The 72,089-nt window shown below is 44.4% G+C and overlaps 1 protein-coding gene across 1 annotated transcript; it reads right to left on the reverse strand.

Moving 5' to 3' along the window:
• Positions 1-28,389: 28,389 nt before the first annotated feature.
• On the reverse strand, positions 28,390-41,111 carry SLC10A2 (solute carrier family 10 member 2). The gene is made up of 6 exons (XM_060235084.1): positions 40,672-41,111; positions 35,946-36,064; positions 34,092-34,180; positions 32,703-32,878; positions 30,670-30,827; positions 28,390-28,562 (listed from the first exon to the last, which is right to left on the reverse strand). Exons 1-6 carry the CDS (start codon positions 41,109-41,111, stop codon positions 28,390-28,392), a joined length of 1,155 nt encoding a protein of 384 aa, XP_060091067.1.
• Between the last annotated feature and the right edge of the window lie 30,978 nt (positions 41,112-72,089).

Here is a 72,089-nt window from a genome sequence, read left to right on the forward strand (position 1 = left end):
TGTCTTAGACTTAAAATCTCTGTCTTTTCTACAGCATTCCTTAACAGCCATACACTGCTAGACTTGAATTGTGATGGGATTAATCATAGTAAAAAATGGCTGCATCCAAAATTGTAAATAAAATATTTCAAAAGTCACTGTGCTGCCCATAAGATAAATACAATCAAAAACTAAAAGTACAGTCAAAGGTCATTAAATTGGCATGTATCCATGACACCAGTGTAAATAAAGTATGGTGCTTGTTTTGTATTTTCCTTTGGGGTTGTTGATTTACTGGGGAATCAGAAAGACACATCTCAAGGATTAATGTATTTGAATCTTTTCTTTATAAAGGCCCCATGTATAGCTTGTCTGGGTAACTTTGTACAGTGTAATGATTCAGTTTCCTTGTTGTTGGCTAATTAATCCAACAAGTGGAAACCTGCAAGAACTTGTAGGTGGTATCTCCTTTCCTGCCCCCCCTTCCCCTTTCACTTTCCTAAAAACCCCTGTAGCCTTCCCCCTTTTTCCTGCTGTCTTTTCTCCTCTAGGGTTGCCAACCTCCAGGTGGGAATCTGGAAACCTCCTGGAATCACAATAGATCTCTCCAGAAAACAGTTCCCCTTTAGAGTTGCCAACTCCAGGTTGGGAAATTCTGAAGATTTGAAGGCGGAGCCTTGGAAGGGTGAGACCTGGGGAGAGAAGTGACCTCAGCAGGATATAATGCCATAGGGTCCAGATGAAGGTAGGGTGGCTGTTGGGTGGGAAGATGAGACAGCTGCCATCTACAGGTTAGGAAATTCTAAGATATTTGGGGGCTAGAGACTGGAGAGGGTGGGGTTTGAGGAGGAGAAGGGCCTCAGATGGGTATAATGCCGTAGAGTCTGTCCTCCAAAGCAGCCATTTTCTCCAGAGGAGCTAGGGTTGCCGATCCCCTGGTTTGGAGGCCCTCCTCCCGCTTCAGGGTCATCAGAAAGCAGGGGGAGGGGAGGGAAATGTCTGCTGGGCACCCCATTATTCCCTATGGGGATTTATTCCCATAGAAAATAATGGAGAATTGATCTGTGGGTATCTGGGGCTCTGCAGGAGCTGTTTTTTGAGATAGAGGTACCAGATTTTCAGTTTAGCATCTAGTGCCTCTCCCCAAAGTACCCTTTAAGTTTCAAAAAGATTGGACCAGAAGGTACAATTCTATGAGCCCCCAAAGAAGGTGCCCCTATCCTTCATGATTTCCTATGGTAAGAAGGCATTTCAAAGGTGCGCGGTCCCTTTAAATGTGATGGACAGAACTCCCTTTGGAGGTCAATTGTGCTTGTCTCAACCTTGCTCCTGGCTCCACTCCCAAAGTCTCCTGGCTCCATCCCCAAAGTCCCCAGATATTTCTTGAATTGGACTTGGCAACCGTAAGAGGAGCTGATTTCCCATCTGGAGAGTAGTTGTAATTCTGGAGAGGGTTGCCAAGTCCTCTGTGAGCTCCGGCGGCTCTGGCAATTTGGGAGGGGAAAACTCTATTGTACCATAGAGTTTTCCCTCCCAAATCACTAGAGCATCCAGGAGAACCATAGAGTTTTCCCAGAAACGCCTAGAATGGCCAGCAAGCAATGTCATTGGTATGATGATGTCACTTCCAGGTGACATCATCACACCGGTGACGTTGGGGGAGATTCCCCCCACCAGCCCAATGTGGGCCGGCAGGTTGGAAACCTCCAGGGTGGGAGAACCCCCACCTGGCCCTGGGGCTTGGCAGCCCTACTGGAGAGTAGTCTGTAAATCCAGCTGCTACCTGGAGGTTGGCAACACTAGTTCCCCTGAAGGAAATGGCTACTTTTGGGTAGACTGTATGGGATTATACCCATCTGAGGTCCCTGTCCTCCTCAAACCCCACCCTTCCCAGTCTCTAGTCCCCAAGTCTCTTACAATTTTCTAACCTGGAGATGGCAGCTCTCTATCCATCCCACCCAACAACCACCCTACCTTTATCTGTCCATCATTCTTAAGATTTCTCTCCACCCCCAGCAGCCTCTGCCCATGAAGACTGTGTGTGGTGCTGGCCACTGGGCGAGGCCCACTTGCATGGTAAGGAACCCTCAAGGACTTGTGGGATGGCACCTCACTTCCTCCTCTATCCCCCTTCCCACACTATTTCCTCTTTCTGTTCTGGCAACCTCCATAACCTCTCACCTTTCCCTTTCTTCTTCTCAGCCATTAACCAGCCATTAATCTGCCTATAGCTATATTTATTATTTACTTTATTTATACTGCACCCTTCTCCACAGCAGGGAGAAAAAGCAGCTCACATAATTCTGTTTCCTCCATTTTTATCCACACAACAACCCTACAAGGTAGGTTAGGTTAAAAGTATGTGACTGGCCAAAAATCACCCAGTGAGCTGCCACAGATGGAGGTTTGAACCTGAAGCTCTAACTGCTACACCCAGGGCTTTTTTTGAGCAGGAACCCTCAGGAAAGCAGTTCTGTCTAGCTTGATGTCAGGGGTGTGTGGCCTAATATGCAAATGAGTTCCTGCTGGGCTTTTTCTGCTGTTGCAGAGTAGCAAGGATCTATGCCTAGTTGAGTTATAGAAGTTATGGAAGTTAGGAGATATTAAATAATCTAGAGATTGCTGCCAGGCCTAGGTTTGCCAATCTCTAAATGTGACCTGGATATCTCCCAGAACTACAACTCTGCTCCAGATAGCAGAGATCTGTCCCCCTGGAGAAAATAGCTTATTTTGAGGGTGGTCTCTATGGGATTATATCCTTATGAAAGACCATACCATTATTCTGCCACAAGGTGGCTACTAACCAAACTGTATCTGGGATAGGTCTTCAGTAGAAACTATTGAGCATTTCTTTTTGTGTGTCATTTATTCTGATCTGAGGAGATAATTTCTGGATCCTCATCTAAATAAGAAGCCTGTTTGCTGTTCTAACTACCATTTAATGACTGTGTTAGTGGACCTGGATTTTTATATGTGTGGAAATACATAACTGCTGCAATTAAATGTCATTTGTTTATAATGAATATTGAACAGCAATAACTCCCCCCCCCTTATATTGCTGTTTTTCTGGTCAAACAGCCTATTGGCTTTAAGACCTAGAAGGGAAAAAAATTCATTCTATATCCAGCTGATTCCACCACAAAATCTCCAGGAATTTCCCAGCATCGAGCTGGCAACCCTAGTCAACTCTGGCCTCAAGGTGCCCTCTCTCAAAGACCAAAATAGGCCTGAAAAGGGCTCTGTCCCCTCCCCCTTGCTTTTACTGTCAGAACCATGCCTTGGAACACTGTGGTTGCCTAGCAACAGCCACTGCGGGGGGGGGTATATGTGGCTTAAAGCTCCAGATGCTCCTTCTACCATTTTCAGCTTTTTTAAACTCCCCAATCTGTGTGTGTGTGTTTTTTAAAAAAAGAGTTCACATTTTCCTGTTGTTGTGTACTGCATTTGGTCCCTGAATTTCCAACACAGCGCTGCCTAGCGCGAACAGGGGAACCGCGGCAAACCGCAGGTCACCTGACCAGCGGCGTCACTAGGGTGGGGCCAAGGGGGCCATCGGCCCTCCCCCAGAGCATTCTCATTGGCCCCAGGCACTGACCCATGACCCCCCCCAACAGGAAGGGGCTGGCCCTGGGACTAGAACGCTGCTGCTGTGTGTGGGCTGGCCGGGATTCTGAAACCGGGGCCGCGCTGCCGCCGGCTCAGCTAAAAGCATGTGGGTGAGTGGGGGAAACTTAAATGCTGCAAAACTGGTATCTTGGATTACGGGGGCTGGTCATGTGACCAGAGGGTGGATGAGGGAGGGGCCATGTGAAGTGGGCGGGGTTGTGTGCGGAGGGGGTGACGCAGCCCTCCAAAAGGGGTGATGCCCAATGGGGGGAGGTGACTTGAATCAGTTACACCCCAGGGTGCAACCCACCCTAGTGACGCCTCTGCACCTGACTAGGGACAGACTTAACTGACCACCTATTAAGATCGGTGGTGCGAACTTTAACTGTTCCGGCCCCGCCATGTTGTCTTATTGTTGTGTGATCACTAATAAAGAATGTTAGTGGTTGAATGTCTCAGAACCCAGTACTTTACACCTGCAAACTTGGGGTCCTTTTCAGGTTTGTAGAAAGATCTGTCTTGCCCATCCACAGCTCCAGTCACTGGATTCAAGTATCCAAAATTTGTCAGACTTCACTATCAAAATATAAAATGGTTTCCGCAAGGCTCTCAGAGTGTAGGGAAGTATACAGATGTGTTCAGTTCATTTTTATTCTTTAACAATGTTACTGGTCGTCTTTATTTTTCTTCTATGTGTTCAAATTGTTTTGATTTATCTATTTTAATTTGCTTCATTTATACCTTGCCTTTGTCCCCAATGGGCCCCTAAAGCAGCTTACATTATTCCCTCCTCCTTGATTTTATCCTCACAACAATTCTGTGATGTGAGAGTGTTTCAAGGTCTTCCAGCAAATTTCCGTGGTAGACTAGAGTCACCCCCAGGTTTCCTAGATCTTAATCACACTCTAACTACTGCACAACACTGCTCTCTAGTCTTTTTATAATCTTTTATGTGTTTCCATTGATTTCAATAGGAAACACATATCTGGCTGTAACTTTTTTGAAGCACTGTATATTTTTCAGAGACTGAAGCCCTTGGCATACTGGTTTTATGGTCTATTAAAGAAGCACATGCATTTTCTGCTTGTGTATTTTCCCATCCATTTGAGATGACCTTCTGAGGGACTATGGCCATTACTAAAGACATCCTCCTCACCTCCTGCTAAATTTCAGATGGGCAGGAAAAAGCATTCCTGTTTTGTAGGTAGTTAAAGGCACATAAGACATTTCTGGCATCTCCCCCCCCCCCCCCTTTGATTGGTATGAAGTTGTTAGGGATTGGTCAAGATATCTTCTGGCCAAATTTCAGTGTGATGAAAAAAGGGGCCTCATTTGATAAGTAATTAAAATTCTTAACTTGTAAAGTGGGCACAGGGAAACATTTGGCAACCCCAGGAGGCAGACAGAACAGAAAGGCTGGATCAAAACACCTCACATTACAGAAGGGAGCTGGAGGTCCCAAGCCTGTTGTTCTCCTTTGTACATATGTCCATCAGACAGATGGTTTGAACCAAACTTCTTTCTCAGTTATTCATGCTAGGCTTTTGTCCATCTGGTGGCAAAAAAATAATTACGACTTAACACAAAAATGTTGATTTCAGTCAAAAAGAATCTGAGCACATTCCTCAGTCTAATTATTTTTTATGTCAGCCTTTAAAGTCCATTTGGAAACCTTCTTCACAACTTTTATATTAATTGGCCTGAAGTATATAAAGTGATATCTGATTTTTTTTTAATGCATCCAGGCTAAAGAACGGGGAAAACTGAGAGATGTCTAGCCCTCTGGAGGTGTGATCTTTGCAAGAGAAGCCAAGTTGCTAAAGGATAAAACCCTTCAGGTGTCCAAGTCAAATAAAGACACAATTGGTGTTAACTTGTTTCCAGAAGCTCCCAAACATGGACTTGAATTTGCCTTGAGAAATAAGTTATTCTCAATTGCTTCTTATTTGACTTGGACATTTAAACAGCTAGCTGTTTTCTACCTTGGCAGCTGCTGCAGACATCACACCTTTATGTAGCTTAGTATGATTTCCACCTCAGGTGCTTTTTTTTTTGTACAAGTGTAATAGTTTTGATTAGCTGTTGCCATGCCTGTATAGCAGTACGTGATGTGCATTCTTCCAACCGTTCCTAGTTGTGTGCGTGCTGAGACACATACTGAGCAAGTGACAAATACATGATGCAGTTGATTAAGCACGGTTGTACAATTGCCTAAGTTTGCATGACGCGCAGTGCAAACCTAAGTGGAGTTATTTCTTTCAAACTTCATTGACTGAAGGCTGTAACTCTGTTTAGAAATGCACTGATGGTGGGTTCAGAACTTCTACTATGAAGGGCGATGGAAGGAAGGTAGATGCAATCTTAATTCCCTTAGGAAACACAGAGCACCTTCACAATTAAGTGTGTAGATTTGATCGCCAGATTTCAAATCTATAGAACCAATACAGGTAACTTCATACAGATATGGCACTGTTTTTAAAAATGTCCTGTTTTCAGGGAGCCTTTAACTTTTGAAGAGGAATCTCTGGGTTGATAGAATTCTGGATTACGTTCTAGCTACGAAACTAGCTTCAGATCATGAAGAAGGCCATTTGAACTTCTTCATGATCTGATTACTACCACTTACTCCTGATTAGGGCTTTATTTGTAGAAAAGGCCTAGCAGGAGCTCATTTGCATATTAGGCCACACACCTGATGTCACCATTGTTTCACACAGGGCTTTTTTGTAGAAAAAGCCCAGCAGGAACTCATTTGAATATTAGGGCACACCCCCTGATACCAGGCCAGCCACAACTGTGTTCCTTTGTGTTCCTGCTCAAAACCCCCCCTGCTCCTGATCATTGTGCATTGAAGAAAGGTTTGAAAAGGAAGAGAATATTTAAAAAAACCCCTATACTTCCCATTATGAATCCTCTTACTGAGGAACCCTCAAAAATACTGAGAAACTCCAGGTATCACCAGAGCACAACATGCAAGGCTTTTTTTTTTTGGTAGCAGGAACTCCTTTGCATATTAGGCCACACACCCTTGATGTAGCCAATCCTCCAAGAGCTTACAGGGCTCTTAGTACAGGGCCTACTGTAAGCTCCAGGAGTATTGGTTACATCAGGGGTGTGTGGCCTAATATGCAAAGGAGTTCCTGCTACAAAAAAGCCCTGACAACATGGAAACCCCTGCTAGATCTTATACAGAATAATAGGTTAGGTTTAATTTATTACTATTTTTGTTTATTGGCTGTGGCATTTTCCACCCAACTGTGAGAAAATGACCCCTCTGTCACAAACATGGTTGCCAGGGCGCCTGGAGAAGTAAGCTTGCATCCGCCTGGCCAGTGAATGCGAATGACGCTACCCAGGAACTACATAAGACTCCCGTGTACCTATTAACAAGTATATAAGCGCTTGAGTCAGGCACAGAGTGTCTGCAGCCGCGCTCTAACGTTTCCCCGCCATCGCGTGGAACCCGCCATGGTAAGGAGGAGGCTACGCCGCCACGGAGCTGTCCAGGCGAACGGTGTTGAAGCGCCAAGCCTGGAAACCACTGTGTTTTGCTAACACCACATGTAGCCATCTTCCTGCCTGGATGGGATTCATTCCTTCGATGTGGAAACCTCACGTACACACCTTGAGTCATTCCTAGCCCGCAAGCAACCCACCTAGTCTATGAATGGATTAATGGCTCCACTATTAATCCTGATTGCCCAGTGATTTCCTAAACAACTGTCTTCACCCCGGAGAGTTGGGAAAGAGGAAGGATCTCTCCTGATACCACCAAGCCCTTTTGTCTACACCGGAATACCTAGGTGCATATCTGATTCTCTATTGTCCCTTTCCCAGTTAATCCCATCTCCTCCCAATCACCCAACCATTCCCACATTGATACCAACGGAGCCGCCCCAGGCCCTGTCGCAACCTGGAAGTTTCCAGGATGCCCAGGATGAAGGTGATGTTCATTGGTTGAAGCACACACCCAATCAGGTGTCGCCATTGACCCACCATTGGTCCAGCCGATGTCCAGCCTTCCTGGTCATCAGCAGAACCTCCCATTACCACTCCCAGTCACCTCCCATCCCCTCAGGACTAAGGTGACTCTATATAACCTGTGGACTAGCTACCCACAGGTGTGCCTTCTACTCAGTAAACCCCCATTCCCGCTGGGTAGTAACACCCCCGATTCCTGATCAGTTTCGGGACCTTTCCCCCATTTCCTCATTCGTCGCCATCGGAGCCTTCCATTGGAGTCTGCGAGAGGTAGTATTACCCTGTATGTCCATTCCTTTTATGTTCCCCTATCGATCTCTCTATATTTCTTAGACCTGTGTGAATGTGTGATTGATTTTGTACCTTGAATGAAAGAACTATTGTTTCAAATAAACCACAATTGATTTTATTAAATTAGAGTCTTTTTATTGAGCATTGACTCTCTGATCGGTTGAGCCTCGTATACACAGATAACAAAGATTCCGTTTAGGGGCTAGCTGTCTCTCAGTCTAATTCCCCAACTTTATTTTGAGAGCAGTTCCCCTAACACTCCCTTGGCCAAGCCCAGCAATATCCATCACATGAAGGGGCCCTCGTAGGAAAGAATTCAAGGACTTTCTAACCCAACATAAAAGCTGTATTTAGCAGACAGGTATAAAAATAAGTAAGAATTACTAACATGTTGCACCTGCCTAAGAGGACTGGAGCTTGCTTATATGGCAAGATTAAAACAGAGTCTAATTCCACTGGTGTGATTTATTTTTAATGGATGGAAAACTACATATGTTGCAGGCAGGCAATTAACTGGAAAGTGAGAGATTTTAGAGGATTTTCTTCAGGCTTCTTTTCTTAACTTACAAGTTTTTAAATCTTCTCCCAGTATCTTTTACCAATGTAGGTCTTGCTTACAACTTAATACATTTTGTCTAATATTTTAATTTAAATATTTTAAGGCCGCAAACTAGAGAAGTATGTTAGGCTGGCTTAAGAATTTTCATATGGTCAGCTAAACTCTACATTTATAAGAGGACCACTCCATTGTATTAATTGCATCACTGTGATTTCGATTACGGAGAAGTGTTTCATTCACTCACAATGCCATTCTAAGCAGACTTGTATCCGCCCAAGCCCAGTGAATTCAGTAGACTTAAAAGAGTGTTAATAATTTTAGGATTGCACTGGGATGGCATTATGTAGACACAACACTTGTTTCTGTATTGGAAAGCAATCCTCATTGGAAAGCAATACACATGTTTCTGTATTACTTTGCAATGAGGATGTAAGGTATAGAGATGGAGTTGCATGATAACCATGGTTAAGTCTTAAATCTGTGTCAAACAAATGGTGACAAATAATTTTCCTCTTTTCTCAGGATCTCTGTAATCAGGGTAGTTAGCAGTTATTACTGACATCTCCCCTTACATGTCTTAGCACAGTAAGATAAACCACGGTTCCACTGCATTTTGGGGTTCTAAGGACTGCAACAAATCACAATGAATGCCCATAATGGCTGCATGTTTTATGCCCAGCAGGCCAGTGGCCTCAATGCTTGTGGGCATATCGCTAAAGTAATAGTTTCTGCATGAATAAAAAACTTGCCAAGATACAGGTGAGTATTTATTGGAATTGCCCTCTGGGAGGTTCAGGACTCCCAGCTTCCCTTCCAAATTCTGAGGCCTTGCCTCTGTGTCTTCTGTTACCCAATATCTGGTTACCATGGGGACAACTTACTGCTTTGTGCACTGCTGGGGGGCTAGCCACTCACCAACTGACTGCCCTCTTCTTCCTTCTGGAGCTCCTTTTAAAATAGCCTGTCTAAGATGGTGGGGGTCTATGTAGAGTTGCCAAGTCCAATTCAAGAAATATCTTGGGACTCAACAAAGGTACGAGACAAGGTTGCTCACTATCTCCATTGATATTCATAATGACTCTAGAGATTTTGATTTTGACTCTAGAGATTTTGCAAATACAAGAAGATAAGGAGATAGAGGGACTGAAACTGAAAGGTTTTTCCTATAAATATAGAGCGTTTACTGATGATGTAATGTTTATTAATAAAAATCCTATATATGTAACACAATTGCTGCTTCACAAGATACAAGAGTATGGAGAATTGGCAGGATTTTATATAAATAAAGAAAAATCAAAAATTTTATGTAAAAATATGACAAAGAATCAACAGGAAGAATTACAAAATGCAACAGATTGTGAAGTTGTTTCAAAAGTAAAATATCTGGGTGTGGAAATCACTATGAAAAATATAGATCTTTTGGCGTAAGATTGATGGAGATTTGCTAAAATGGAATAAATTGAACTTGTCTTTGCTGGGCAGAATTTCTGCAATCAAAATGAATGTTCTACCAAGAATTATGTTTTTGTTTCAGACTATCCCAATTGTGAAGGATTACAAACAATTCAGTAAATGGCAAAGGATGATTTCAGAATTTGTGTGGGCTGGGAAAAAACCAAGAATTAAAATGAAAATTTTGACTGATGCAAAAGAAAGGGGAGGTTTCCAATTGCCTGATTTAAAGTTGTACCACGATGCAGTATGTTTGGTGTGGATCAAAGAATGGATGACATTATTAAATAGAAAACTACTGACACTAGAATGTCAGATATGGGGATGAGAGAAAACTGCTTTGGATTGCGCCAACGGAAGTGATAAAATTATATTCAGATACCTCCGAGGTGAAGTGGTTATCAATAAACAATTGTTAAAGATGAATGGTGGGAAGGTTGAATTAAAATCGGTAGAAGAATTGGAATATAAATACAATTGGTTTCAAATGAAACAAATTAAGAGCTTGGTGGAACAGGATATTAAAAACAATGGCATAAGACAAGAACAAACAGAATTGGAAAGAATGTTGTTTGGTGATAATGATAAATTGATATCAAGAATGTATAAACTGTTATTGAAATGGTCTACGGAAGACGAAGTAGTTAAATCTCAAATGATTAAATGGGCAATTAATATAAATAAAGAAATACAAATGGAATCATGGGAACACTTGTGGAAGAACTCTATGATGATATCTACATGTTACAATATTAAAGAGAACTGTTTTAAAATGTTATATAGATGGTATATGACGCCTAAGAAACTATGAGCAACCAGAAAATGAGCAACCAGATGTCAGACAGATGTTGGAAGTGTAAAAAGCATGAAGGTTCTTTTTACCACATGTGGTGGACGTGTGAAAAGGCAGGACAATACTGGCAAATGATTCAGAAAGAAATGTCAAAAATTTTAGGTTATGATGTTAAGAGATCTCCAGACATGTTTTTGCTGGGATTACAAATGGAAAGTTTTCCAAAATTAGACAGAACTATTGGGTGGTATCTATTTTCAGCTGCAATGATATTGTATGCACAGCTATGGAAGCAAGATAAAACACTAGAAAAATTGGACTGGATTTTAAAAGTTATGTCTTTGAGTGAAATGGACAAACTTACAAGAATTTTAAAAGACTATGGTTTGGAGAAGTTTAAAATGGAGTGGAAGAAATTTCAAATATACGTTGAAAAACATTGGAAAGTAAAGGGACATTTAGTGATGTTTGAAAATAATTGAAGCTTTGTGGAATGGTGGACTATAGTAATAAGTATAAAGAAATGGAATTGTCTTTTTTTTCCTTTTTTGTTTTTGTTTTTATTGGACTATTAGTATTTTTTTAATAAGGTTAAGAGGATAGAGTATAAGGTTTTTTTTCCTAAGAGATTAATATCTCTTAGAAAAAACAACCTTATACTCTATCCTCTTAACCTTATATTGTATTTTTAGCAATTTAAGTAAACACTGGCGGGGGTCAGAATAAGGGGGATGGAAGGGGTGAAAAGTGATGTATTGGTATTATTTTTGCTTTAGTGCTTTTTTAGTGCTTTTTCTATAAATATTGTTACAATACATTGAAATAATAAAATGGTTTGAAACTTGGGGGTATTTTGGGGAGAGGCACTAGATGCTATACTAAAAATTTGGTGCCTCTACCTCAAAAAATACCCCCCCGAGAGCCTCAATACCCACGGATCAATTCCCTATTATTCCCTATGGGAATCGTTCTCCATAGGGAATAATAGAGTGCCCAGTAGACATTTCACTCCCCCCCACGCTTTCTAAAGGGGGGGAAGGCCTCCAAACCAGGGAATCCCCTGCCCCCTCCCTCTCTCTCTCACACAATTACTTACTAGATCTTCTTCCTGCAGAACTCTTCTTGCTGTGAAAACGAAAGCAAAAGAAAGGGAGGGGCCGTTCTCCATGGAAACTATTACTGACCCTTTCCAATGAAGCCCTTCCTGTTTCCTGCACAGCCTTAAAGGCACACATTTTACAAACAGATCAGGAGCTCTACAACTACATGATGCCTACACGCATGTTCTTCCCCCCCACCCTCCCGCTTCCGGATTTTTGGAGAGCGGGGGAGGAGGCTGCAAAAATAGCCCCTCCAGAACCCCAGATACCCCCATATCAATTCTCCATTATACCCTATGGGAATCGATCTCCATAGGGAATAATGAAGTGCCTGGCAGACATTCCCCCCTCCTCTGTTTCTGACAACTCTGAAGTGGGGGAGGGCCTGCTCCCATCTGGGGATTGGCATCTCTATTCACAAGTTGCTGAACTTCCAACTTCTTCAAAGTAACACAGAGCAACCAAAGGTTCAAGTTTACCTTTCCTATGCAAACGACCTCTGAAAAGATTGTGCAACCAATGGAGGGTCTGGGCTGCTTTCATGGCCACTGGGAGCAGCCATGTTGTTCTGCCTGCTCCTCCGCCCCCATTCAGCCTTAAAGATACAGACACACTATCCCAAGAGGAAGCCTTTCCAAGTGAAGTCTGAAGCCTCCAGAGGTGGAAAGGCACATGGTGGCTGTGGGGGCGGAGATTCTCCCTGCTGGCCAGCTGACTGGGAGTGGGAAGGAGCCTGGGAAAGTGGGAGAACCCTCGCTGGGACCTGGGTTTGGCAAGCCTAGATCTATGTGGCCCAAAGAACCACAACCAGGATCAAAAGTTAGCATTTATTTAAAAGGAAATGATTACAAACATACTTTTAGCACAGCACCAGACTGAGCAAGGGATTCAAAAGAAAAGGGTAAAACACAATTCCTCTATTCCTCCTTCTATACATGCCCTATCAGATGTTAACTATAAGGCAGGCTCCTTAGCTTAGAAAATTTTTACAGGAGCTCCATTACCTTCAAGCCTCCTTCAGGTGTGCAGGCCAGCACATGGTCAATGGCCTCCTCCTCCATATCTTTCTGCTTTAATGGAATCAGCATCAAAAAGATCCTTCCTGCTCCCAGGAGTTTTATCCTTTCTCTTTCCTCACCCACAGACCAGGTCAGAATGATTCAAATACTCTTTTCCTGAAATTGTCTGGAATTTTCCTTTCTGAATTCTTTCTAGTTTTAATTCTTCCAAATCTCTGTTCCCTGCTTGGAAGGAAGGGGGAGCTTGACCATCCCACTGTCTCTAATTGGACCTATAGCATTTCTAAAAAAATGGGTGAGAGGAGGCTGGAAAAGCAATTGAATGGACTTCTCTCTCCTTCCCTTTTCTTGGCCCAGAGAGAAAACACACATATTCACACCAACTTTATACAGGCCCGGAGCTAAAGGTTCTGCCGCCCCAGGCAAAACCTGGCCCCCTGCCCCCCCAGGAATTGAATCGCGCTTGCAGCACAATGATGTCACCTAAAGTGATGTCATCATGCTGGCGTGATGGCCCAGTCAGCTCCCTCTGAAGGGGGGAGGGCGAGGGGCGGGCTGAGTGTTCTTGCTAGACCCGCTCCTCGCCAAGCCCTCCTGCCCCTTTCAAAGGGAACTGGCTGGGAAGCAGACGCTGCATGCTTCTTCCTCCATTCTGATATGGAACAGAGGAAAAAGCTTGTGGGTGGCCTCTTCCCAGCCAGCCAAGTCTCTCTGAACTGGGGAGGTGGGCTAGGTGAAGGATGGGCTGAGCAAGAATGCTCAGCCCACACCTCACCCAGCCCTCCCCCCCTTCAAAGGGAGCTGGTGGAGAAGCAGCTGCCTGAATGCTTCTTCCTTCGTTTCGAATTGGAACGGAGGAAGACGGACGCAGGCGGCTGCTGCCCAGCCACTTGAGTCCCTCTGAAGAGGCAGAGTGGAGGGGTTGGGCGAGAGGTGGTCCAGGCGAGAACGTTCGGCCTGCCCCTAGCCCAGCTCACCTGCCCCCTCAGAGGGATTCGGCTGACTGGGAAGCAGCACCTGTGTGCTTCTGCCTCCATTTCAAATTGGAACGGAGGAAGAAGCATGCAGGCAGCCACTTCCCAGCCAGCTCTGTCAGCGCGAGCGGGGATGGGGAGGGGGCATCTGTCCCTGCCCTCCGCCCCCACGGCCTGGTGGTGTTTGAGGCGGCCGTCTACCTAGCCTACTCCCACGTGCCGGCCCTGACTATATATGAACGTATCATTAGATTATCTAAATAGAATATGGGTTGGTCTAGAGATCAGATACTTGGGGTCCAGTGTTCAAATTCTCACCAAGTTAAAGTTAGGTGGTTCGATGAGAATTCTGGTATGACAGCATGTCAGTGGCTGCTGGATTCTGCTGACATCACTGGTTCAAGGCTTGATTGGGAGGGGACCTCTGCCTGAGAATTGTGGGAAGCCATTCCCTCGGGGAGAGTTGGTAGTTCATTGTCAGTGCACTTGTTTTGCAAGCATAACATTCGAGGCACATAGAATTATATGTGAAAGTAATATTGTAAGCCTCCCTGAAAACTTTCTTACTGTGCAGTCCTAGACAAAGTTATTCCAGTCCATTGATATCAGTACTGTTAAGAGTGGCATAAATGTTGTAAGTCAATAAATAAATATTCACTCAAAACGACCTTCGTGGAATGGCTGTGAAAGAGCCATTCCCTCAAGACAGTGCCCTCCCCAGACCTTAGAGATATGCTACTTGTTAGACTAGGTAGTAGTAAGTTATACGGACCAGTGGTCTGACTGTACAGAAGATTATGGTCCTAGGCTGGCAAGTGTCACTTACCACCTTCTACAAATCAGTTAGGCTGGTGGAAATTTCATTCACGTGGCTATGAAGTTTGGCCTTGATGTTTCCTTTTGTCATATCTTATGATGTAAAAAGGAACTCCCACAGTTTTCCAAGGACTCTCAAAAGCCCACACAAGGAAGTGTCTCAGATGTCCCTGACTCTGAAGAGAGTAATTTGTTTAACACCTTTTATGTAACCATCCCACGCATACAGTTATTTTGCAGTTTATAACGGTAATTCAATTATACCTGATCTGCTGAATCATTAAGTGGTACTAGAAAGACATGTCTTAATATGGGATTCCCACCTCTCCCTCCCCTCCCCAGGTTCTTGGCATTTGTAGCCTCATAAAAAGCAATTGCTTTTACAGTTTTAATGGCCAACACGCACACTTGTGAGTATCCCACTGAGTTTCTTGTTATCCATTCCTGTACAGTGCAGCTGGGAAGGAATAGGGTTTGCAAAGCTCCAGGTGATGGCTGCAGATCTCTTGGGATTACAACTGATCTACAGGTGACGGAGATTGGCTCCCAAGGAGAAAATGTGTATACCAAAAGGGAAGAACACTAGAAGGTTACAAGCCAACAGACGTGTTCTTGAAATACTATAAAATTGAACAAAGCCTCTTAAGGGAACTTTACAAACGCACTCACTATTTTTACAAAATGAATTTACTTAGAAACTAATCAACACTCTTATTGAAGCGCTTAAAGTTTTTAAACAAGCAAATAAAGCTAACGTTGCTAACAGAGACAAACTAACAAAATATAAACCAATACAAGGTTTCAAAGTCCATCACATTGGAGTCCATAAAGACATGCTACTCAAATGTTGCAATGTTGACACACAGACCTCTCCATGGGGGGACAAAATAAATGTTGAGGAAAATTTTTCAAAAATAATTTTTAAAGTAGATTCGGATGCTGAAGAGAAGTACAATTGATAACCCGTTTTCCAGGTAGAATTACCTGTTTTGATTCAAACTTCCTCTGATCAATATACTTCAATAATCTGGAACTGAACATATTTATATAAAGAAATAAATTGCTAAGAAAACCCAGAAATTAATTTACACACAACTTTGAGCAGCATTCCACTCACCCAATGCTCAAAAGCAATATACATGCAGTTAGTCAATTTCTCCAAGCGGCATGGCTGCTTTGGAGGGTGAACTCTATGGCATTATACCTTGCTGTGGTCCCTCTCCTCTTCAAACCCTGCCCTCCTCAGGCTCCACCCCCAAATCTCCAGGTATTGCCCCATCCAGAGCTGGCAACCTTGAGAAAGATGCAAGATACTACTTTGACTGTTTTTTTATTCTGAACCAGTGGAAGGCATGGAATGTCTCCACAGATGAAGCAAGTGGCAAAGTGGGGTGTGGGTGTGGAGGAGAGATGGTAGGAACTTAGAGGGCAACACTAGCCAAGATTTATTTGGGATGTTTATCCCCTGCTTTTCGGAATATTTGGAACATTTATATGCTCCTTTTGTCTCTGAAGGGATTCAAGATTCCCTCAGGCAATGCAATGCTGGGTCCTTGTTGACACTGGCTGTTTCTACACTCAGGGTTGATTCTGATTTTATGAGCATTGAATCCGCTTGCAGAAAACTCTTGTCCAAAAGTACTCTTGCAAAATGAGGAGAAACTCCAGGATGAGACCTCTTTCAATGCCAATTCAAGAAAATGAGTGTAGATGACGTGAGATAATGCAAAGCAAGACAAAAGTGATGGTGATATGAAATGTAGATGAATATTTTAAATGTGCACCGAGAGAGAATCTTCTGTCAAGAGTTGAGACAAAAAGGGGGTGAATCGTTTGCGTCACTTAACAGAAGCAGGGATCATGTTATTACTCTGCTTCTGGGTGCCCTTTTCCCTTTCTGTGTTTATATAAGATAGCTGAGTGAAAGCAGAAAGCATTAATGACACTTTTAAAAGAAGTCTCATGGGAGTATCCAGGGCTTTTTTTGAGCAGGAATGCAGTTTTGGGTGGTTTGGTGTCAGGGGGTGTGGCCTAATAGGCAAATGAGTTCCTGCTGGGCTTTTTTTTACAAAAAAGCCATGGGAGTATCAAAAAGTCACATGAGATTTTTTTTTGTACCTGGTTGCAGGACTTCCAAGTTGCTAGGGCTAGGATTTCACCTTCCTTTAAGGGGCTTGAGAAAAAAGGGATAATCCTGTTCTTTCTCTTATGAACCCTGTTGCACTTTACCCCAGATCTCTCCTGGCTGGCCCAGAATGCCTGCCAAGTGGCCATTCCTCATTCCTGCAGACTACTGAAATAGCCCTGATCAAGGATTCAGGATATGTACACCCAATCGGTTCTTATTGTGCCAGTTTCTCTTTATACCATATCCCTATTTATTCGGCAACAGCCTGCACTCTTTGCTGTTGTTGAGGCATTCAGAGATGGTTATGTCAGTTACCACAGTGTTAAATGATAACAGGAGATACTGATATCAGTGGCATGTTCTCAGTGTCTACTGATGAAGCAGCAGGAGGAGAGGTTTTTTTTTTTTTTTTTTAAATCAGCCTCATGTTTTTATCATAAGCGACAAAAGGTAGCATAGCATTGCTGGTGATTCCTAGAGCTACCCTTTGTCAGTTCTGGGGTAGCTCTAGGAAGAGCCAGAAACTCTATGGTTTTACCATAGAGTTTCTGTCCATTCCTACAGCTACCCTTGGTCACTTCTCATAAGAATTTCCAGTAAGTACATGAGCACACATTTTAAAGAGATTTTTCTCCCACAATGTTGTGCCCCTCAACCCTCTTTCCAGTTTCCAGGCACTACTTAGCAACCTTATGAACAGTCTAAATTGTAAATAATGTGAAAACTAAACTGAAAACAGATCATTCAAATTCCATAGTTGGGAATGAAAACATCATTTCCCATAACAGTTTACAAGATACACAAATATAAAAGTTAAAAGGCGAGATCAGGCCCAATAATACAAAACAAGGGCAGCAACTGAATAAAATAACAGTGATTTAATAGATCAGTAAATGAAACAGAAATATAGTGTTAAAAAAACCAACAAGGTATTGAGGACACAATGCCATATGAATGGAAATACTGTTACAGTGTGTGTTTAGTCCATATGAACTCTAGGGGGAGCTGCATGGTGTCATCTGTGTATCTCAAATTGTTAATGTGCCTTCCACCAGTTTTCACTCAACCTTCATCTAGATCTAATCCAGTTTCTTTTATATGTCTTGCATATCAATGGAATTGGTAAGGAGATAAAATGCACCCTTATCTGAAACTTTTGCCAACCGCAAACCATTCTGTTCTCCATAATCTGTCCTAACCGTAGCCTTGTATTCAAGTAGACCTGTCTTTGTTCTGGCATGTTTTGGTTAACAATGGGAATGGGCCAAGGGAAAGGCACCAACTGCAGCAAAGACTGTAACCCTTATTTCCATGATTATGAACAAGTATGAACTGAGGAAAGGAGGGGCTTTCATGAAATATTGTGCCTTCCTGAAAAACATCTCCTTCAACTGTAAAAGTCTGGTGCAAACTTTGGGCTGAGATCTAGATCTAGTCTTGATTTAAAAGTATTAAAGAAGCATTGCTAATAGGATAGGGAGTCTCATCAGAACACAGGAAGATTCACTGATGGGTAAGAAGACTAATCAGAATTGCACATGTAGCAAGTTCTTTCATATGGAATAAATTTTTGAAAACTGGAGTTTCCACCTGCATTGTGAAGCGGTACAGTCTTGTGCAGTTCAGTAAGTCCAGCATCATGTCCCCTTTGAACAAAAGACGTAGTTCTGGTATTCTGAGGTATTGGTTCAATTACAGTTTGTTCAGACAGAGTTGACTATACCCATCCTTCATTCAGACCTAGAGAGCTGAAAAGCAGCTCAAAAGCAATGGACCTAGAGGAATGATAAATGGGCTATATTTTAGAGAAAACAGAATTTACAGAAACAGGATGGCTTAAGCTGGCATACTAATAGTGGAGAAAGTGCCATTGATCTTGGTAGGATTCCTGGAGTAAAACTGGTAATAAGAATGCTTTTCTAATATGAAAATAAAATGTAGAGTATTTGTTTTTCTTGACATGGATAAAAACACAAACTGGTGACTTCCATTTTGGACAGCGTAGCCCTGCCAGGCTAGCTCAGTCTCATTAGATCTTTGAAGCAGGGTTGTTCCTTGCAAGTATTTGGATGGGAGACTTTGAAGGAACACCAGGGTCATGTCCATGACATGTAGATAGCCAAGGGCAAACACCTCTGAGTGTCTTGAAAACCCTACAGGATCATGATAATAGATCCCATTAGGCAGCCATGTTGGTCTGAAGCAATAGAACAAAGCAGTAGACAAGTACAGCTTTAAGACCAACTAAGTTTTATTTAGAATGTAAGCTTTCGTATGCTCTTAAGCAGACTTCATCAGACAAAATGGGAATGGCAGGCAGCAATTCTTAATGTAAGTGGACAGTGTGGAATCTTGGCAATGTTTTAGCAGATTAAAAGAATCACAAATAGGGATCTGTGTTTGTTAGTGTAGGACAAAACAGGGTTGAAAAAACACTGAAGGGTGATAAAAAGCAGACTGCTGTCGTAGGTACGGGTGCCATAAATCTAGGTAACATTCTGGCTTTGTTAGTTTAAATAGAGGGCATGGTCACATTCTGGCCTTGTTAGTTTAAATAGAGGGCATGGTTTCTCAGAAGATTATAACATTCATAGTTTGCCATAGGATGGGTTGCTATATGCCATAAGACAAACAGCCAATATCCCCCATTTGAGTATGTTAATACAAAGAAACAAAAACAAAAAACCCAAATATTCTGATACACTGTTCTAAAAGAGTAATATATGATAATAATATAATAAATGATATAATGATATAATAAATGATAAGTCGGCTGAAGGGGAAATAAAAGTGGTGTAAGTGGACTAGGATGGGGGAGACTTTGGTTCGGATCCCTGTTCAGCCATGAAGCCTGCTGGGTGACTTTGGCCCACTGTCTCTATTTTAGCCTGTCATAGTTTATGGGATTGTGGTAAGAATAAGAAACACTGCTTCCATTTTCTTATGAGGAGGCTGGAATTTCATAATAGGTAATAGAAGTCGGTGGTAAATAGAGATATTTTGGAGTAGTCCTGGGTTGGGCTTCAAGTAGGCTTGCCAATCCCCAGGTCTCAGTGGGAGTTCTTCCGCTTTCCCAGGCTACTTCCCACTCCCAGTCAGCAGGCTGGCAGGGGGAAGCCTCGCCCCCAGAGGACCATGTGCCTTTGCACCTCTGGAAGCTTCAGTCTCCGATTGCAAGGCTTCCTCTTGGGATGGTGTGTCTGTGTTGCTGTGAAGAAGTTGGCAGCAACTCGTGAGTAGAGAGGCCAATCCCCTGCTTCAGACTCGCTAAAAATGGAGGGGGGGGAGGGAAACATCTGCTGAGCATCTCATTATTCCCTATGTGGAGATCGATTCTCATAGGGTATAATGGGGAATTGAGGTTTCGGGGGCTCTGGGGGAGCTGTATTTTGAGGTAGAGGCACCAAATTTTCAGTATAGTATTTAGTGCCTCTCCTCAAAGTACCCCCCAAGTTTCAAAATGATTGGACCAGGGGGTCCAATTCTATGAGCCCCCAAAGAAGGGTGCCCCTATCCTTCATTATTTCCTATAGAAGGAAGACATTTAAAAAGGTGTGCTGTCCCTTTAAATGTGATGGCCAGAACTCTCTTGGAGTTCAATTATGCTTGTCACACCTTGTTCCTGGCTCTGCCCCCAATGTCTCCCTGGCTCCACCCCCAAAGTCCCCAGATATTTCTTGAATTGGACTTGGCAACCCTACTTCCAAGTTGAGACCAGTCATTGTAGCTGTGACTTTAACAGCGGCAAGAGGGCAGATATTAGCATGTGGTAAGAGATTATCTCCACAACCTGCTGATTTCTGCACAGCATTCTGCTGTTAATGGCACAAAGGTAGGGCAGGGTTGTTCTTTTCCTGGTTCCCAGCATCCCTTGTTTTGGCTGCAGCCCTGTGACTTAATCGAAGCGTTTATCCCATAAATGTAACAGACTAGCAAGAGTGGGCATTTTGATGTACACAGGGTATTTTTTCCCCTAGTGGTGTATGCGTGAAGTTTAAAAAGGAGTTAAGTGCCTAACTCCTCTTCTTAGATGTTCAAAATCAATGTTACCTTGTGCTGTAAATGAGAGATAAGACACCTAATATAAAAATCAAAGGGAACCTACCATATAATTGAAAGGACACCCATCCTTACTACTTATCAGATAAGTTGTGCAGATAAGAGATATGCCCTTTGCATTATCAAAGGTACGGTAGGCATAATGCACTGCCAAGATAGAGGAGGAATTTTTGCTTTTGATTCTAAGGCTTGCGCACAGGAGATTTGAAGGCTGCAGCCCTGTACAAGTTTACTCAGGTGTAAACCTAATTGAACTCAGTGGGGTTTACTTCTGAAAACATTCCAAGGATTGGATTTAAAACTGTTTGGTTTTAAAAAAAAATTGCACTCCACATACTCCCTCTTTCTTTTTAAAGCAAATTGGCAGTTCACTGACATGTAGGACTAAGAAAAATGTGCCAGGTTAGAAATATGCGCCTGCTGGAAATTTATCATTGCTGTCAAAGGGCATTTTGTTTAATGTGTCCTTAGGTTCCCCAAAGAACTGACTCACTTTTAAAAGATCTTCAGGGCAAGTCTTCCTCATGGAGGCTGGAACGGGTCTAGAGGAGGGTAACCAGAGGAGGGTGACGAAGATGGCGAGGGGTCTGGAGACCAAGTCCTATGAAGAAAGGTTGAGGCTTTTTAGCCAGGAGAGGAGGCTGCTGAGAGATGATATGATCACCATCTTCAAGTACTTGAAGGGCTGTCACATAGAGGATGGTGTGGAATTGTTTTCTGTGGCCCCAGAAGGTAGGACTAGAACCAATGGGTTGAAGTTAAATCAAAAGAGTTTCCGGCTCAACATTTGGAAGAACTTCCTGACTGTTAGAATGATTCGTCAGTGGAACAGGCTTCCTTCCTTTTAAACAGAGGCTAGATGGCCATCTGACAGCAATGAAAATCCTGTGAATTTAGGGGGAGGTATTTGTGAGTTTCCTGCATTGTGCAGAGGGTTGGACTAGATGACCCTGGAGGTCCCTTCCAACTCTATGATTCTATGTGCTACCATATTTGAGTTCACCCATAACCTTACCCCATATATACAATCCCAGAGGTCATTTAACTCCCCCCTCCTTTAATAATGATCTAAATGGGAGTGAAGACAACACAGTGTAGGCCATTCTCATCAGGTCTTGGAAACCTAGCAGCATTGGCATTTGGATGGGACACCAACAACGTAGGCTCTTCAAAGGAAAGCAACGTCAAACCACCTCTTGGCAGCCCTGTTTTCAAGGCAAGAGACATTCAGAGGTGAGAGGTGGTTTGCCATTGCTTGCCTCCATGAAGTAACTCTGGATTTCCTTGCCTTGGAAGCCCCTTTCTGGGGTTCCCATGAGTCAGTTGCAATGTGACAGCACATGCATAAATATAATGACATAAATAGGCCATATTATGGTGACAAATGTATGCCCTTTCCTGGAGCCCTGAAAAATGCACCTACTTCCCCTCTCCCACCCCAAGCTTGAGCCCTGAGTTAATTCAGTTGACGCAGGGTACAGGTCTGCTCTGCTCTGGTGCTCTAAATCTTCTCTAGGACCAAGAAAAGTGTAGTTCTGTAACTGTGAATTTCTTTTTTAAAAAGTGTTGTTTTACAGTATTGCATTTTTCTTTGGTGGTGGGAAGGGCCATCAGGTCCCAGCCAATTTGTGGTGATCCTGTAGGGCAGGGGTGGCCAACGGTAGCTCTCCAGATGTTTTTTGGCTACAACTCCCATCTGTCTCAGCCAGCATGGCCAATGGCTGGGGCTGATGGGAGTTGTAGGCAAAAAACATCTGGAGAACTACCATTGGCCACCCCTGCTGTAGGGTTTTCAAGTAGGGCTGCTAAGCTCCCACCGGGGGTGGGGGGATCCCCTGGTTTGGGAGTCCCCAACCTGCCAGCACAGAGCAGGCTGTCAGGGGGATCCTTGCCCCCAATGAGCCCTGTTGCTGCACGACATGCTCTAGGATTCATGGTAAAACTCTCAGCCAGCATGGCCAGTCTCAGCCAGCATAGCCAATGGCTGGGGCTGATGGGAGTTGTAGGCAAAAAACATCTGGAGAACTACCATTGGCCACCCCTGCTGTAGGGTTTTCAAGTAGGGCTGCTAAGCTCCCACCGGGGGCGGGGGGATCCCCTGGTTTGGGAGTCCCCAACCTGCCAGCACAGAGCAGGCTGTCAGGGGGATCCTTGCCCCCAATGAGCCCTGTTGCTGCACGACATGCTCTAGGATTCATGGTAAAACTCTCAGCCAGCATGGCCAATCTCAGCCAGCATGGCCAGTCTCAGCCAGCATGGCCAATGGCTGGGGCTGATGGGAGTTGTAGGCAAAAAACATCTGGAGAACTACCATTGGCCACCCCTGCTGTAGGGTTTTCAAGTAGGGCTGCTAAGCTCCCACCGGGGGTGGGGGGATCCCCTGGTTTGGGAGTCCCCAACCTGCCAGCACAGAGCAGGCTGTCAGGGGGATCTTTGCCCCCAATGAGCCCTGTTGCTGCAAGACATGCTCTAGGATTCATGGTAAAACTCTATGGTACCTCTAGGATTTGTGGTAAAAACTCTATGGTACCATAGAGTGTAACCACAAATCCTAGAGCATCCCCGGTGTGATGTGCCTGACGTGATGATGTCACTTCCAGGTGACGTCATTGCACTGTGTGCATGAGAGGAATCCCCTGCCACAGCAGCAGAGCCCTGTTTTCAAGGCAAGAGACATTGAGAGAGGTGGTTTGCCATTGTTTGCCTCCATGTAGTGATTCTGGATTTCCTCGGTGGTCTCTTATCCAAATGCTATCCAAAGCTGACTCTGCTTCGCTTTTGAGACCTGATGAGATTGGGCTAGCCTGGGCAATGCAGGGGTAGTTTTGCAAGCCACATTGGACCCTTGTTTTAAGGGTGTGGGCTCTATCATGGAGTATGTACTTGTGAGTCTCTGTGGTGTCACTGGGGTGGGCAGGAGCTGGCACATCTTCTCTTTTGGGCTTCAACAGGCCACAGTCCTGAGATTGTAAAGGGTGGGGATCACCTCACTTTCCCTGCTGCTTTCTCCTGCAGCTGGCTAGGTACAGGGATAGATGGGGCAGGTTGTCCTCAACCTGGCCTTTATGAAGCAGACCTCTTAGCTCAACCTGCTCCTCACCTGTCCTTGCTTCCAGTGGGACTAGCCCTGTCCACAGAAAGCAAACAGAGCCTTTATTATGACCTTCCTGTTCTGGTTCCAACTCCCAGGGGAGAGTTTGCACCACCCTGCTGAAACAGCTAGATACCACACACAGCATCTCCCTGGCTGTCCTAACAGGCAGCCTTCTTGCATTTTTAGGCAGGGTCACATTTGGCCTATGTTCAACCTGTGTCTCCTGTCTGCCTTGTGTTTCTCCACTTTCCTGATCCTCTCTTGGAGCAGTCTATGTTGGGGAGTTGCTCCTGTGGTTGGCAGCTGTGGTAGGTAGGGCTGCCAAGTTCCCAGGTCAGGTGGGGGTTCCCCCTTCCGGGACATTCCCAACCCACTGGCCCACATTGGGTTGGCATGGAGATTCTCCCCTGATGTCACTGTCACGATGACATCACTCGCAGTGCCAGTGACATCGCGCACTGGCCGCTCTAGGAACTTCCAGGAAAACTCTATGGTTTTTCCAGACGCTTTAGCAACTTGGGAGGGAAAACTCTGTGGTACTTATGGCTGGAGGCTGTGGGGGACTTGGCAACCCTAGTAGAAGGGAATGCAGGTGATGCCTGTTCTGTGATAAATTCAGGGGTCTTGGGGCTGCCCCTGGAAAGTATATTTAGGTTTGCATAGTAAAATATAGACAAAATATTTTGACATAGCTCATTTATTATAAATGCAAGACTCATTTCCATCAAAGTAGTTTAAATATGTTACTTATGGAAACAATTATTTAGAAATAATTTCTTCTTTAGATATCTGTGTATCTCTAATGTGCCTGGTGTTAAATGCTTGGCACAGTGGTTCGCAAAATATGTTCTAGATTTTCTTGGCAGCAATGGCGTATGACCTTTCTGGAAAGACAGCTTGCCCTCCATATTGATGTTCTCTTACAATCATGCACAATCTGGGAATGTATTAGATGAGTTCTATGTTGCTCTCAGTTAAACAGTGTAGTTGTGAAGCCCAACAAGAAGTGGACAATTTTTGCAGGAACTGTATGAAGCCTAGAAATTAACCCAGAATCCTTTGCAAAGTCTTGGGTCTTCAGCACGAGAGGTTCCTAATGTGGAAAGAAGTTCCACAGGACCAGATCTACATGTTTTTTGAGGGGGGCAACATTAAGAAATGATGCCCCCTTATGTGCCCATTATATCTTATGGGCTAATAGAATAGAATGGACTCCATAAACGATTTGGTGCCCCCCTTCTCCAACAGCGCCTGGCGCAAGCGCCCCCTCTGCTCCCCCCTAGATCCAGCCCAGGAGTCCCATGAAGCAAAGAAATCTTGGAACCTTGGAATCTTGTTTCCATTGAATTTCAACTGTTGTCACAACTAACAGTGGCATACTGGTGCCCACATCTGGTACGGAGAGGCTGATACCAGATAGCCGGTTTGGGTTGGTTTCAAGCTGTCCCAAAGAGAGCTGGCCAGAAATCGAGCACCCTGGAGCTTCCGGACAGCGCTCAGAAAAGGGGCAGGTTGTGGGCACCTAGGGAGCATCTGGAATGCTCTCGTGTCCTGTCTGCAGCTCCCCAGGCTCTCTCTGGGCGTCTCCCAGCTTTACAGATGGCCGGGGAGGCACCTTAGAGACGCCCCAGTGAAAAGGTACCACTTTGAAAGTGGTGCCTTTTCGAGCCATGTATAAATATGTTTTAGTGCAAGCTTAAATGAAACTTAAACTAAGGAACACTGAGCTTTCAACATGTGTGGGAAAATTCATATGTTGAAAGCTCAGTGTTCCTTAGTTTTGCTTTGTTTAAGTTTCATTTAAGCTTGCACTAAAACGTATTTATACACGTTTCGGTGTAAATTTCATTGCTTCCGGTGGTTTTTCTGTTATTTCCATTGAGAGAGCTTGTGGCTGTCCCAAGGTCACTCAGCAGCTGCGTGTGGAGGAGTGGGGAATCAAACCCGGTTCTCCCAAATAAGAGTCTGCACGCTTAACCACTACACCAAATTGGCTCTAAGATTATCACATTAAATCATAGCACCTAGAAATATGATAATCAGTCATTTCCATGTGTTAGAAATGTGGCTTGAAAACTGGTTCAGCCAAATTTGCTTTGTTTCTGCTAATAGAGCTTTTCATGAGATAATGGCTGTTGGGTTTAAATTTGAGACGGAGTGATTGTCCTTTGCATTCTATATGAGGCTCTGATTAGAATGGAGCACTTGCAACCAATGTGCTTATGATAAAATGTTGCTCTTTTAGCTTTTGGTCTCAAAGAATTAAAAATTTAATTTGAGCCATGGCCTGACCCAGGAGTTTAATTTCCTTGCTAACTCTACTCTCTGGTATACAGAAAGTGGGATGCTTCAGGGGAGGAAGATAATAGCAGATTTCAGCTTTGATTTATCTCCATTTAATATTTTCTCACTTGTAAGGAACAAACTTGTGAATCTTTCCTTATGGTGATTTCCCACAACAAAATAACACATCTCCAAGCATTATTTTTGTATTTGTTGCATTAAAATAGTTCACAAATGGTATATAACACAAAAATGCTATAAAAATGGTGCAAAGGTATAAATGCTGAGAAAGAAACAAAGGGATAATTGACAATAGTAATAAAAATTAGGTGACCCAAAACGTGTCAAAACTAAAATGAAAATGACAACTTGGATCACTCTAAAGGTACACACTGGTCTCTCATCCAAAAAATGCTGGTTGTGCTGAAGTCCTATTGAAATGAATAGGAAAAGTTCATTTGTTGAGTGACTTGTATTATGTATTTCCATAGGACTTGTGACCAAATTACTACAATTGAGGCCACTACTACTGAGTAAGGACAGCCTATTAGGGTTGCCGGGTCAGAATGCCACGCTGATGTGGGGTGGGAGGAAACTTTCTGGGAGTGGGGCAGAGCGCTGCAATGTGCTTATATTATGCGGAAGTGACATCAACACATTGGGGACATTGCACTGTAACATTCTGGTTTTTGGGCAAAACTCTATGGTAAAATCAACCTGAAATCATAGAGTTTTACCCCCCCCCCCAAAGAGCATCTCTGCATAATGTCCCTGACATGCTGATGTCACATCCATGTGAGGTCAGCATGTTGCATTTATTTCCAGTGATGTCACTGTTTGGGGGTGGGATTTCCTCCCACCAGTCAGAAGCCCCACCAAAAAACCTAGAGGTTCCCCTGCTTCTAACTGGGGAATGAATTGGATAGGAATTTTGCTGTAATAGCACTAAAATAAAATTTAATGCAAATTCTTATGTGTATGAGTTCAATTCTTCCATCTACAATTCTTTCATATGTATGCAGATATACACCCAAAAGTACCTAGTTTCACAAATCACAAGGACATCACCTACATCAATAGTCTTCACAAACCATTCAATACAATATTCCCAAAAACTGTTTTGACAAAGTTCAGTTCAATCCATTCCAAAGTCCACACGGGAATTTTAAATATTAAACCTGTTCCAAAATGTCTTCCTCAATGGACCCTCAGGGATGAAGACAACATCAGTTAAATGCCAATAAAGAACAGAATAAATCTCAGTTGCCTTATACTAGTTTTAAATAAGGCACCATCCAAGACTCATTCTCTATAGATTGAAGCATTCAGTTACAATGTGGTGTAGCAACATTTTTTTTTTAAAAAAAAAAGACTGGACGTGCTTATAAGAAACATTGGTCAATGTAATGCATGCAAAACTAAGAGATGAGTCTGGAGCAACTCTTCTGGCTGTTGCTCTCCTCTTATGCCCATGCCCTTGTTGTGACATGCATTGGTTTTTGACATGGAAATAGATGTAAGGAAAGGGGAATTGGTGTAGTTGCTGATTACAAGGCACTGATTAAAGGAGGGGTATGTGTTGGTCAAAAAAGAAGGTGAATTTAAATAATTCCTAGGCATTTTGAGACTGTATCCCCTGTGAAAAATTAGATATTTCAGACAGTATATTATCTTAATCTCCCTTTACTTTTCTGACAGGTATCTCTCTCGCCAGCACTGGTAAAGTGGTTTAGGAACCAAAGCTTCTCTGAGACAACTAAAGAGACCCACAGGCATGCAGAACATGTATTTCAGAACATATTCTTTTAACTGTCTGCAGTTTTAAAGGACTGTATTCCACATGGACCCAGTTTTGCAATGAATTTTGCTAGCGCTGACCCAGATCCTGAGCTCATTAAGTTGATTGCGCTCGTGGTTGTTTGTGGTTCTCTGTATATTGCTTGAACTGAGATAATAGGCCTCATCACACTATCAAGGCTGGATCAAAGAGCGAACCATTCTAATGTTTAAGTTTACCCATTTATTATACTTTGCCATATACTACTGGGTGAAACATGAAAGTTATTTGAAAATGAAAATCAAAAACCGTTTACCTCCCCAGGTTTCATTCAAAAGGAAGATAAAATGTCAAGGGATCCAACTATACATGAATAATTTAAAAGAAACACAGTTTCTGTAGAAAACATTTATCTGTGCAAAATAGCTCTCTTGAAGCAATATATATTAAAGTAAAAGTTCAAGTGAAGCCAAAGTTCTCAGATTTTCCCGTTAGCTACCCCTGACACATGGGTTGCTGTTTCTTCCTCCTCTGACTGAAAACCTCTGTTCGTCGTTGAGTATACTGGTGTCGGTGATGATTCAGATTCACTTTCTTCATCAGAAAAGTCTTTCTTTCGATCAGCAAAATACTTTTTGTTTAGCTGATAGCCTAAGAATAACATGGGCAGGAGTTATGGGAGGCAAGATTGTGTTCTAGCATTAATATTGCAACAGAAATGCTATCCTGACATGTCAGGTTCTAGGGCTAGAGTTGATTTAGTTTATCACAGTCACCTTTTGTTTAAGCTAATTGCCTGCTAATAGGAGATGTTTTCTTTAAAGGCAATCAAGAATAGTGATTGATTCATAGTAAAGGGGTTCAAGAATAGTGATTGATTTGCATCATTCAATGCTGTTTACTAGTAATACTCCCAGTTTTTTGGTCTTTGTACCTGGTAAATTACTATCTCTGTTTCATTTCCATTTTCACCCATGAGGAGGTGAGTAGCAAAAGTTGTCTTCCACCTGGATGGAGCTCCCTACTCTTAGATCTCTAGAAATTAAAACTCTAGGAGAAGAATTCTTATCTTGAGTTCACATTATGATTAGTTCCCCTTGGATACCAGCGAGGGCTGCGGAGGGGGATAGGGTTGCCAGATCCAGGTTGGGAAACTCATGGAGATTTCAGATTGGAACCTGGGGAGGACAGGGTCCTCAGTGGGGTACAATGCCACAGATTCCACCCTCCAAAGCAGCCATTTTCTCCAAGGGAAGTGATCTCTGTAGTCTGGAGATGAGCTGGGGATCTCAGGTCCCACCTGGAGGCTGGCATCTCTAGTTGGTCCAAATGAGTCCACATGAATAAGAAAGCACCATGCAATGCACAGCCTGTCATATCATATAGCACAATTTGCTGAGCTATATTTTAAATACTTAGCAGGTCATATATTATAGGATAGTTATGTTTTCCTGATCCCTCCCCCGCTTAAATAACAGACATCTACTCATATTTTAACACAGTGCAGGATAAGAGTTTGCAGACTAAATGAAACAGCCAAATGGAATAGTAGAAGGAGCTCTTAAGGTATCTTTTGTTAATAAGGCTGGTACAAGCGTGTCTCTGTTTTCATGTGTTGCCTGTTGGACAGTATGTGTTGTCTGCATGCATGCAAGTATAGCAGAAGATACAGAGCTAGAAGAGGAGAGAAGATTAATTTTGAAAGTGGGACCATGGCTCAGTGATAGAGCATCAACTTGGCATTCAGTAGGTCCTAGATTGAATCCCCAGTCAGCAGGTGATGTGAAAGACCTCTATCTGAGATTCTGGTCTTCTGCTGCCATTCATAGATAATAACAACCAAAACAGACTAAGGTTCTGATTCAGCTTCATGTGTAGGATCCAATAGCCATGCAAGCTGGAATGGGGAAGGATCAGGACAGGCTTTGTGTGGAACTAGGGCCAGGGCTTTGTCTGTTTTGGCCCCCGACCTGGTGGAATCAGCTCCCTATTGAGATCTGGGCCCTACCTGGCTTATTAGCTTTCCGTAGGGCCTGTAAAATGGAGCTGTTCCACCAGGCTTTTAGCTGAGGCTGTGGGCGTCTATTCTTGATCTGGTTGGCCTCCCCAGCCAGCACTGTCATCTGTGCTAGGAAATGGAATAAAAACTGCCGTGATGTGAGACAGCTAGGCTGGGCAATATGTGACGGCATGGTAATCTGTGTGCTGTTGAGTTGTCTGTTTATAGAATGTTTTTATTGTATTTTATTGTTTTATCATACGTTGTACTCCCCCCTGAGCCCTATGGGGAATGGGCCAAATAGAAACATACTAAAATAAAAATAAAATAAAAGCTGTGAAGCTCAATAAGTATCCTTCTCCAGCTAAGAGGATCAGGTGGTAGGTGATAAAGATCTCTACTTGAGATGTTAGAGAGCTGCTGCCAGCCTGAGTACTGATCCTGATGGACCAATGGCCAGATTTAGTGCAGTAACCAAAGGATGCAAACACCAAGAAACAAAGAGGGAACAACAAGGGAAAACAAACAAGCACAAAGTCAGGACCTTTTGGCTTTTGTGCAAGGTTGTATAATTATGGCTGTTTCAAGCTTATGGTTCTCAGGCTTATTGATTAATTAATGATCAATACTGAACAGTCCAGAGCTGCTTAATCTTTGACTTTTCTAACACAATGTCAAGAGTAACACTTTTGTCCCCTAAAAAACATGCTCTGAATATTTATTAATGTACTTGAAAAGAACCAGCATAATATGCCTCACCTCCCAAGATTAATCCTGCAAAAGTTAGCTGGAAAATACTGTAGATGAGTGGGAAAGTAAACATTAATTCCAATTGTTCAGGACTGAAGGAGAGCTGCACAATTGTTGTACACAACTGAGTGTTCTGCATTCCCGTTTCCAGAGCCACTGTTCGACATCTACAAGAAATAACATATACATACATCACTTGTTACATATAGTGCACACATACATCACACAAAGAAGCTTGGATTTGAGACACCATTATCTTGTTATGTACAAAGTGCCTAAAATTTCTAGATGTAGCACAATAAGTTTTAAAAGGCCAATTTCCTGCCTGCAATCTAAAATTGACTGACACAATGAGGAAAGAGACAGGAAAGGATGGAGGGGGTTGCAGTTCAATTTTGTGATGCTTCTACTCATTAAATGTACAGCAAATGGAAATTGTTTGGAAGGCAGGTAGTGAATATTCCATAAGAATCCAGACTAAGCTTCCCCACTGAGCTTCCCAGTCCCCAATTGTTGTCTTCTCACCTGCATACTGAATACCCATCTTGGAAGTGGCTGTGGACATCTTGAGCTGATGGCTTATTATATGGTGCACAAATGTGTGACTAGCATTTTCTTTCTTCAATGAACGATGGGGACATTAAAGTGCAGGTAAGGTAGTAAATGATCTTCTTGGCTATGCTGTTGAGTGCATACTACATTGCTGTTCTGCAATCCCCAAAATGTATTTTTTGGGTGGTCACACTGGTATGCATATAAAGGCCAGGCTGTTCTGTTTGCTACATGTTTAGATGGCCATATCCAATAAGGGGGGGCACAGGGGCAGTGCCATTGATAGAATCTGCAGCACCCCCACCCAATCTTCCCTAATCTTTCATTTCAGTGTAAGGGAAAACTGGGGGAGATTGCATGGGGCTGCTGCCCTTGTTACCTCCATGCTGGCTACAGTTCTGATTGTTTGTACTCCAGCTCTTGATAAGAGACCATTCAAAATGACTGTCCTTTCTTTGAAAAATTCTCAGTGACAGCACAAACTAATGAAATGCCTTGGAAATAGGCCTTGGAAAATGCCTTGGAAAATGACTTCCCAGAAATATCTGAGCATTAAAGTCATTACTTTTCCAGTGGGAATGATAAGACAGATTTGCTTCTTCACTGCACTAGTTAGTTGACTTGCACAACATAGCTGCATTGGGATACTAAGGAAAGCCTGATGTCATAGTTAAATGATATTTTAACAATATTTGCAGCAATGGAAGAACTGTCAGAAATTCACATGATGATGAAGGTGATAACCTGAAACAGTTTTATTTGTCAAGTTCTTTGATGTGTTTTTAATAAAGTTAATGGATCACAGCCCATTAGAATTTATAATCTTCTCAAAGTTTGCATTTAAGCAGGGTGTGCAGAAGTAGAGAACTAAGGATCAGCTCATGTTCCCTCAGATTTACTATTTGTGCCATACTTAAAAGGCTTTGTTGTAATGTTTATAGAGGGCCAGGGAACATATGAAACTGCCTTATACTCTGGGGTTTTTTTGTAGCAGGAACTCCTTCGCATATTAAGCCATTCACCCGTGATGTAGCCAATCCTCCTGGAGCTTACAGTAGGTCCTGTAGTAAGACCCCTGTAAGCTCTTGTAGAGGATAGAAATCTCATGAGGATGGAAATTTTATGAGAAGAACTTGTAGTTTCCTCTGTGTCAGCCAGCCCCATTTCCTGTCATTGATTTTTTTTTAAAACTGAGGGCTGTAATTGTGGGTCTTTTCAGGCTGGGGCATTTCAGAGCTGTGATTGAATAGGGAGCATGAGAGACATCAGGTGTCTTGTTTAGTTAAAAAACTAGAGAGTGACCAGAAGTCATAAATGTAAGTGTTCCTTCTACCACAAGTAAATAGCATATGACCATTTCATGGTTAATTGAATTCTGATGAGTTTATTGTGACTCCTAGCCTCTAAATAAGAAATTCAATTGTAAGTGGTTATAATCACTTCTGACAAGGAGGAGGGAGAGGAGATGTGAATCATGGAGTAAAATTTACCTGTGCCAAGGCTGCCCAGCTATGCGAGCCAGAAAAAAGCCTAATGAATAGCCAGCTGCCGGAAAGATGGTTCCAACAATCCAGAGTTGAGGAGTGATGGTCCAGGATCCTTTGTACAAAATTCCTCCTACCACAGCAATGAGGACGATGAGAATTGCACCGGTAATGGAACCGATCTAATGGAAGAATGTTAACATGTAGTAGTTTAATGCAGTGATCTTTCATGACTTGTACTTGCAGTAGCTTTGCCTTTTCCTCTTATACTGAAATCTTGGGACAGCTCAGCTCAGGTGGCAGATTTTGTGATTCTACTACAAAATTGCCAGTTAATCAGTTTGTTAATGTATTTTAGAAAATCAAAATAGATTTTCTGACCCCTGTATCAGAATGCCTTGGTACATCTCTAAACTGGAATAAAGAACTGTTGGATAGAATGGAGTAACCTTTGTTGCTCTTCTGCTCTGCTTTACATTTAGGAACTTCTGATAACTCAAAGTGCTCAAAAAAAAAATTCTTTATCACCCTGAGTTAGGGTTGCCAAGTAATTCAAGAAATATCTGGAGACTTTGGAGGTGGAGCCAGGAGACATTGGGGCAGAGCCAGGAACAAGGGTGTGACAAGCATAATTGAACTCCAAGGGAGTTCTGGCCATCATATTTAAAGGGACAGCACACTTTTAAAAATGTCTTCCTTCCATAGGAAATAATGAAGGATAGGGCCACCTTCTTTTGGGGCTCATAGAATTGGACCACCTGGTCCAAACGTTTTGAAACTTGGGGGGTACTTTGGAGAGAGGCACTAGATACTATACTGAAAATTTGGTGCCTCTACCTCAAAAAAACAGCTCCCCCAGAGCCTCCGAAACCTCCAGAACAATTCCCCATTATACCCTATGAGAATCGATCTCCATATAGGGAATAATGAAGAGCTCAGTAGACGTCCCCCCCCCCGTTTCTGGTGACTCTGAAGCGAGGGATTGGCCTCTCTACTCACGAGTTGCTGCCAACTTCTTCAAAGTAACACAGACACACCATCCCAACAGGAAGCCTTTCAGTCGGAGACTGAAGCCTCCGGAGGTGGAAAGGCACATGGTGGAGGCGGGAAGGAGCCTGGGAAAGCGGAAGAACCCCCGCTGGGACCTGGGGATTGGCAAGCCTACCCTGAGTCCTCCAGGTTGGATAGGGGAAAAATTCTATTGACTGACAAAGCAGTCCTAAACAGAGTTACAAGCGTCTAAGCCCATTGACTTCTGGAGACTTAGAAGGATTTAACTCTATTTAAGATTGCACTGTAAATAACTAGTAAAAAGAAACTAGGGACTCCAAACGTATTGTATCTTGAATTTTTAAATAAGTCTTTGTGTAAGTATTTGGAGACATCAGCTTTTACCTTTAATATGATTTTAGCTTTTGCAGGCCATCGATTCTTAACATATATTCCCAAGGAGACAGGAATTACTAGAGCCACCAATGAAATGCCTGGGGAAAAAAAAGCAGGTTACACTAGGGAGGACTGCTAGGAAGAAATGATAGATGTTATATCCATTACAGATCTTTACTTTTAAGGGAAAAAAACCAAGCAAATAATATTGCTCTTTGGAAGTGGTGGCTGTAGTGTCATTGTAGTACTGTACTGTATGCCTCTGGTTCCTAGTTTCTGTATAAGGTATTGCTCCAGCTTGACTGTCTCCCTGGTTCTCTTGTTTTATTTTATCTCTATGTCTTCACTGACCATTCTTTCTTCTGGTTCCTGATTTTCAAGCTACTGCATGCGTCATCTTCTCCCCAACCTTTAGCCACCTCATCTCTTGCCTAGTTTCTCCTGGATTCCTGTCTCCCTCTCTCATAGTCTAGAGGTCATACTATTAAGTGACATTAAGTTTCTCTCATCTGTTTTCTCCTCAGACACACCTCACTTCAATTTCTTAGCTCTTCTGTCTCTTCTTTTAACCTCCTTCTCCATCTGCCCTTACACCAGGCACTTCTTTACCATTGCTTATACTACTCCTTTAGCCTTCTTGGCTGTATGCTCCTTGTCCCTTATGTCTCTAAATGTTATCAAGTCTCAACAGACTAATGGCAACTCCAGTAAGGAGTTTTTAAGGCAAATTAAAAGCACAAGTAGTTTACCATTGCCTTCCTCTTCAGTCTTCCTTAGGGGCCTCCCATCCAGCTCTCCTTAGCTATTAATATCTGATGAAATCAGGCTGTACCATGATGCCTTCCCTCTCCATTATCCCTTAGCTTTCCCTGTGTCTTTCACAGCTCAGCCTGACTCTGAGAGATTTTTATCCCAGCCAAACTGACAATTGCTTTTCCTCACAGAAGCTGGACTGTAAACTGTTTAGTTTCATAAGCAACTGATCATTTCATACTACCACACTAGCTCATCCAATCAGTGTCAGAGACTTCATGATCACAATACAATAGATTCCCACCCACCTCCATCCCCCGGCCAGGATTTAAAGTTAAATGCATATGCCGATGAAGATGCTGAGGTTTTGTATGCAATATTCTTCAGCAGTAGTTCCCTGTCTGGCTAGCTACAAATGGCACACATTGGCTTGGATCTCACAAAAACAAAACAACCTTGTTGGCAGAAGGATTTCCATCACTGGAGCATGACTTTTTCATGTCTCTCCACGCACTACAGCCCCAATGCCTCCCTGAATGCTGTTCCTAGGGGATAGAAGACCCCCCAGGAACAGTAAGATGGGAGAATTGGAAGTCTGCCATGAGAAGGAAGGAATCAGCAAAAATTACCTTTCTTTCCATCTGCAGAAATTGTCCATGGGATCCAACCCATTGGGGTGAAACATGGTGTCTCCCACACATTTTGTTCTGGTCTCTGTGTTCTCCATCAAGAGCCTAATGTGTGGGCTTAAACTCTTTATGCCTTTGGTGGGAGGCCACATGAATGCTTGAAGCAGCTTAATATTGAGCCAGTCCATCAGTCTATTGAAGTTAATATTGTCTACTGTGACTCACAGCATTTCTTCAGAGCTAGGCAGAAGTATTTCATATCACCTACTACCTGATCCTTTTAGTCAGGGATAGAATGTGGAATTGTCTGAATGCAATGAAAGCTGGGGCACAGCCCCACCAGGAGATAGCAAGTGCTGAAACAGTGTACCCATGATTAAAACAAGAAATGATTTCTGTATTGCAGGCCAATAATATACTGATGCTGTTGTCTTACTTCACCACATGTAGAGAATAAGAGGACAATTTTGAACAAACTTACCAATACTGTCATAGGGGATCAAAATGGAGTCATAATCTGTCCAGATTTTGGTGTAAATCAAGAGGCAAAGTGGCATCATCCCCATGGCCAGCAGGGTTGAACATGTTGTCATACTAATGCTGCAAGGGAATTGGTCATGGTTACCATTGATGTACTAACAATAAGGCATAGTCATAGTAGCTCTGTAGCTTAAAGAATGGCTGTGCTATCCCGAGGGGATTTAGAAGAGGATAACTCTATGAAGAATTGCACTGTGAGTCGATAAACAGAAAAGTAAGAAAATAGCAGCAACCACTACCTGAGCTGTAAAACAGCTCAAGAACAATGGCAGAATATCCTTTTCTATTAAAGTTCCATTCATACAAGGACCCATGGAAACAAATTGATCTTGTGAAAACAGAAGTTTTAGCCAGAGAGGAAAAGCACTCTGGCAGAGACTATAAAGCCAGTAGTGAGGGTATTGACAAGATGCACTATAGAGGATATTGCCACCCCATTCGGAATAAAGAGACAGACAACAATGTGGGATAAAGGGCCACTTTATTTAAATTAACGGCACTGGGAAAAAACATGGGGCCAGGTTGAGCCAGGGGTCAAAACACAGACCACCTCCCCAACCTGAAACAGGGCGAGCCACGGGCCCCGGGAGTGAGCTGACCCCACGGCTCAAAACCGGCCGGCCAGGCACTAGATCCAGTTCACTGAGCTCCACCCTCACCCGCGCCGTGCAGCCTGGGCTGTGGACCACTTCCTAGTGACTGGATCACCAGGCTCCCTGGAGCCAACCTTGAGCCGTGCAGCTTAGGTCCCCCAGGGACGCCTTACACCCCCAAAGGTGCGTTGCCATGTGAGCTCACCAAATGCCCCCAAAAGAACATGTTCCCAATGGTAAAACCGCCAGTGACCAACTATGAACAGCACCGCCCTAGCCAATTGCCAATGCACTTTCCACAGTGTAAGGTAGGCAAAAACACTCCCACGACAGCCAATTTGCGTGGAAGCGAAAAATTCCTACCTGGCCCCAAAACCGGCGACCAGCCTGTGCCTACACTGCATGACGGGTAGGCGGGCCAACAAACCCTGGAAATTCAACTGCGCCATAGGGGGACGGGCCAGCCTATTTAAGGCAGCCCGCCCCCAAGCAGCCCAGGGGAAACCAATGTCTCCCATCCTGCAGGGGAGGCAATGGGCGGCCCCCAGCCTAAGGCGGCCGATGGGCCACTCGGCTGGGTGGTGCTGAATTGTCAAACAATTAAATATTCTAAGTAAATAATTTGCATGAACAGAACTCATTCATGGAGTCAGAGCCATAGTATGTATGACCAGAAATGGTACAGTCCCTGATTACATGCTTGCTTGTATGTAGGATTTGTTTGCACAGACCACTGAATGCACATAGGATGGGGGAGAAGCCTGCTTTCCGTGTGCTATACTTTTTTATTTGTTGTCTGAAAAGGGAGATTGCATTTTCCCATGTTGAATTTCAGAAGAACTGAGAAAAGAATGTTGTTACATAGTTTCAAGCTATTAGTTAATAATGGGAATATAAAACCTTGTTTCAAGAAACATGAAAGCTTGAATAGAAAGTGTTCTAATCTGAGAAATGCCAGAACAGACATTTAATAAAGACAAAGGCTGAAGTCCTGTGCATGTTTAACTGCGAATTTTTATTTATTTTTATTTATTTAGAATTTATATCCCGCCCTTCCCACGGGTGGCTCAGGGCGGCTTCCAACAATAGATCCAGCATAAAATTAAGCAATATTTAAACATATAAGGGAATAAACATTTAAAACAGATAAAACCATAATATTAATAATATTCGAAATATATATAAAAGAAATCTGGCAAGTTGCATTAAGTTCTCAAGCTAGGTATAGGCTAGCCGGAAGAGGGTCGTCTTACAGGCCCTGCGGAACTGAACAAGGTCCCGCAGGGCCCTCACCTCTTCCGGCAACTGATTCCACCATGTAGGGGCCATAACAGAGAAAGCCCTTTCTCTGGTGGATTTCAAGCGGGCTTCTTTCGGCCCAGGGACAGTAAGGAGATTTTGTGTTCCCGACCTCAGTACTCTCTGGGGAACATGCGGGGAAAGACGGTCCTTCAGGTAGACAGGTCCCAAGCCATATAGGGCTTTAAAGGTGATAACCAGCACCTTGTACCGGACTCGGTATATCACTGGAAGCCAGTGCAGGGTCCGAAGACCCGGCTGAATGTGTCCCCACTTTGGGAGACCCAGTAACAGCCGGGCCGCAGCATTCTGCAATTTCCGAGTTCGTGACAGGGGCAGCCCCATGTAGAGGGCATTACAGTAGTCCAACCTCGAGGTGACCGTAGCATGGATCACTGTTGCTAGGTCGTCGCGCTCCAGGAAGGGGGCCAACTGCCTTGCCCGCCTAAGGTGAAAAAACGCGGACTTGGCAGCGGCTGCTATCTGAGCCTCCATCTTTAAGGACGGCTCCAATAGCACCCCCAATAAAACCACCTAAATGCAACAGGATTATTTCTGAGTAGGCATGCACAAATAGCTGCAGTCAAGTATATTTACCTGTGAGTAAGTCCCATTGAACACAGAGGTACTCATTCCATAGTGAAGATATATAGGATTGGGCTGTTAAAGTCTCAGAATCCCAACTGTAGTATGATACCCTTGATACTTAAAATATATCACCAATGGGAAAAGGGACCAAAAATGAGTTGGCGGTCCCCCTCCCTTCCTTTTTGGCATATTGTTGGGAAGTGGTATCATTAGTTTCAATTGTAACCCAGCCGTGAGGAAACACGAGAATATCCAGGTGTACAATTATCACTTTGCGCTTTCACTGGGAGCAATCAGAGCAAATAGATTTGGCATTATAGAGAAGGTTGCTTATTTGTGAAATCAATATATTATCACTAAAGGCATTTTTGTTGTTGTTCTATGTAACCTTCACCATCCTGTTGCATGCGGATCTGCTTAATATAATTTCTGATTGAAATGGGCAAATAGGTGTTAACTTTTTTTAAAAAAATACGTCAACTCAGTATTTGCCAGACTGGGAAAAACACACCCTTGGAATTGGAAGATGAAAGACTGCTTTTTAGAAATCAGCTTTTGCAGGCGTAACCTTATCCCCATATGGAAAGAGAAGCCCATAGAGAGAACTGTTAGCCATTGTGGACTGCCTGTGCAACTGTGTATGTGCTCCCATGGCTCTCTGGCTTGGGATGAATTCTAGGGTTGCCAGCAGGCGTGGCGGGGGGGGGAGGGGAACACCCTGCTGCTTTAACAGAGGATTAATATGTGAAAAACTGCAGCTGAAGCTTTCCTTGGCTTGAGGTAAATAACATCATCTGGTAAATAACATCCCCATTAAGCCTTTGGTAAAGGGACAAAACAGATGTTCCCCAAGCAGTTGGTAACCGAAATATGTGTGCAAGACCCTTTTTAAAATAACTAATCCTCAGTGAGCTCAGTGAATGTCAAAAGCTGTTGGAAGGTCCACCAGGTGTGGGGTGAGGGAATGACTGCTGACTTAAAAAGGATACCAAACACTCTTATGTGATACTTACAGTTATTCTTTAAAAAAAAAATAAAATCAAAGCAGTCTCAGTGAGGGGGAGTTGGTTTGGAGCCACGGCACCAAAGAGTGGGACTTTCCCCCATGTCATTTTTAAACATCAAAATTGGCTTGCAGTGAAGTTGCTAATTTACTCATGGGGAAAGAGCATAAAGACACTGCACAGATGCCTGCATGCATCTCTCCAGAGTACCATGATTCGAAAACAGTTAAGTTTCCTAATGCCATGGCCCCAGTCCAATCTGAACACACCTGCAATAGCCTTAGACATAAAAAAAGAAAGGTAGGAGGTCCTAATTGTGAGTTGTTAGTATAAGGTCTAGTATCTCCCTAATCTCCCACCCACATCTTTGCTGTAAGATCTTGTAGCTTGTCCTTGGGAGGAAAAGAAGAAAAAAAGAAGATATTGGATTTATATGCCACCCTTCACTCCGAATCTCACAGTGGCTCACAATCTCCCTTATCTTCTTCCCCCACAACAGGTAGGTGGGGCTGAGAGAGCTCTCACAGAAGCTGCCCTATCAAGGACAGCTCTGTGAGAGCTATGGCTAACCCAAAGCCATTCCAGCAGCTGCAAATGGAGGAGTGGGAAATCAAACCCGGTTCTCCCAGATAAGAGTCCTTGCACTTAACCACTACACCAAACCCACTTTGCAGTTGGAGAGCAATATTGAAATAGCAGTAAGATCTACCCCAATTTCACTTCACTTTAATGGCTCAGAGAGGGAAGTTCAGCAGTGGTGGTGGTTGTTGTCATTATATTTTCTCTGTCTCCACAGTTCAAATTAAGGGCATCTGGAGTAGCCACCAAACACACCCCTCTTCATGCCTTTGTTGCTCCACCCCAGAATATACTAAAGGACAGGAGTTTTTTTGTAGAAAAAGCCCAGCAGGAACGTATTTGTATATGGCCACACTCCCAGACACCAAGCCAGACAGAACTCCGTTCCTTTGTATTGCTGCTCAAATAAAGCCCTGCAAAGGGACATTTTTCAAGTGTGCAAAGAAGATTTACTTGTTCAGTAAGTCTTAATAGACGCCGAATTGGCAATTAGTTATTTGATGCCAGTGGCTGTAATTTGTTGCAGTGCTTTTTATGGGCTTCTTTACAACACCCAACACTGGAGATCACTGATCTGTGAGAAAAAAAAATCAAATAATCTTACCTGAGGTCCATGTCACCATCTACCCAATAGGCTAAAATATTGGAAGCGGTTCCTCCAGGACAACATCCCATAATGATTACTGCCACGGCTTGTATAGGAAGTACTTCGAAAGCAAGTGCCAGCACAAAGCCAGTGAGAGGCATAATCCCAAACTGGCAGAGGAAGCCCACCAGAATGCCCCAGGGCCTTCTAATGTGTCCTAAAAATTTTGGTAGCTCCACATTGCAACCCATGGAAAACATCACCATGGCCAGCATGATTGTTAGGACAGTACTTAAAATCAGGCTCAGAACCCTGTTAGAATCATCAGCAGGCAACACACAGGAGGTGCCATTGCAGATAGTGGCATTGGCGGGACAGTAAGAGAAATTGACGATTGTCTGTGTTGTCAAGACCTCAGATACCAAAATGTTAAATCTTTCTGTAAAGTTGTCCTGCATTTTTGAAGACCGATGAGTGCTTGGCAAGGCTCTTCAACTCTGTATAGGTGCTTGTATCTCTGGGCGTCTTATTATAATGTCAGGGAGCAATAAAGAATGAGATAATTCTTGAACTTGGCGGCTGTCAAGGTCGAGAATTAAACACACTGCTGAGTCACAACATTCTGCCAGAACAAATGGATATGTAACACTTCTAATCAATCATTGATTCTGGAGAAATAGTGAAGATTCACACCAAATTAATATTTAAACACACGGACTACAAGCGGAGAATGGATAATACATTGAAATGAGGATCAACAAGAGCTTCTTAGAGTTTATTTCTTCATGTGCAGTACTTACCATGCTTTATTTTTCAGTCAGCTAAAAAAAACCTTAGAGAACAGTTCCCTGTCATCACTGCCTCTGTGCCCAAGCAAATATTTCCAAATTAAAATGCAACATGTGGACTGTCTCCCTGTCTGTTGCTGAAATTCTGTGCCAAAATAATTGCTTCATTTCCCATATATTTTTATCTTTATGTGAATCTTGGTACATAACTTTTTTTTTTTGGTACATGAGATTTATTATTGCAATTATCTTATCTGGAAGGTGATATGATTGTGCTACTTTACATAAAGGCCTAGGATAACATGTTGGAATGAATGATAATCTTGTCTACCTGAGAAAATTGGCAATTTTATTTGACTGTCAAAGAAGACCAAGAAGTGCTTCTACTGTACATCAGTCAGTCAAAAAATTATTGTATATAGCCATTGGCCGTTACAAAACAAAACAGAACCCAAACAACAAAGTTTCAAATTAACACCTTAAAAGTTCCCCAGAAAGGCCAACCTCAAGAAGTTACAGCACTTGAAATTACTCTTGCTCTTATCTTCTTAGCTGCAAGTGCAAACAAAGAGACTCTATAGGACACATGAGCATCATTGCCAGATAACAAATATAATCTTTTCAGTTTCTGAATGTACTTTTAAGGAGGTTAGTACTCCAGACAGAAATTTAATTCTGGGGGCATTGTAGAGTGGACAGGATAGAATATAATGGGGGAGGTCCTCTATCACAAATGCAAAAACAGTGTTCTGTTGGGATGTGGGAATATCGACCAGTTAACAGAGTTGTTTGCATAGTCTGAAAGTGGAGAGCTGTGAAGGATGTTCTGATGTTAAATCTGGAGATATTAACCAGGTATGTGGATCTATGTACAGCTAGCTACATAGCCTAACCCATAGCCATTGATGCAGGGTTTGGTATTCCAGAAGATGTAATCTCTGTTGGTGACATGGCCTGTTCTTAAAATACCAAAGGGCATTTTAAAGATTTGCCCGTTTCCTTCCACCCATTGTTCTGATAGCAAGTTGGTTTTCACAGTCTGAAAATAATCCAGTCAACATACCTATCCTCTTAATGTTCATATTCATTGCTTTTGTGCTGTCAACAGCAGAGAAAACTTTGTTTTCTTTGTAATTACTTTTGAACAAATGTAATAGCCATTGAATCATTAAAATGAACAGTTGCCAGAATCATTTCCCCTTTGCCAGCTGGATTTGCTCTGTGTTTTCTTTGGCCCTGCTTCTCTGACTCCTCCCTCCCTCTGACCCTTGGGACACTGACCTATGTTTGCTGCCATATCTCTCTTCCATTCTTGTTCCCTTCTGTTCAGCCCCATTTAGTTATTGCCTATTCCTCTTACCACAAATCATTGCTATTTGACCTGAAGTGTGTTTGTTGCTGGACAAGCAAATAGATGTGAAGTGAGCATGGGGACTGGCAGGCTTGGTGCCAGGATTTCTGGTGCCCTAGGTTGCCAGCCCACTGCCCCTGCAGCAGCAAGACTGGCATGGTAAGGAAGGCTCCATGCGCCTCCAAATGCACTCCCCTACCACTCTTGCCTTCCAGGGTTTATGCTCAGAAGCACAAACCTGGGGAAGGCAAAGGTGGCTGGGCGGCGCACTCCACAGAGTCTGCCTGGGTCATTACAATGAAAATATATTTCTTTCCCTTCCTGTTAGGTTTTAGATAGCATGTCAGTCAAGCAGTTCAGGAGCAGAAGGACAGAATTGTGGAGCAATAATGTTAGCATGTTATTGTGGTGAAAAGTGCTGTCAAGTTGCAGGCAACTTTAGGCTTCCCAATCCCCAGGTCCCAGAGGGGATCCCCCGGTTTTACAGGCTTCCCCCCTCCTCCAGCCAGCTGGCCGGCGGGGGAAGCCCCACCCCCACAGCCATCATGCACCTCCATGAACAATTCCCATAATGATGAGGAATTGATCTGCGGGTATTGGGGGCTTTGGGGGGGGGGCTGTTTTTTTGAGATAGAGGCACTAAATTTTCAGTATAGCATTTAGTGCCTCTCCTCAAAATACCTCCCAAGTTTCAAAAAGATTGGACCAGTGGGTCCAATTCTATGAGCCCCCAAAGAAAGTGCCCCTATCCTTCATTATTTCCTATGGAAGGAAGGCATTTAAAAAGATGTGCAGTCCCTTTAAATGTGATGGCCAGAACTCCTTTTAAGTTCAATTATGCTTGTCACACCCTTGCTCTTGGCTCCATCCCAATGTCTTTTGGCTCCACCCCCAAAGTCCCCAGATATTTCTTGAATTGGACCTTCAAGAGCTTACAGTAGGCCCTGTAAGAAGAGCCCTGTAACTCTTGGAAGATTTGCTATCAGAGGTACGTGGCCTAATATGCAAAGGAGGTTCTGCTACAAAAAAAGCCCCAAACATTTTTAAACAAGTGTTGAGTGGTTGTTTGAAGCATTTAAGGCCCTTGTGAAAAAAGTATGCATTCACAGTGCATTGAAACTTTCCCTTCCTTGTGTGATTGATGCAGCCTTATGGGTTAGGCTTGTAAGTGGTTGCAGTTTCAACAAGGATGAAGTAAGGGTGGGGCACAAGTGATTCACAGGAAGAGATTAAGTGGTGGATTGATGAAAACAATGGCACTAAGAATCAAAGTTAGTAGTTATCAGTATCATTATTTAGAGTGCTGCAAGCATGGATTTATGGTGTAACGGAAGCATTTTAAGGCAGAGGCCTTGGCTGTGAGTGTTCTTTGTAAGATGGCAGGTGTAAAGCGGAAGGAATTTATATCAGCAAATGAAATGTGAAAATAATGTAAATTTCTGCAGCGTTGATAATGGCAATATTACACAAGATAACCCAATGGGAGGGTGTCAAACTTGAGTAATGCAAATGGTTTTGATTTTGAGACAATCTAAGAATGAAAGGGTGGAGTATTCTCAGCATAAATCTAGTTTCCTTGAATAAACCTTATTTTAAATAGATCTGCTTAATATGGCACTGTTTGTATTAAAGCCTGTTGCTTTTGTTTTTAAAAAGTTACTTATTCATCATCAATATAAACACACAGTCCGGGCAATCAACGCTCTCCAGTAGTGATATCGATCCTCTTTCATGTCCTCTCATTCCCATTCCCATAAAAATAACAAACTGTTTTCCTAGTTCAGAGACTTTTCGGACTTGGTATCTTACAGTGCATACCTAGGTTTTTCTGAGTTCATTGAGGTCAACTGACTGCACTTATTAGCCATTCCAGCAGTTTAAAATATTTGTGTCACTTGAACAAATATTAAAGAATTCAATAGGTGCCTGAAGAATGTTTGCTGTTTATATCTATAAAACCGAGTTTTAAAAATGGAAACCTTATGAGGATGCAAATAATCCAAGAAGACTTTATCATGCAAATACTGTGTCAGTCAGATAGTTTTGCTGGAATAGGGACTTCATGGTAGTGCCCCCACCGATGTCTTTGCATGGCATTAGAATCCAGGCTTATCTGGTGGTAACCATCCCTTCTTGCTCATAGCTTAGATGAAATCAGTACGATGACACTTTGTGGACACTGCTGGAGCGGAAAAGATTTCAGGATAGTGTATGTATGGCTTTGTAGTTTCCCTTGTTCCCTGCACTAGAAGCACTAATACCAATTTTGTGCTTCCTTGTTGGTGCCATAACCAGGGCTTTTTTTGTAACAGGAAGTCCTTTGCAAATTAGGCCACACACTCCTGATGTCGCCAATCCTAAGAGTTTACAGGGCTCTTAGTAGAAGAAGAAGACAGCAGATTTATACCCCGCCCTTCTCTCTGAATCAGAGTCTCAGAGTGGCTTACAATCTCCTTTATCTCCTTCCCCCACAACAGACACCCTTTGAGGTGGGTGGGGCTGAGAGGGCTCTTAATACAGGGCCTACTGTAAGCTCCAGCAGGATTGGCTACATCAGAGGTGTGTGCAGGCCTCAGATTCAGCGGGAGCTCACAGGAGCACAGCTTCTGAACCCTTCTGACAGTTCCACTTCCTCTTTCCCATCGTGTCCACTGAATAGTAGATGCAGCTGCATAACAATCCCTGGATGAGCTCCACCACCTTTTTTGCTACAAAACAACCCCTGGGTGTGTGGCCTAATATGCAAAGAAGTTCCTGTACAAAAAAAGCCCTGGCCATAACAATGGTTGGCAAGCCTTGGATTCAGTGGGAGCCCACAGGAGCTCAGCTCCTGAACCTTTCTGAGAGTTCCACCTCCTCCTCCTGGATGAGCTGCACCACCTATTTTTCTATAAAATGACCCCTGATGGTTAGGGTTGCCAAGTCCAATTCAAGAAATATCTGGGGACTTTGGGGGAGGAGCCAGGAGACTTTGGGGGTGGAGCCAGGAGACATTGGGGCGGAGCCAAGAACAAGGGTGTGACAAGCATAATTGAACTCCAAGAGAGTTCTGGCCATCACATTTAAAGGGACAGCACACTTTTTAAAATGTCTTCCTTCTATAGGAAATAACAAAGAATAGGGGCACCTTCTTTTGGGGCTCATAGAATTGGACCCCCTGGTCCAATCGTTTTGAAACTTGGAGGGTACTTTGGGGAGAGGCACTAGATACTATATTGAAAATTTGGTGCCTCTACCTCAAAAAACAGCTCCCCCAGAGCCCCCAAAACCTCCAGATTAATTCCCCATTATACCCTATGAGAATTGATCTCCACATAGGGAATAATGAAGACGTTTCCCTCTCCTCCTCCCTCCCCCCCCCCTTTCTGGCAACTGAAGCGAGGGACTGGCCTTTCTACTCACGAGTTGCTGCCAGCTTCTTTACAGCAGCAGTCACACCATCCCAAAGTGGAGCCTTGCAATCAAGCCTCCGGAGGTGCAAAGGCACATGGTCCTTTGCAGGCGGGGCTTCTCTCCTCCCCCCCCCCCCAGCCAGCTGACTGGGCGCGGGAAGCAGCTTGCGAAAAGGAAGAACGGCTGCTGCAACGGGGCTGGGTGGGAAGGGAAGGGAGGAGGAGAAGCATCGGGCATTGGAGTCCGTCAAGACCCGCCTGCGTTCGGCAGCCACCTCCACCCGCTCGCTGGCGAGCCAGCCTCCCTTCTCAAGATTTCCCTTGCCAGGCTCAGCACCTCCTCCCCGGACGACGCAAATGCTCCTTGGCGCCATTCCCCCCTCCTCCCCCCGCTTCCAGAGTTATGGAAAGCGGGAAAAGAGGCTGAAAATCCAGTATTCTCCCGCCAGGGCGGGAGGCTTGGGAAGGCTACTGATGGTTGGGATCAGATGAGCCAGTTGCTTTGGCAGCCTCTTGGCTTGAAGAAAGCTGATCCAGGTTGAGGTGTGCTGTGGCGATCAGATGGCATCTGCCTGGTGGTCAACTGGCATGGGCCTCACCCTTGCAGGGCAGAGCATTCACACAGCTCCTCAGTATGCATGGCATGACTGGGCTGATCACATAGCTGGAAATGCACCACGGAGGCAAGGCAAGGACTTTGCTATGGGAAGTTCCCAGGGGCTATTTAATGTATAAGAGAGTTGTCCTGTGACAAAGGAAGGATGAGCAGGCTGTGGGGAACAGATGTGTGCTTGCGATCACACGCATTAAATCCAGAGATTTAATGGCAGTGGCTATGGCAGGCCAAAAAGCCCATCTGATCGCACCCACTGATGGCTCTTACTGTCAAAATGCCTAAGTTTGAGTCCAGTGGCATCTTTAAAACCAACGAAGTTTAATTCTGGGCAGGGCTTTTTTTTTTTTGTGGCAGGAATTCCTTTGTATGTTCGGCCACACACCCCTGATGTAGGCAGTCTTCCAAGAGCTTACAGTAGGCCCTGTAAGAAGAGCTCTGTAAGCTCTTGGAGGATTGGCTACATCAGGATGTGTGTGGCTTAAAATGCAAATGAATTCCTGCTACAAAAAAAGCCCTGATTCTGGGTATATGGCAGCCGCTTAGTGCATGCATTAGTATGTATTTTATATCTCTGGTCTCAAGTTTTCCACAGCTTGTGAAAAAATACTACACTTTTCCCCTGAAACTCCTCCCCCCTCTGTTTTATTGAAGCATGTTGTTGATGACATATTAGCATTAACAGCAAAGCAGCATTGGCCACCCTAGGTGGCAAAACAGCATTAACAGCAAAACATTTAAACTATTCTCAGAAATAGTGTAGGAAAAAACCAAGAGCTACAGAAGCAATTTTAATAGGTCCTACCGAGCAAAATCCCAAAGTGAATCAGACTACAAGTGGATGGTTCTGATGATGAAATTGCCTAACAGCTAGGCAGAAACAAGGAGGAGGGACAGGAGCATTTTTTAGCTTGTACACAATACCTTTTTTGTGTGTCTGTCTAGCTACTGAGCAATTTCCTCCTGCAGAAGAACTTTTGATTCAAATCTCACTGGGATTCGGTTTGGCATAGTTCATCAAAACTGCTTATGTATCTATTGATTTTTGTCTTTCCCCATGCTGTCGGAATGGCCTAGTTTTGTCTGCTGGAAGAAATGCAGCAATATTTTCACCTTTTGGTGATAACACAACGTTAAATTGTGACAAGCTAATCTGACATATGCATTCAAATGAACCCATGGTCGTTGAATAGAACAGACTAAAGCATCTCAGAGTATGTGTTATCTTGTTCACCAGAAAAAAGTGTGACTGACCCAGATTTCAAAGATTGACCATGTCTAGGCCCTATCAAGGATTACCTGTTCTAAGACAGATACCAAAGGATTAACAATAATGTAATTTTTGGCCTTTTGGCTATTGAACTGTTGCAGTGACCTTAAGGCTTATTGGTCAAACAGCTGTAAGTACATAATTCCATATTACTGAAGTCCAAGAAATATGACTCATGTCATAACCGTAAACTTTAATGTTTTCAAATCATTTTATTGGATTGGAGTAGTTTAATAAAAGCAGGCATTTCCATTTGCTAGGGAAAGTTTTGACCTTGGACTGTGACACATAATAGAATATGTAAATTAACCATGCATCTACCTGTGCTTGAAAGGTTATAATTTTACTTCCTTGGGAAGATTAATCTGGGTATACTGGGCTAAATCTTGGAACTAAGTTTCAAAAGCTAATAGAATTAATGCACTCCTGTTCTTTGTGTTTTAAATTCATTTATTTCAAAATAATATACACGAAACTTATTTTTTGCAGTTACTTCTGAGCAGTGTTTTTTTTTTAGCAGGAATGCACAGGAACACAGTTCTGGTTGGCTTGGCGTCAGGGTGTGTGGCCTAATATGCAAATGAGTTCCTGCTGGGCTTTTTCTCACGAAAAAAGCCTTGCTTCTGAGTAATATATAATACAGATCTATTGTTTTTCTAGTGTTTTTAATTTGGTGATTTTTCCATTCCCAAAGCTCAGCACAATTTCTGTAACCACGGATGTGCTGTCAATTAGCAACTGACTTACAGCAATGCCAGTCAAGGGGCTTTCAAGGCAAGTGAGAAGCAGTGGTGGTTTGTCATTGCCTTCCTCTGCAGAGCCTTCCTTGGTGGTCTCTCATCCAAGTACCTGCTCTGCTTAGCTTCTGAGATCTGATGAGATTGGGCTATCCCTTTCCCAAGCATCTAATACTGACACATATCTTAGAAACTGCTGAAGTTGAAAAATGGTTAACGTGTTTATGTGCATCACTTGAAGTTTCATGACACATCTGTTGATCACTCATTAACTTGCAGATGAATGTGTAAAATGATGTGGAGGATTCCATGTCAGAGGTTCCCACAGTTGGCTGGAATGCAACCTCTTCACACTGTCTTAATTGAGAGGTTCTGCATACACTACAGAGCAGAACAAAGTCACCACTGGGAGAAGCCACTCAACACAAAGCCAGGCAAGGTTCCCAATCTTGGCTGTAACCTCCTTCAGAAAATCAGTATCATCTAGAAGATTTCTAGAGATGGCTACTGCTTTTCTGGCAGCATGTTATTGACTTACTAGCAGGGCTGGATTAACAATTAGGCCAAGTAGGCACTGGCCTTTAGGGGCCCCGGGCTGGCTTTCCTCCTGGTTTCCCCCCTGCTTGCAGCCCTCCCAGCCTACACGTGCAGCCAGCAACTGAGCCACTCTTTGCCCGACTTACCTGGTGCGGCTGTTGCTGGTGTCTCTGCCTCTCCCCTGCAGCTTTGTCAAAGGGACTTTTGAGAAGGTGCCTGCAGGCTGCAGTGGGGGCTGTGGGTGGCAGGACAGGCACTCCAACTCTGAAATAATTTGCTAGAGGGCCCCCGAGATTTCAACTGCCTAGGGGCCTCCATAGGGTTTAATCCGGCACTGCTTACTGGCTAGTTTCAAATGTTTGGGGTTTATTCATATTTTAAAGAACAGGAAGGTTGGTAGCGCCATGGGAGAACAGTTGTATGTTTTAATCGTTAAACATTTATGAACAACAGGAGCCATCTACACAATTTAGAGAAATTTAGAATGTTTAAACAAAAACAAATATGCTGATCTGGGGACTTGATACTTCATGACACTGAGTTCCTCAGATGAGTGTAGCAAAACTAAAAGCAGGTTGTGTTTACAAAGCTGCCAGAAAGGAACTGCTGAAATATCACCAAGACTCAGCAGTAGGGCTCTGCTAATCTCTGTAACGATTTATGCCATGGTCCTATTTTCAAGCCCAAAGACAGGGCTTTTTCAGTGATGGTACCTCATCTGTTGAATGCCTTTGCCCTTGAGGCCCCCCTGGCACCTTGCCTATTTTTTAAAAAGGTATCAGACTAAAACATTTGTTTTTATTCATGCTTTTAATGAAGGTGTGGATCTTTTAAAATTGTTGTTAGATTTTTATGTTATTTTAATGTTTTAAATGTTTTATGTTATTTTAATGCTCTAGTTGGGTTTTTAATGCTGGGGTTTTCATTGTTTAAAGAGCCCCATGGCACAGAGTGTTAAAGCTGCAGTCCTAAGCTCTGCTCACGATCTGAGTTTGATCCCCGGTGGAAGCTGGGTTTTCAGGTAGCCGGCTCGAGGTTGATTCAGCCTTCCATCCTTCCGAGGTCGGTAAAATGAGTATCCAGCTTGCTGGGTAGAAAGTGTAGATGACTGAGGAAGGCAATGGCAAACCACCCAATAAAAAGTCTGCCGTGAAAACGTTGTGAAAGCAATGTCACCCCAGAGTCAGAAATGACTGGTGCTTGCACTGGAGACCTTTCCTTTCATTGTTTATTAAGGTTTATGCTTTTTGTGTTTTACTTTGCATGCTGCCTGAAGCAGAAGCTCAGGAAAGGCGGAATAAAAATACTCTAAATAAACAAATGTGCATGATTTTGAGATGTATGGAGGTCTCTGTGGTCTCTTGGCCCATGATCAAGGATCCTGGCAGAGTGATCACCCATTGCATTCTAGCTGCTTGCATTGATCAGTTGTTTGTATGGTGATCCAGTTACTGAGATGTGAAGGAAATACCTAATCCTTAGGAGTTAATCTGAATTATACCTGTCCTACAGGGGCATTGCTGTTGAAAACAAAAATGGGCAGGAATGATGAAAGAGAACATGTGTTTAGACCAGCTTGTCCCGTAACCTGAGGAAAGTCTGCTTTTCTGAGGGTTCTTTTAGTCAATTTTGCTTATGCACAGATGGCCACCTCAGAGAAAGGTTAGGTCTTAATGACATTACAATGTTAAACCAGTTCTGCCCCCACCCCCTTTCCATATCTGGTACTACTGAAAAGGGTGTCTGTTAGGTCTCCTGCCATACTTTATAGAAGCTGGGCACAGGCAAAAATTCTATCACTGCTCTAGTCTCTTTCAGTTACACAGAAGTATATACCAGTTGCTCAGGAGCAATATGAACTGTGAGAAGAGGAGGCAGAAATACCTGAATCCTGAAGAACAGACCAGCTGAGGTAGAGTCAATGAATGGTTTGGAAATACCTGATAGTGTAGTAGAGATAATCCTTGGATGAGTTGGAAAACATGCAAGGGTGCTCACTCTCTGAATGTCAGCATCCCGATGTGAAAACACTGACTAAGGAAGTCTGATTTTCTGGTCCTTTATATAATAAAAGAGTAGGGTTACCAAATCTGGCTTGGGAAATTCCTGGAGATTGGATTGGGAGATAACCTGTGGAAGGACTTCTGTTTCCCCTGGACTGAATGAAAACAATCTCTTGCCCTCCAAAGCTGCCATTTTCTTCAGGGGAACTGATCTCTGTTGTCTGATGATCAATTGTAATTCTAGGAGAACTCCAGGACCAGGTTTGTAATCTAGTGGGAGAAGCAATTTATCCCCCCTCCCAGGGACTGAATAAACACTTACTATAGAATGGCTTGGGTATCTTCTCAGTGAGTTAAAGCAACCTGAGGGCAGATTCACAATATATATTTGTAAAAGAGCCAGTTTGGTGTAGTGGTTAAGAGTGGCACACTCTAATCTGGAGAACTGGGTTTGATTGTCCACTCCTCCACGTGCAGTTGCTGGGTGACCTTGGGTCAGTCACACTCCTCTCAGAGCTGTCCTCTTGAAAGCAGTTCTCTCAGAGCTCTTTCAACCCCACCAACCTCACAGAGTGTCTGTTGTGGGGAGAGAAAGGGAAGGAGACTGTAAGCCACTCAGACTCCAAGTGAAGAGCAGGGTATAAATCCAGTCTCCTCCTCCTCTAGAAGTGGGTTGAGTCAAAGAGATTGGGTTTTTGAGGGTCACTTTGTATTTGTGGGATTTAATTTTAGCAGTCTAAATGGTGTAGTTTTATGTTTTCAGTGTTTTGCTTGTTTCATGTGGCCATTTAGGGACAGGAGAGGACAGAAATCTAAATAATGATGAATAATTAATATAATAACAAGAGCTACTAACAAACAAATACAAATACAGAACAGCTAACTGCTGCATCAGTAATTAAAGTAAATCCATCACAGCAGTTCCAAAGTACTGCAGCCAATTAATCCAAGTCACAAGTTCCAATTAGATCTTATTGATGCACTGTATTTTACCAGATAACTTGGCTCCTATTGTGGCTTTTTGTGTACTCGGAACACGCTGTAATTTGATGTTAAGACCTTAATTCTGTAATTTGCACAAGGTAGCCTGAAACTAATGGTGTGTAATCTCTCACAATTCAATTAGAGCAATTCTCTTTCATTGAAATCTTTTGCCACAATGACAATAATTAATTATTGAAAGTTGGCAGAGTGGGTGAAGGTTAAACAAGAAAGGAACAGAGAAACAAGTCAGACAATTGAAGAGTGGAAAAGACAAGAAAAGCAACACAAAGGTACAAATTGATATGCTCTATCTTGACCTCTGGCTAGTCAAATAGTCATGTTTGTGCCTTTTCGGAAATGTAATTCAGTGGGTTTCATGAGGAAATCAATGGCTGTCAGTCGTTTCTATTCATCTGCAAATGTGATACAAAGAGACATTAAATCCTAAGCAAAGATATGTCCAAGTCATTGCCTGTAGTTCAGCCTAGTAGCTTTAGACTCAGGACTTGATGGCCATGACACATCCTTCCAGTGACAATGTACATACTTCAAATGCAAAACTACAGCCAGTTTTTTTGGGGGGAGGGGGGTCATTCTGCTGAGTCTGTGAGCTGGGACCCTGGACTTCCACCCCAAAGTTTAGCCCTGATGGCATTCCTAACATCTTGACATATGAATTGAGCAATGTTCCCTCTAAGCTGCAGAGACTTGTGAGCAAAAATTCTACTTTGTGAGCTACTGGTATTAAAATTGTGAGCTACTGGCACTAAAGTTGTGAGCTGCTGTATAAATTATTGTGCTCTGAGGCTATTTTTCCTGAGCTAAGACAAAAATGTGTGAGCTGGAGGCTACAAATCTGTGAGCTAGCTCACGCTAACTCAGTTTAGAGGGAACACTGGAGTTGAGGGATGTGCCAGTGCTGGCTGGCAACTACTGTAGTGCCTGTGCAATTGCACCTTTGATTATGTCTGACTTTAATATAGCAGGCCAGCCCTGGGTTGCATAGTACTTTCCTCACAAGTTGTACAACCCCCCTCCCCCCATGCAAAACAGTAAGCATTTGGGTATTGTTTTGTCAGCATTGTCAAATGCTTTCAAAAGCCAGTCATGGCTACCATTTAGAGTTCTGAAAACCCAGGGAACCCTTATTCCAGGTTTGTAGAAACATTTTAAAAAAAATTAAATGTGAAATATTGGGTGCAATCACATGAGAGATTTGGCCCAACTTAGCCTAGCCTCTCATCTGAATTTAATGCACTCGATCATATGGGTGCATCTGCCTCCCAAATCCCACCTATACCTGCCTCATTTCAGGATGGACTGAAACTGGATTAAAAAGCTACTGGGAATTTCCAGGTAGCAAGCCTTTAAATCGTATGTAGGCCACGTTTCCCAGCTGACCGAATGGCACCCACCCCACATCTGCCCAGCATGTGCATGAGCAGTCTGAAGGCTCCTCTTGTGCATATGCGGCCAGTGCCACTCCTGGCAGCATTGGGGTGTGTGTGTGTGTGTGTGTGATGCTGCGTGAATGCCGGGACACAGATGAGGGAGAATCGGCTTTTTCAGAGCCAGGATAATGCCTAGGGTTGCCAAGTCCAATTCAAGAAATATCTGGGGACTTTAGGAGTGGAGCCAGGAGACTTTGGGGGCGGAGCCAGGAGCAAGGGTGTGACAACCATAATTGAACTCCAAGGGAGTGCTGGCCATCACATTTAAAGGGACAGCACACCTTTTAAAATGCCTTCCTTCCATAGGAAATAATGAAGGATAGAGGCACCTTCTTTTGGGGCTCATAGAATTGGACCCCCTGGTCCAATCATTTTGAAACTTGGGGGGTATTTTGGGGAGAGACACTAGAAGCTATACTGAAAATATGGTGCATCTACCTCAAAAAAACAGCCCCCCAGAGCCCCAGATACCTCCAAATCAATTCCTCATTATACCCTATAAGAATCAATCTCCACATAGGGAATAATGAAGTGGCCAGCAGACATCCCCCCCCCCCCATTTCTGGTGACTCTGAAGCGAGGGATTGGCATCTCTACTTACGAGTTGCTGCCAACTTCGTCAAAGTATCACAGTTACACCATCCCAAGAGGAAGCCTTTCCAATCGGAGACTGAAGCCTCCGGAGGTGAAAGTCACATGGTAGCTGTGAGGGTGGGGCTTCCTGCCTGCCGGCCATCTGACTGGAGACGGGAAGGAGCCTGGGAAAGCAGGAGAGCCTCCGCTGGGACCTGGAGATTGGCAAGCCTAATAATGCCATATCTAATCTCCAGTGTGATTGCACCCTTAGTCTTGACTATCAATGTCAAAAAAGCCCCGATCAGTGTATGGCCACAACTGTGTATTATCAGAGCACTTGAAATGGCTACTAAGGCCCCCACCTCATGATTAGGAGTGGGGCCCAGGAGGCAGTGACCAGGACATGGAGAAGGAGGAGACAATTATAACAGTAGTCCTGTTAACATATTATAGTGAACATATAGCATATGCTTGATTTTACTGTATATTTGGGAAGTTTGGGATGGAAGAAGAGGATCTGAGTAATTCTCATGCAATATTCAGCACAAGTACAACTGAATCCAGGTACCAGTTCTTGGTCTCATTTGTAAAGTGAACATGAATTGCCTCTTTCTTACAAACAGATAAATGCACATATATGTCGGATGTACATGACACACAAAAAGCACTTGAGAAAGACACAGTGTGTGTGCAGTTTACAAATGAAACTGAAGACTAGTACCTTGTAAATGTGGGGTTTTGCATTGAATGTAACATGAAGTTGCTAAGTTTCCATGACTCACTGGCAGGGGTGGGAGGGAGCATTCTGGGAGTGAGATGGAGCTCCACCCCCAAACACCAACATCCTTGCATGATGTCCCCAATGCAGTGATGTCACACAGAAGTGATGTCATCATGTCAGGGACAGTGATACTCTAGTTTAAGGGCAAAACTATGGTAAAATTGCTATCAAGTCATAGAGTTTTGCCCTCAGACCAGAGCATGTCCCTGACAAGAAGATTTCACTTCTGTATCATCACATCAGGGACATCGCAGTTTGGGGGCCAGGTTTCCCCAAGAAAAAGCCCTCCAAATTAGGCAGATACTCCACCTGGGGAATAGGAATCCTAGACTTAGTGCCTGGATAAAGATGAATCAAATGTATTTTGTACATGGATTGTACATACTTTCAGTATAACATGTGAACTAAGCTATTGTCATAAGTAGAGCTGGGGTGGTTTGGGATGGGAGAAGAAGAGTTTATTTTTATACCCTGCTTTTCTCTACCCTAAGGAGTCTCAAAGCAGCTTATAATTGCCTTCCCTTCCTCTCCCCACAACAAGCACTTTTTGAGGTAGGTGGGACTGAAAACTGTGACGCGTCCAAGGTCACCCAGTAGGCTTCAAGTGGTGGAGTGGAGAATCAAACACCATTCTCCATATTAGAGTCTGCTGCTCTTAGCCACTATGCTGTGCTGGCTCTCAGGGAGAGGGAAGTAAGGGGGGAAATAAGGGGTGAAATTTCACTTTGTCATTACTTATGAGAACGGATGGATGGATAAATGATGACAGATAGACTCACCATGACAAATCAACGTTCAAGATTTACTCTGATTTTTTTTAAAAAGATCATATTCTTGAGTAGGAATCGGAAATCTTTATGGATCAAAACCCTGTCCAGAACGATTCATTTAGTACTATCATATTTTGTGTTTAGAATAATGTACTAGAAAAAAAAATGTTGTAGCCACACAAAAGATTATAGCATGGAATGTGGTATGTAAAATGTAGGTCTTGCTTAGGGAATATTTTTGGAAACAGAAGAACTTTTGAGCCATAATTCAGGCACTTGTGCTGTTTTCCACTCCTAAGAGCCACTGTTTAGTAATGTAGCTGGATAAGGATGAGCAGTTCTGCCAGGTGGTCTGTTTGTTAATCGCACAAATGTATTCATTTGTGATTCCCCCCCACAGCATATGTTCTGGGTCACTCATCTGTAAAGTGGTCCATGTGAATTCCAGGTTGTAGCTGAAATGCAGACTGAGCTGCTTGTTTTAAGCTTAGAAGGTGAATGATTTAAAAAAAAAAAACCTGGCAATGTCTGTATGTACCCCACAACAGTAGTTACTAAAACATTCTTTCTGAAATATTAACACTTCCTGTTTGGTGAACAGTGGACCAACAGTTGTGTATCAATAATACTTATACGCTAACAGTGAGGTTTTTTAAAAATACACACCAGACTGGTTTTTGTTTGATCACATTGCCAGTGTGATTTTGTTTGTGAGATCAGAACCCCCAGTTTTCAGTAGGCTTGCCAGTCCCCAGGTCCCAGAGGTGAATCCTCCAGTTTTGCAGGCTCCTCCCCAACTCCAGCCAGTTGGCTGGTGGGGGAAGCAGCCTCAACAGCCACCATGTGGCTTTCTACCTTTAAGGCTTAGAAGAAGCTTAGCAGAACCTTGGAAACTTGGAAGGTGTGTGTGCCTTTAAATCTCAGTAGGAGCAAGGCTGAATGGGGGCGGGGCAAGCCAGCAGAGCCATGTGTGTGAAGCCATGAGAAAGAAAAGGAAGCCATCTCAGTCCCTTCATTTGTTCCTTTCAGAAGTTGTTTGAATAATAAAGAGTAAATTAGAACCTTTCATTTTTTGTGTTAGTCTGAAGAAGTTGGTGGAAATACAGCAGATGGTTACATTCAGCAGCTCCTGTGAATAAATTGCCCCAGAGAGATCACAAAAGTGTGTGCTTGCGAACAACATTTATTTTGGCTGCTTTGTTAGTGTGTGTGTGTTCACTTTCATTTAGTGGAAGTGCAGCCAGCTGCTGGGGGACAAGGAAAGACTGTATTCAGGGGAACCACACTGCTGTATTTTCATTTATTTATTTTAGGGAATGGGAAAGTCTGGCTTCACCCCCATTGAGAGCTTAGCACAGAGACATTTTAAATCTAACAAAGGGTAATCCCTAATGGAAGACTATTGATCTCTGAGGCTCTAACTGCAACTGTCTATACAACAATTGCAAAAGCTGGAGAGTGTCTAAATATAAATTTGAAGGAAATACTGGGCATTCCATTATTGAATTCAAGACTTTACCTAGTGTACTGCAGCCCAAAGAAGGCAAATGAAATGGATAGTTACCTAAGCAGTTCATTGCTGCTGCTGTTGCTGTAACATCAACTTTCTATTCTAATTTTGCCAATGTTGTTAAAATCTGGCATCTAGTGTGTAGTGTTTTTCTGTCAATAATATTGATAATAAATTGTTTGTTTCAAAATATAGAGTAGCAGACCAAGACTTGTATCAACAGTTGTTATTTTTATACAGTTTTTTCCTTTCGTTACAACTTCCATGTGGTGGCTGCAGATTTTCTGTTATTACAACTGATCTCCAGGCAATTTTCCTGGGGGGAAATGGCCTCTTTGGAAGATGGACTTTGTGGCCTTATATCCCACTGGAGTCCTTCCCCTCCTCAAACCCCACCCTCCCTAGGCTCCACACCAAAAATCTCCAGGTATTTCCCAACCCAGAGCGGGCAACCCTACTGACACTATAGAAATAATGTAACTTTTCTGGTACATCAGAGAATGGAGCTATTTATAGCTGTTTTTTAAAAGCTCACAGAGACTTCAATTTTCTTACACTGCCTCCAGGATAGTTCAGACATTCATGGTCATCACTTGTTGAATGTGGCAACTGATGACATGCATGCTTCACATTCTCTTCTCATGTTATGATGATAGCACAGAAATCCCTGCAGCGTGGCTACTTCTCAAATACTTTTGTGTGAACAACCTCGGATATATGCATACTATATGGAGACTAGCTATCAATCCCTACTTTGTCACACAAGATGAAGTGGCTCAGCATGGGCTCATCATAGAGTAAGTGCAGTGTTGAGGTATGTTGCTTTAAGAGAAATTAGTGCTGGGAATGAGGCATATATAAACCAGGATATAGGTAACAGGGATAGTGTTAGGGCAAATGTAAAGTAGTGTTGGTTAAGCTAATTTATCTTGTTAGAGGGCTTTTTAAAATATGAATCCATAAACATAGAATGGAGGCTTTATTGAATAAGATATCACCTATTGGAAATGAAGATTTTTTTTTTTTGGCCTTTGAACCCTCCTGCACTTTCTTCTTTTCTTTTGTAAACTCCAGGTAAATCTCCAGTTGCTTTTACTTCTTGGATCTGGATGTTTGATGATTACATGATTGCAAAATTGGTGACACAGAGATGGCTGAAGACAGAAAACTTGCCCTTCTTATTCACTCCTTGAGAGGAGAAGGACAATGCGTTCCTTCTTGCTGATGAGAAATAGGAGGTTGCTGTTGCTGCACTGAAGAATTTTTTGTGCCCAAAGTGAAGGGAGTAGCTAATAGTTACAAATTTTGTCAGCCTGAGCAGAAACCAGGGAAACTGATAGTACAGTATATTGCTGCTTTAGGAGACTTAATTGGCTCCTGCGAGTTTGGGCTAGTGGCTGACAAGATGACTACAGACCAGCTGAAACCCCCCCCCCCCCAAATGTGCCTCATATTAGAGAATACCTGCTTTTAAAGCCAGAACTTTCTTATGAGAAGGCTGTAGCTATTACAGCCCAAACTGAGGCACTGTTGAATGACGCTAAGATAATGAGTTTAGTTTCTGGAGATATAGTGTAAAACCTGCATTGGTTGCAGAAAACTTCAGTTCAGACTTAAGATTCTAATACTGAAAAGCCATGGAGCCAGTGAAGAATGTCAGTAAAAACATGTTTTCATTGTGGTTCTACACAGCAAGCTGTTTTAAATGCCTTGCAAAAGTAGCTCAGTGTAACTATTGTAAAAAGATTGGACATTTTGTTAGGGCTTCTAATAGCCAACAAACTCATTAATAAGTGCATGCCATTCAGGTGTCTGATGTGAATGTTCTGAGCATGGATAGTAGACCTGTATCTTTAACAAAAAGAATTACGTGCACTGTTAAGATCTCCACTACTCCTTTGGGGGCAGGTCAGGATATTGTTGATGCTGGATTCTCAGCAGGCTCTCTTTTTCCTGATTTGTTTTATTTGCAATATTTTAAGAATGTACCACTGGTGGAACCAAATTTACAGCTGATACTTTGGATGTGGTTCCTTTGTTAGAGTAAAAAGACTTGGGATTTTGTGGAAAGAAGATGTGAATTTACTTCACCTGTTAAGACTGCAGAGAAGAAAGGACTGTATGCTTATAGATCAGGGGTGGCCAATGGTAGCTCTCCAGATGTTTTTTGCCTACAACTCCCATCAGCCCCAGCCATTGGCCATACTGGCTGTTGGACATAATGCTTCCCAGTTGGTACCAGCTTATGCTAGGTGGAATGAAACTGACTCAGGTGGTTCCTTTTTGTCACCAGTATTTCCAGATGAAGTTGGGTCTGATCAAGATGATCCCGGCCTTCAGCCAGCAGCATCATTGTCATCTCAAGAGATACCATCTGCAGTTGCGGTTAAGAAAAGCGATGTAAGAAATTAAGACAATCAACTGTTTGGGCAAGGGACTATGCCAGGGGTGGCCAATGGTAGCTCTCCAGATATTTTTTGTCTACAACTCCCATCAGCCCCAGCCAGCATGGCCAATGGCTGGGGCTGATGGGAGTTGTAGGCTCCCATCTGGAGGCTTGGGGGGGGGGGTGGAGCCAGGAACAAGGTTGTGACAAGCACAGTTGAACTCCAAAGGGAGTTCTGACCATCACATTTAAAGGGACCACACACCTTTTAAATGCCTTCCCTCCAGTGGAAATAATGAAGGATAGGGGCAGCTTCTTTTTAGGCTTATATAATTGGACCCCCTGGTCCAATCTTTTGAAACTTGGAGGGTGTTTTGAGGAGAGGCATTGGATTCTATGCTGCAAATTTGGTGCCTCTACTTCAAAAAACAGCCCCCATAGAAGGATGGGTGGGAAGGAGCCTGCAAAACCAGGGGATCCCCACTTGGACCTGGGGATTGGGAAGCCAATTGCCAATGCTACTGGGTAGGGGGAAAGGGGGGGGAGAGAAAGAAAGGGGGATTGGCTTGGGAGGAGAGAGAGAAAGGGACTAACTGGATATTAGCTTGGGGGAGGGAGAAGGAAGGGGTTGACTTTGGGGTGAGAGAGAAAGGGAGATATGAGGTATTGGCTTGGGGAAGAGAGAAGGAAAGTGGATTGGCTTGGAAGGAGAGAGAAAGACTTTGTGGAGGGCTGGAAAGAAAAAGGAGGGATTGGCTTGGGGAGAAAGAAAGGGGAAGATGGGGGAGAGGGAAGAAAGTAAAGGCAGGGGAATGCCCTCCCCCCTTAAATTTCTTGTGGGTTCCTACTTCTAATGATTATTCTTGTAATATTTTCTTCTTCCACATTAATAGAGACTGCTGACTATAGTTTTTCATTCTCACATCAGGTTTTGCTTTTAAAGAATTCTATAGCTTTTTTTTACTGCTTTCATTTTAAAGGAGAGTTTTAAAAGCTATTCCAGCATTTTTACTGGCCATTAAATTAGTATTTTAACATATTAAACTGAATAAATAACATAAACTGAACAAATAAAAATGCAGTTTCTTTTGAACAGTATCTGTTTAAAACAGCCAAGCATATGGTGACTGCAGGAAAAGGTTAATGTTTCTAGGAATTTTAAAAGACATTTGCGATATAAAACACAATGATGAAAATAAAAAGTCATTCCTTTATTTCACGTCTATGCAAAATGCTGCAATGTGGGTAAGATAACTTTATTTGAGAAAAAGAAGGGCAGGCAGAATTCAAATGTAACTTAACAAGCAAAATACTGAGTTTTATGTCACAAATTTGTACTGGAACTGCTTAGTTGCTTCCCTGTTCTTATCAATGAAGGTCTGAGGCCTCAAATCCACATGAAATTTTGAAACTATCAATCACTGTAGCAGCAAATGATTGCAGAAAACATGATTTCAGAATCAATTTGTCATAGTCCAATATGGATTTCCTACTTGATTTGTTTTGGCATTTCTCATTTGCTAAGTGCAGGTATGCCACAGTAATCTCGCTCTCTGCTTCATTTATGAAACAAGACTCTGGTATGCAGATGGGTTTTTGTATTTGCAATGGATATGGAATTTCCTGCTCAGGGTTTTACTCCCATCATTTATCTAGTCCCGCTGATGAAATCTATAGGCAGATTGTTATGATGGGGCCTTTTACAAATTCTCATATAATGAAATCCCAGAAGATAGCTGCAAAAGCCTTCATGTGCTTTTATTAACATCTACTGCCCCTTCTCCCCAAGTAATATAACTATATATTCAGGTCTTTCTTTGAGCAGGAATACAGTTCCGGGATGGATTGGCATCAGGGGGTGTGGCCTAATGAGTTCCTGCTGAGCTCTTTCTATAAAAAAAAAGCCCTCCATGTATTTATTTATTAATTTTAAAAAGTTTCTGTAAATGTAGAACTACCAGTTGGACATGGTGGTGGAGTAAAGTTAAACAAGAGTCTGCCAGATATTCAAGATCAAAATCCACAGATTTTTTTTTTAGCAGCTGCGTAGATGTGGGGTTAGTTTTGTTGAAGCCTCACCAGCACTGTGTCCTAGCAGATGGTGCATGCTGAAATGCTGCGCTTCTGCATAATTACAGATGTCAGGGGAACAGGCAGGACAGAGCCATGAGGACCTTAAGTCAAGCTTCTCTGACCCCAAGAACAGCAGCTGTATAATGGAAAGACTGGACAACATCTCTGTGTGAACAATATATGCCATTGTTAACTAGCTTTTCTTAAATTCATAGATTTGAAATAGGATGGATTTTTCATCCTGACTATTGAAGAACAACTGAGTTGAACAAATCCCTGAATTCTTATAGGGTGAATTAGTGACTGGAAGAAAGAGAGAAAGTAAGTTTTGGTTCGCCAGCTATGGGCTAGTAGTAGTAGTAAATATAACTGGAACCGGTGTGAAAGTAAGCTATATAAGATAACCACCAGAAGCAATAAAACTTTCACGCAAAGCATGTAAATATGTGTTTTTAGTGAAATTAAACAAAAACTGAACTAAGGAACACTGAATATTCTTGAAATTTTCCCACAAAGTCTCTCAACAATCATAGAGAGGACTTAATGAAGACATGGGTGAAGTCTTTAATTTCTTAATGTTCCTCTTGTGATGGTACGGAGAGAATAAGGAACCGCTTTTAAAAGGACTCCTCATGGTTTCGCTAGTTAGTTCTTCCTCAGCCTCTTTCTCCTGATGTTACATGGAGCCACAGCTCTGCTCTTTACGACATGGATCAATGCACGCTCTGATCTGCTGCTACCCTGTAGGGTTTTCAAGGCAAGAGACTTTCAGAGGTGGTTTGCCATTGCTTGCCTCCATGTCATGACTCTGGTATTCCCGGGTGTCTCCCATCCAAATACTAGCCAGGGCCAACCCTGTGAAGTTTCCAAGATCTGACAAGATTGTGCTAGCCTGGGGCAGCTGGAAAAATGGATGCCCAGAAATCTCTGGCCAGTTCCTCACTAGCAGTTGTTCCATCTGCAGATTTCTGCTTTCCCTAGCTCAAGCGATCAGTTCCCCACCAGTTGCTGCATGGGCAAATTTTGATTTGCGGCTTCCCTCCAATTCCCTGCGCAGCTTCTGGATCTCTAAAAAAACAAGAGCAGGAAGCCATGACAGAAATTGGAGGGAACTGCAGATCAAAATGTGCCTGTGCAGCAGTTGGTGGGGAATTGGAAAGCAGGAGCCCAGGTGTGGAGCAACTGTTAATGAGGAATTGGTCAATGTTCTCTGTAGTGTATCAGTAAATAATATGCGACCGAGCGCAGGGCGCGAATCTCCCCGCCCATCAACAGCTGTGGCGGGAAGTTCAACAGGTCAGGATTGGCCTGACCAACCCTGTAGGCTGTACCGGGGATTGTATATAAGCGGGACCCGGCCCGCGTGTTCGCGCTCTTGCAACGTGCTCCTAATAAACCATGTTGCCCTACTCTCGTCTCCGCCTCGAGTACGTTACACTGGCGACGAAGGTGGGATACTAGCCTTATCGGCTACGACGGAGATCTCGGGCAACGAACGACCGGCCACGACCGCCGCCGCCACCATGGCCAACCAGGGCGGAATCACCGGCCACCTCGAGCCCTTCGACCCCGCAAATCCCGAGGGCTGGGAGTCCTACTCGGAACGGGTCGAGTTCTACCTCCGGGCCAACAAGGTTACCGACGCCGGAGCAAAGAGGGATGTTCTCCTGAGCGTATGCGGGCCTGCTACGTTCGAGATCGCGAAGGGTCTCTCGGCGCCCGCCCGCCTGGCGGAGAAATCCTACGAGGAGATCATCAGACTCCTCACGGGCCACTTCTTGCCGCAGCCCTCCCGGGTGGCTCGCAGATTCCTGTTCCACAGGAGGGACCAGGCGGCAGGAGAATCGGCCGCCGACTATCTGGCGGCCCTCCGCAAGATCGCCGGGAACTGCAACTTCCCCCAGCTGGAAGACACCCTGGCCGACAGATTCACGTGGGGCCTCCGCGACGAGAGGCTCCAACAGAAGCTCTTCGCCAAAGAAGAGCTCACCCTCCAGAGCGCCTTCAGCGAAGCGGTGGCGTTCGAGAGGACCTCCAGGACCTTTCCCAAGACCCGGTCAGACGCCGTCCACCACGAGGAGCTGGACCACGACCGCATGGAGGAGAGAGAAGCCTACCAGCTGCGTCGCCCCGCCGGCCCACCCAGCAGAGCGGCCCAACGCCCCCGAGCGGCCGATCGATCACCAGCGTCGGAGAGGGTTCCGGCCACCAAGTGCGCCAGCTGCGGCGACTCCCACGATCGGAGAGACTGCCAGTACCGGACCTGGGACTGTCGGAGTTGCGGGAAGACCGGCCACATCGCCAGGGCTTGCAGGGCCAAGCTCAACCGTCGGAGGCCGACCACGCACCACGAGTCAGCGGAGCCCCACTCAGCAGACTCCACGTCCCTACAGGTACTGAACTTGCCCCACGCCACCCCCGATAAAATTAAAGTGGCAGTCCTCATCGAAGGGAACCCCTGCCAAATGGAGGTGGACTCAGGTTCCTCCATTTCCCTCATAGCGGAGGAGACCCTGAGGGAACTGTGCCCCCGGCAGCGGCTGCAACTACGGCCGGCGAACTTCATACTCCGGGACTTTCAGAAGAACCCGGTGCAAATCGCGGGGTGGGCGCGGGTGCAAGTTGAGAGGGGGTCCTTCTACGGGCCGCTGGACATCCTGGTGGTAAAGCGCCAACTTGCCACCCTGCTGGGGCTAGATTGGTTCAAACCCTTGGGGATACGCGTGGAGGGGGTGGGGCAAACCTTAACGCCCAGCGGGTTCGGGGAGATTTGCAAAGAGTTCCCCGAAGTATTCGATGGGTCCCTGGGAAGCTACAAGGGGGCCGGCCATCTCCCTGCCCCTAGACCCCACGGTCAGGCCGATCCGGCTCAAGGCAAGGAGGGTCCCGTTCGCTTTAAAGCCAAAAATAGAGGCCGAACTAGACCGCCTCACAGCCCAGGGTGTCCTGGAGCCTGTGGACTATGCCACCTGGGAGACCCCCATCGTAACCCCCATCAAGCCAAACGGGGAGGTGCGGATCTGTGCAGACTATAAATGCACGATAAACAAGGCACTGCAGGATAACCCCTACCCAGTGCCGGTGGTAAACCACGTTCTGGCGGCCCTAGCGGGGTCCAAGATCTTCGGGAAGCTGGACCTGGCACAGGCCTACCAACAGCTCCCGGTAGATGCTAAGACGGCGGAAGCCCAAACGATAGTAACGCACAGGGGGGCCTTCCGGGTGAGGAGGCTACAGTTCGGGGTAAGCGTCGCTCCGGGGATCTTCCAGAGTATAATGGACGCTCTCCTTAAAGGGATCCCCGGAGTCCAGCCGTTCTTCGATGATGTTTTAGTCGCCGCCCCGGACCCCGAAGAATTCGGCAACCGCCTAAGAGAGGTGCTCCGCCGGTTCCAGGCTGCGGGGCTAAAAGTCAAGAGGGAGAAGTGCCTGCTGGGGGTTCCGCGGGTGGAGTTCCTGGGGTTCGCTGTGGACGCAGCGGGTATCCACCCCACGGAAGAAAAGACACGGGCCATCGTGCAAGCTCCGGCCCCCACCTGCAAAGCGGAGCTACAAAGCTTCTTGGGGGTCCTTAACTTTTATCACTCATTCCTCCCCCACAAGGCAGCCCTAGCAGAGCCCCTTCACCGCCTACTGGATAAAAAAACCCCTTGGGTTTGGGGCAAACGACAAGCCGCCGCGTTTCAGGCGGTCAAGGACGTTCTGGTGTCCAACGCGGTGCTCCACCATTTTGACGAGGGCCTCCCCGTCATCTTGGCTTGCGATGCGTCGCCGTATGGGGTGGGAGCAGTCCTGGGGCACCAACTCCCGGACAGGAGGGAGGTGCCGGTAGCGTACTACTCCCGCACACTGACACCGGCAGAGCGCAATTACGCGCAAATAGACAAGGAGGCCCTGGCGATCGTGGCGGGGGTCCGCAAGTTCCATGAGTATCTGTACGGGCGGAGGTTCACCATAGCCACGGACCACAAGCCCCTCTTAGGCCTGCTGGCCCCAGATCGACAAACCCCCCAAATCCTGTCACAGCGCGTGTTGAGGTGGAATCAATTCCTCAACTCCTACACTTACACACTGGTACACCGGGCCGGCAAGGCTATGGGTCATGCTGACGCGCTCAGCCGCTTGCCGCTTCCAGAAACGGGTCCAGACCCCGCCCCCGCGCACCAGGTCATGCTGATGGAAAGCCTCCCAGAGCCGCCCCTTCACGCAGCGGAGGTCGCCAAGGCCACCCAGAAACATAAGACACTTGCACGGGTGCTCGACTGGGTGGTGAGGGGGTGGCCAGAGGGGAACATGGGGGAAGATTTCAAACCCTATAAGGTCAGGAGGGAGGAACTAGCGGCACACAAGGGGTGCCTACTATGGGGGAGTAGGGTGGTGATTCCGCCCCCGCTGCAAAGGCGTGTTCTAGAATCCCTCCATGAGACCCACCCCGGCATAGTTCGCATGAAGGCCCTGGCCAGAAGCTACGTCTGGTGGCCGGGAATGGACGGGGAAATAGAGAGTTGGGTCCGCAGGTGCCAGACGTGCCAAGAGTCGCGGCCCGAGCCTCCCAGCGCCCCCGCAACTAGGTGGGAGTCCACCAGGAAACCATGGTCGAGACTCCACCTCGACTTCGCGGGGCCATTCCAGGGGCAGATCTTCATGATAATTGTGGACGCCTACACCAAATGGCTCGAGGTCATCCCCGTAGGGTCCACCTCGTCCGCAGCCGCAATCCGAGCATTACGCAGGGTCTTAAGCACACACGGTATCCCGGACACCATAGTCTCGGACAATGGGACCGCTTTCACGTCCGCAGACTTCCAGGCGTTCCTCCAGCGATACCTTATTAGGCACATAAGGTCGGCCCCCTTCCACCCAGCCACCAACGGCCAGGCAGAGCGGATGGTCCGCACCACCAAGGAAGCCCTGGGCCGTATTGTACAGGGAGACTGGGACCACCGATTAGCAGCATTCCTATTCGACAATAGGATCACCCCCAACCCGGTCACAGGGGTTAGCCCGGCCGAGCTCCTCATGGGGCGAAAGCTCATAACTAGGCTGGACAGACTACACCCTGACCGGGCGTCAGACACCCGCGAGAGCCCCGAGGTCCGGGATGCAGTCAGGGGTTTCTTCGCGGGCGACCCGGTTTATGCCCGAAACTACGCCAGGGGGCCCAATTGGGTGGCGGGCCGAGTGCTACGAGTCACCGGGTCCCGCCATTACGACATATCAACTGAGGGGGGCCAGGTACTACGGCGGCACATAGACCAATTGAGGCGCCGCACGCTACCAGAGGAACTGGCAGACACAGAAGAGGCAAGAGCCGGAGAGGAGCTCATCGGGGACCGACCGGAGGACGCGGCCCCATCACCCCTAACGCCGGCCCAGGTAGCACCGGAACCGCCAGAGCCCGAAGGAGCCGAAGAACCAGTCCGGCCGCCACCGCCCGCACCAGGGTCCCCCGCAACATCAGATGCGGTGGCGGCGCCTCCCCCACAGGACCTCCCCAGACGGTCCACCAGAGAGCGCCGACCTCCCGCATATCTGCAAGACTATGTTCATTAACCAGGGGGGGAGGGGTGTAGTGTATCAGTAAATAATATGCGACCGAGCGCAGGGCGCGAATCTCCCCGCCCATCAACAGCTGTGGCGGGAAGTTCAACGGGTCAGGATTGGCCTGACCAACCCTGTAGGCTGTACCGGGGATTGTATATAAGCGGGACCCGGCCCGCGTGTTCGCGCTCTTGCAACGTGCTCCTAATAAACCATGTTGCCCTACTCTCGTCTCCGCCTCGAGTACGTTACATTCTCAGATCTCTCTCAGTGATATTCTCAACATGGTGGAACATTCAAGTCTTAGAGTATTGCCCCTCTGTGGACAACTTTAGATTTATGTTGACTTGTGTATATCTTGTCACTACAAAATTATTGGAAGGCATTATTAATAAATGTAATAGCACTTTTAACATGAACAAGCAGTGCTTTACTATCCTGTGTAGTATCTCCTCCCTGCAGTTCCACTGAGAGAGTCTTGCAAACATTTTTGTTTGTTGGTTGGTTTTATTTTTTTAAATTTCTCCTTTCTACTTGCCTTTCTATTGTGCTGCAGTGTGTCAATGGAGGTTATAATTGTAGCAGTGAAACAAACACCTCTTTGCTCAGAAATACATCCCAACATACTTTCTGACTTAACACATTTGCTTTCTCTGAATGATAACTTCACTCCCACTTGGGGAAAGATTTAGTGGCAGTGAGGATATGGGCCTTCCACTGAACAAGAGGATATGGGCATTCCATTGAACAAGATCCAAAAGTACCCCAAAGTCTGAGATTATTCATTTTTCTTGACTAACATCAAGCTCAATGGAAGTGTCAACTCAGTGCCAACCCAGTGAAAAAGGCAGAATTTCTTTCCTGCTTTGGTGGCAAAAGTAAGCAAAAGGGTAGGCTGCATTAGGTTGGCACCTACAGAGTGTTAAGAATCTGCATGGCAGTGCTTAAATATGTTTTGGGATAACTGTAAGTGAGGCAGTGGGGGGGGGGGGTCAAAGAATTAGCTTGCTCTGCCCACTGTTGACTGCCTTGCCCTCTGCCCCAACAGCCCCAGGGGCTGCCAGCTGCCACTGGAAGGAGGCAACGAATGGTGGGCATATTGTGGAAGTCCTTGATGTGCTGTAATGCAAGTAATGCCCAGCAAAGAAATGGTTTCCATGAAAAGCTCATAACACAAATTTAAAAGGGGAAAAGGTGTCTATAGAAACTATATGACAAGACCCCATGTCTGACAGGAAGGGTAACAATTGCTGCTAATCCATGATGTCTCCCTTACTTGGTCCTTGAATTTAGCAGCTTACTATGTGATAGCTAATTATCTTCTTCAGAGATAAGAAATATGCAACATTTACTTTGTCAAACTCTTCTTTTTTTGGGGGGGGGGGGAGGGAATCACACTATTTCAACTCTATCGTGTTTCATCTGTTATGCAGTCAGCTGCTGAGCTGAAAGATGATTTTGCTACAAGATAAAAATCACGGCAGTGACAGGTGTGTTGCCACTGAAAATGAATACATCTTCTCTGTGCTTGTTCATGTACAGATTAATTTTGTCAGTCTTCTTCTGTGTGTCATAGTGAGCTCTTTTTGGGTGCTTATTTCCCCCCCTTCCCCGAAAACATGAAATCTGACTATCTTGTCGCTTAGGTGTTAATGCCACTTGACAGGGGCAGACGGTGTTTTCAGCTCTGAAAGCCCGCATAGAAATCTATAAGGAGCTGAACCAGGTCTTGCAAATTTTTCTAATTCAAAATTAACAAGAATTTGCATGTGTATTACAGACACCAAGTCATGGTTGATGGGCATCTTGTTCTTTTGTGGTGCCACTTCGGCTGCTTCCCTGTACAAGAGTTGATGTTACATGTGATGGAAATGATCATCAGTTAATTGAGATGTCAGTTTTGTTTCTTGCCAGCACTTGATTTTTTTCAAAGCTTCTGTTGACTCATGTTGGAGCCATATTAGCATCAAGCATACCAAGGCAACTGTATAGGATGCAATTCTACTGTGTGTGTGTGTGTGTGTGATGGTGGCAGCTCTGGGTTAGTGTAGTGAGTGAACAGTTCTGTAGAGATGAAAGCCATTGTTTTCCCGCCTCGGTGGGGAGGGCGGGATATAAATCGAATGAATGAATGAATAAATAAATAAATAAATTGTAGTGTAGACCTCATGGAGACTATACAGAAGGTATCTGTTGGATCAGAAGACTAGCAATGAAAGGGATGGAGTAGACAATTTTGTCTGACATCGAGCTATGGGGAGGGAAAGATTCTTTTGCCTGGGAAGTTGCATGTTCCAGTGCAGAAAGAAGACTTTGGTGCCCAAGGCTAAAGGTTAACCCATTTTTTTAATATTTTACCTTGGGCATCTAATTAGGAAAGGCCTCTATGTTACAAGCAGAGAAGGGCTAGTTTCGCATGCATTCTGTTTATGTGCCTGTTAGTTAGGTATTCATATAATGTATAAGAAAGCTATGGACTTTCTGCCATGAGATACAGTGATGGTCACTACCTTTGATGCATTCTTTTCAGGTAGAGAAATTCATGATAGCTAAATGGAACATCCATGGAATGAGACAATACATCTCATTATTCTGCTAGATATAAATGGGAAAGGCCTGTTCCTTCAGACCTAGGGTTGTCAAATCCAATTCAAGAAATATCTGGGGGCTTTGGGGGTGGAGCCAGGAGACATTGGGGGTGGAGCCATAAGCAAAGTTGTGACAAGCACAACTGAACTCCAAAGGGAGTTCTGGCCATCACATTTAAAGGAGCCCCACACCTTTTAAATGCCTTCCCTACCTTAGAAATAAGGATAGGGGCACCTTCTTTTGGGGCTCATATAATTGGACCCCCTGGTCTAACCTGTTTGAAACTTGGAGCGCATTTTGAGGAGAGTCATTAGATGCTATGCTGAAAATTGGTGCGTCTACTTCAGAAAACAGCCCCTCCAGGGCCCTAGATACCCCCAGATCAATTCTCCATTATTCCCTATGGGAATCGATCTCCATAGGGAATAATGAAGTGCTGAGCAGACACTTCCCACCCCCCACCCCCATTTCTGATGACTCTGAAGTGGGGGGCAGCCTGCTCCCACCTGGGGATTGGCATCTCTGCTCACAAGTTGCTGAACTTCCAGCTTCTTCAAAGTAACACAGAGCAACCAACCTCTGAAAAGATTATGCAAGGAAGGGTCTGGGCTGCAAATGACCTCTGCAAAGATTGTGCAACCAATGGAGGGTCTGGGCTGCTTTCACAGCCATGTTATTCTGCCTGCTCCTCCACCCCCCTTCAGCCTTAAAGACGCAGACGCACCATCCCAACTCTCCTTTCCAGTGGAGTCTTAAAGCCTCCAGAGGTGGAAAGATACATGGGGGCTGTGGGGGCGGGGCTTTTCCCGCCGGCCAGCTGACTGGGAGCAGAAAGGAACCTGGGAAAGTGGAAAAACCTCCACTGGGACCTGGGGATTGGCAAGCCTATTCAAACCTGCCTGTAGATTTCTCAAGGGTTATTGGAATGGTCACAGTCAATTTTCCCTCTAAGCTGTAGAGTCTTGTGAGCAAAAATTCTACTTTGAGAGCTACTGGCATTAAAGTTGTGGGCTACTGCATAAATTAGCATGCTCTGGGGTCATCCTTCCTGAGCTAAGAAAAAAATGTGTGAATGGAGGCTAAAAATCTGTGAGCTAGCTCACACTAACTCAGCTTAAAGAGAACACTGGTCACAGTATGCTAGATATGCAGTACAATCTTAGGGTTGCCAGCCTCCATGTGTGGCCTGGCGTTTGCCCACTTTTACAACTGATCTCCAGCCGATAGAGATCAACTCCCCTGGAGAAAATGGCTGCTTTGGAGGGTGGACTCTATGGTATTGTACTTTGCTGAGGCCCCTCCCCTTCCCAAATCCCACCCTCTCCTGGATCCACCCCCAAAGTCTCCAGGTACTTTCCAACACTGACCTGGCTACCCTATGCAGTCCTGTTTACTCAAAAGTAAGTCCCATAAAGCTCCATGATGCTTAGTTCCTAGTAAGCATGCTCAGGAGAGCAGCCTAAATGAACTTTTAGTATGATTCAACAAGGCTATTTTCAGAGGTGGAATTCTAGCAGGAGCTTCTTTGCATATTAGGCCACCCCCTCCCCTTGATGTAGCCAATCCTCTAAGAGCTTACAAGGTTCTTTTTTGTAAGCTCTTGGAGGACTGGCTACATTGGGGTGTATGCAAAAAAGCTCCTGCTAGAATTCCACCCCTGGCTGATCTTATGTTCAAGAGCCATTGTCAGACATGATCCCACCTGAGACTCAGATAGTCAAGCAAAAATTGATTTTACCATCTGTAGGGAACTTTAGAAAGCCCATCTGAGCCCATACAATCCCATCAGAGTGTAGTCTTTGATTCAGCTGATTGATTTTAGAGGTAGAGGTAAAGTTCCCCTGAATCCCCTTCAAGGGAACAACCTTTTCCGCCTGCCCTTTGGTATTCTTAGTGACACCATTTCCTGTAATGTGTTAAGCCCCCTCATGTGAACTTGGGCAGCATTCATGGTTACCCTACTCAAGGTAGTGCCACAGTCACATATTTGAATATATACAAAATCTGGAAGAATCCCCAAACTTGTGGTCAGCAGAGTATGGTATTTCCATAAGACATTTTCCCAGAGTATGGTATTTCCCTCA

Source organism: Heteronotia binoei, chromosome 3 (genome assembly GCF_032191835.1).
Source record: "Heteronotia binoei isolate CCM8104 ecotype False Entrance Well chromosome 3, APGP_CSIRO_Hbin_v1, whole genome shotgun sequence".
NCBI lineage: Eukaryota > Metazoa > Chordata > Lepidosauria > Squamata > Gekkonidae > Heteronotia > Heteronotia binoei.

Bases quoted from the DNA above. Each gene is read 5' to 3' on its own strand.
- SLC10A2 (XM_060235084.1), bottom strand. From the start codon at position 41,111: ATGCAGGACAACTTTACAGAAAGATTTAACATTTTGGTATCTGAGGTC. The intron at 36,065-40,671 runs GTAAGATTATTT...ATTCCCTTGCAG, and splicing joins GATGGTGACATGGACCTCAG to CATTAGTATGACAACATGTT. The intron at 34,181-35,945 runs GTAAGTTTGTTC...TTTTTTCCCCAG, and splicing joins GATCCCCTATGACAGTATTG to GCATTTCATTGGTGGCTCTA.